The sequence below is a fragment of the Eumetopias jubatus genome, unplaced genomic scaffold (assembly GCF_037043125.1).
Source record: "Eumetopias jubatus isolate StellerSeaLion01/CBP00866 unplaced genomic scaffold, mEumJub1_p1.0 scaffold_2, whole genome shotgun sequence".
Classification (NCBI taxonomy): domain Eukaryota; kingdom Metazoa; phylum Chordata; class Mammalia; order Carnivora; family Otariidae; genus Eumetopias; species Eumetopias jubatus.
Window position 1 is genome coordinate 49,339,766 of NW_028274808.1, and position 64,598 is coordinate 49,404,363.

General features: G+C 48.3%; 1 protein-coding gene and 1 pseudogene across 1 annotated transcript; both read left to right on the forward strand.

Moving 5' to 3' along the window:
* The first annotated feature begins 23,692 nt into the window (after positions 1–23,692).
* On the forward strand, positions 23,693–24,050 carry LOC148164830 (small ribosomal subunit protein eS24 pseudogene; annotated as a pseudogene).
* A 1,855-nt stretch (positions 24,051–25,905) lies between these two features.
* On the forward strand, positions 25,906–53,891 carry SCARA3 (scavenger receptor class A member 3). Its single transcript, XM_088021322.1, has 6 exons — positions 25,906–25,948; positions 29,421–29,558; positions 30,739–30,858; positions 35,330–35,428; positions 36,588–37,631; positions 53,440–53,891. The coding sequence occupies exons 1-6, from the start codon at positions 25,906–25,908 to the stop codon at positions 53,889–53,891; spliced, it is 1,896 nt and encodes a 631-aa protein (XP_087877448.1).
* Positions 53,892–64,598: the final 10,707 nt, after the last annotated feature.

The window sequence follows — 64,598 nt, forward strand, 5'->3', positions numbered from 1 at the left end:
CATACTGGTTTTAGAAGAATTCACATTTTTATATTCTTTCTTCCTACTCAGAAGCGTAACATAGGTCTAGAAGTAATTTAAACTATTATTTTTGTTTCTAAATAAAGTTTTCTTTTATCGAAGCGAGATATGTGTGGAATTTGCAAAGATCAAATAGTACAAAAAGTACCAATGCAAGTAGTCCTCCACCACATTCTTCACCCTCGCTCCCCCCCAGGAGGCCGCCACGCCCACCCCCAACCCAGAAAAGCAGTACTTCTATATTCAACAAATATCTTTGCGTCGTGATATGGCATGCAACTTTTACATCATTTTTCAAAATAAGAGGGAAGATTTCAAAGCCATTTTTGCTACTTCTGTCATTGTGGAGATGGAAAAGTTAGAGAAATCTTGACGAAGCATAGTATACTGAAATGTATCCGACTAGAGTTCAACTGTTCACCCACTTCCATTCAGCTTTGTGCTTCCATTCTCTAAGACATGGCCCAGCGTGCAGTAGGTGCTTAATAAATACTTGTTAAATTACCTGAGTCGGTTTTTCAGTTATTAAGATCTGAGATCCCGGTTGGTTGTTGTTGTTGTTGTTGCTGTTTTTTCCGGTAGTCTTATCCTACTTTTGATTCATATCAAAACCGTAATAGCCACAAGGTTAGGGAACCTATCCCCAGCACTAGAACACCTCCTGGCTACGTGTTTGTGTAATAAGGGAATGAAAGCCATGCATGGCCAAATATCAACTACATCTTTTTCTCTGAATTACTAAGCTTTATCCTTCGTTAGTGCAACTGATGGTGAATCTCAAATATAGGGTTTAAACTTAGTCCTCTTGAATTTTATCTTTTTTCCCCTGGAATTTTGTCTTATAAGTGTACTGTGGACACCTGTCCAGATTGTTCTGAATTTTGTTCTTCCAGTTTTGAATGAAAAATAAAGAAACAAGCATGCCTTCTGGGTCTCCTCCATTCAGAGTATGGTTAGGAATGTCCATTAGGACCCTTCTTATCACATTAAAAGCCCAATCTCTTGAAGGCCTGCTATCAAGAAATTGCTGTATACCAAATCCTTTGGAAAATATCTTCCTCAAAAGCTTTCATGTCCCTCCAGCTCTGGTTTTTCCATTTTAATATGTATGATTCTTCTCTACCTGGAGACAGGTATTTTTCCCATCCTCTTTGCAGTAATCCAAATTCCAGAATTCCTGCAGGGATCCCTTTCCATTATCCAGTGGATGGTTTGGCTAAAAGAGGCTTCTCCTTCCTACACATCATCAAGGCTCCTTCTTCTTTCATCTATATCCAGCCCCAAATGAAGTCTGCCACATTCTTCCTGAATTTATAATTGATTCAGATGAAAAAGCTAAGTATTTTATCTTTGCTAATACCTTATTATATTAAACTGGAAGGTTTGTTCGAGCTCTGATGCATCTCTGTAATTAAACTGCTTTAGGGGTGCCTGGCTGGCTCAGTGGGTAGAACATGTGACTCTTGATCTCGGGGTTTTAAGTTCAAGCCCCGTGTTGGATGTAGGGATTACTTTAAAAGTAAAATCTTTTAAAAAATAAAAATAAACTGCTTTTCTTAGAACTTCACCTTACAGAGTTCATAAAATAAGGTGTTCCGTTTGACAATATGAAGCCCCCTTTAAGAATTTGAAGGCTAGAAGAATTCATATTATATAGCATCACCCACTGGTAAAGAGTGGTATTGCAGGGCGCCTCAGCCACTATATATACATTCTCAAAAATTCTAATACCGATAAATGTGAATTGAGGCAAGACACACGGGAGAAATCTTAAGTGAATTTCTGGGGGAAAGCAATAAAAGATCGGAAACTTAAGAATTATGAAAATAACACATAGTTCAGAGAGTGGGCCAAAGAAGGCCAATTTAACACTTCTCCGGGCAAATCTCTTCAACTGAAAATATCAATGGATTTTCCCCCCCCAGGAAATTCTATCTCTTATTTTAAATGGAGTCCAATAGGAAAATGGGATTTACACTTTCCTGGACGGCCGACATTATTGGAACACTGCTATGAAATACCGTGGACTGGCCCTCTGTGTGCTTTCAAAAATCTACTCCTGGGCAGCATTGATGGTATGGTGGTGAGCATACCTGCCTTCCAAAAATATTTCGCTCTTTAGCTTCCCAGGAATGATTATTTGGGTGATTAACAAGGCAGCATGAACAAGGTGGTAACACTGCGAGGAGTTTTAATCCATGGCATTTGAGAGCTCACTGGGTAGTAAGGGCGAAAACCTTGCCAAGGTCTGGGCTGGAGAGGGATTTGTAAATGCACCGGAGGTCTCCCCAGCATCCATGTTTCCCCCTTTCCTCGCAGTAACTCAGCTAAGGAATATTTCCCTGCCCCCTTGCCTTTGGTTGAGGTCATGTGACTGAGATCTGGCGGTGGAATGGGGCTGACAGTGACTGTGCGCCTCTTGTAGGTCTGTGCCATGCTCATCTCCAATCCACAATCCTCCGATTTCGCTTTCCATTCTCCATCAGCCTGGGAGGCTACCTGCGGAAGATGGCAGCATCTCAGGACGGAAGGAGTTGGATCCTCCAGCCAACGTTTGTAAGAGAGCCACCTCACCTGCAATGGATTGTGAAATACATGAGAAATAAACCACTGCTGCGCTGTCTTTTAAAGTCTTGCAGTTATTTATCAGAGCCAGTGCTACTTGCTCTACCTACCACAGAAACTCTCTTGAAATGGGATTCCATGGTCATAAAAACATAAATATGTGGCATAGCTTAGCAACTGGGTAGCAGAGTGTGAAGAACCTGCAAGTAGAGGCTGGAAATATGAAAATCTTTATTATGCAGTGGCAACATATTTGGTAACCTGTGTCCGTGTTATCTAGGACAGCAGACCACATGCCTACTGACGCTCAGGGGCATTTGTTGGAAAGAATCAAAGTGATAGCCTATGTTTCCTGCTATTGGCTGTATTTGGCAAAGCAATCTAAGAAAAAGATGAGCTCAGGAGAAATGGATGGTTTGCAAAGAGAAATAGAAGGGAACAGAGAGAGTTCAGAAAATTTAAGCCTGATAGGGAGGAAAACACCAACAGCTTCTAGATCCCAAACAGCAGAAAAGGCCCATTAAGACCCAGCCTTGCTGAAAAGATCAGATTAAGGATATGACCGTCCTAGTCAAGTCTTGTAGCCTCAAAGTAGCAACCTGCCCCTTGAGAGACAGAAAGAGGCACAGGGGACAGAAACAAGGAAATAAAGCAGGTTTGGAAACGATGTCTAGAAAAAACTCTAGGTATGGTCACTAGCCCATGGAATCGACTAGAAGCAAATAGATGAGGCTTTGCTAAAATTTTTAGGGACTTGATCATACACAAACACACCCCCAAAACCCCAAAACCCACCAAACACATAAAAAACCCCACATGCCCAGACTTTTACCTTTTATCTCAACTATTGGAGCTGTAAAATAACCCTGCTCCAGAAGGAAGTGAACTGTGGAGAACTGAGCAACTCCAGGGAAGACTCAGCCCCCAGCACCCACTTCAGATGTATACAAAGAGGGTGGCAGCCCAGGAAGGTTCTTCTAGAGAGCATAGCCTAGGGTATAATAAACAAGAGAGCTCCTCCAGAGGGTTGAACGAGGGCCTAAGCAAAGACCTTCCCCCATCCCGGGGTTAGGGGTCTTTACAGCAACTGAGGGGGTCTCAAAATATCCACAGACCTAAAGCTACTCTGTCTCTCTCTCTCTTCCCTTTTCCAAATGGGCATTTTAATTGTGGCCATCTGATCCATGCTCCTCCATTTGAGATTGGAGCTACTTGAGCTGACAGAAAAGACAGAATCCCAGGGAGAGCCTGGACTGTGAGCTCGATGCAATGTCCAGGCGGGATGTGGAGTTGAATACCCCCACCCCGGGGCAGGGGGTGGGGAGTAAATGTGCTTTATGTGTGAAGACAAAGAAGCAAACAGACATTTAGTGGCCGGGAGGATGGACTGTGCAGAGAATGCCAGCACCTACTGATCGGTGCTTCTCTTCTCCATCCGGGGCCCACAGCTCACTCTGTTTTCAAGCCCTCTCACTGTTAGGTAGGATCTGGCCAGTGGAATATGGGTCCAAGTGCTGTACACCAGCCCAACCCCTAAAATCCTCCTATGCGTGGCCCTCCATTCTCTCTTCCCAAGATGGAAGGTCCCTGGGTCCCTGGGTCACCATCTGGAAGAGAACTGCCCAGCCCACCCGGGATTGTGATGTGAGTGAGAAATAAACTTTTGTTGTATTAAGATAGTGGGATGTAGGGTTTGTTGTCACAACAGTGAGTGTTACTTATACTGACTAGTGTCAGGCTAGGGAATGCCTATATTTAGAAAATATACTGAATAGGAGAAGCTATTAGAGAAAGTGAAGTCAAAGAAGCTTAGAAGAAACAGAAGTATGTAGGATCAGAGAAACCAGGGGAGAAGAGATCTTTAAGAAGGAACTGCAAACGGTGTTTGCGATGGTTAATTTTACGTGTCCACTTGGCTAGGCCGCGGTACTGAGGTGTTTAGTCAAATAGTATTGTAGATGCTTCTGGGAAGGTGTTTTTTCAGTTGAGGTTAACATTCAAGTCAGTAGACTTTAAGTCAAGCAAGATAACCCTCCATCCTGTGGTGGGCCTTGTCTAATCAGTTGAAGACCTTAATAGAAAAAAAAAAAAACGACTGACCTCCCCAGGGAAAGAGGGAATTCTGTCAGTAGACTGCCTTTGGACTTCAGCTGCAATATTAATTCTTCCCTGGGTCTCCTGCTTTCTGGCTATTTGTTCTGTTTCTTTGGAGAACCCTGACTAATACAGTGTTAAATCCACAAAATGGTTGAAGAGGATACAAGTTTCAAAAAGGCTATTATTCTGGCAACTAAGAGGAAGGAAGCAATTTTAGCAAACATTGGGGGTTGAAGTTACATCTGAAGAAGGAAAAGTGGAAGCAATGTCCTAATGCTGGTGAAGAACAGGATGGGAGAGGAGAGGATCAAAGGCACAGAGGGAGGAACTGAGCTTTAGGAGAAGGAGACGTTTTGTGTCTGAAGTAGAAAAGACAAAAGCAAGTCTGGGGGAGCTCCCTGGAGGGTTCTGTTCTGAGCAAACCACAGCACTGCTCAAGAACTGACATGAGACTCTCTACCTTCATTAATACACAGAGGGTTCCACCATTAGTGATTCTGGTTTTTTCCCCCTCTAAATGACCTCCACCCTGTAGCAATTTCCTCTGGCTTCCAACAGAAGTATGGTTCATGTGTCACAGTCAAATGCACCCAACCCCCAGCCCAAGTTATAAAGAATATTAAGCATTTCTCTCTATCCCACCCCACCGTACCCTGCCTGTGTCGTCTGTGCCTCTGGGCCCAAGTCCCAGCCTGAGCCCCATTCTGATAGCCCCCCATCATCTGGTCTCTTGGCGCGGGGCCGGGGTGGGAGAGCTAGGAGGTTGTTTCGGTTGACCCTGGCTCCGACCCTCCAGCTGTTGGTAGAAGATGCCTGAAACTGAAGCTGAAGACTTTCACCCACGGGCTGGTTGTAATCTCTAGGAAATCCCTGTCTCCTCCCTTGATCTGTGATCTGTGATCTGTGATCATCCTTTATCCGCATCTTTCTGCCTTCCCTCTGAACTATCTCAGTGCTTTGACCCCTCCTGCCTGCCAACTCATCTCCAGCTCTTTCTTGCCACTCCACACTGCTGGGTCCCCTCTCCAACTGCATGCTTTCGGAACTGGAGCTCATCCTCTGAACCTCTTCAGGGCTGGGGTCCAGCCCTGCTCACTCAGGGCCCATGTGCAGCCAGACACAGGCCTATTTCATTTCTTTGCTGATGCATTTGCATATCATAGCAATACCAGAGGCTATATACATCCTCCAAATGCAAAGGGTCAGGGAGAGGGGTGGGGGCTCTCCCTCACATCAGGGTTAGGCCCTTTTTGTCACTAAACATCTTGGATCAAGGCAGGTAAAGAAAGCATGGAGAAAACTAAAGGTCATTTGCCTGTTCTTTCTGTCAATAAGTATTCGAGTGTCTACTATGAGAGGCAGTGTGGTATAACGGAGCTATGCACACAGGCGCCAGATTTAGCCTGCAGGGTTCAAGTCCCAAGATCTCTACTTCCTAGCTACGTGACAGTAAGCACATGATTAATCTCTCCTCCCCCCCGCCCCCGTTTCCTCGATTAAAAAATGAAGACAATAGTAGTGTTTGTCTCCTAAGGCTGCTGGGAAGATGAAATACATGAACACACAGGAAACCTAGGTAAGGATTCCTTTGATGTGACTATCCCCCTGGTATTTAGCAAGCAGCTCTCCTGGTCCATGCCGCAATCCCAGGAGGCTGAGGTGGACTCGGAATCCAGATTCAAAGAGTACTTCGTGACCTACTACTAGGTGGGCCACAGCCTCTCTGAACCTCAGGCTCCACCTCTGTAAAATGGGCACCATGGTTCCTGGCTCCTGCTCTAGAGGCTGTGGTGAGAGAACGGAGAGAATGTGCTTTACAAACGGAAACTTGCCACCCCCCCAACTCCCCCCTCCCCCCTTCGTGGCCCCCTTCTCGGCTCCTGGCTTAGAAGAAAGTGTCTCTGCTTTGGCCCTACCTGCTTTACTCTTAGGACCAAACTGGGGTGGGCATGGAAGTGTGGGGATGTGGGGAAAGGCCAGGCTGGGTTGCCCCCGGGGTGCAGTCCCCTGGCTCCCTACACTACCCTGGTATAGTGTTCATCACACCTCCGCACCATTACTAGTTTCATTGTTGGCTTTCCTCACCAGGTGCAACCTCATGGAGTATTCCTCACCCTCCCAGAGCTGGGCACAGAGGCTGCTGGTACATGGAAGGTGGGCAGGAAATGTTCCATTAATGAAGAATGACATGTGAGGACCCCGGAGGAGGACCTCTGACAAGAGTCACAACTCCTGGCTTGAGGTCAGTTTCCCTCCGATGTCATTGTACAAAATCACAGAATTTGGGAGCGCCTGGGGCCCAACGCCCTCCTGCAGGAAACCGAGGTTTGGAGACATGAGGCGGCCGCCCCAAGTCACCCACCCGGCGCGGCAGAGCTAGGGTGACCAACCTCGCTGGCCTTCCCGAGACTGAGGGGCTGGCGGGGACGCGGAATTTCAGGGCTGAGGCGGGGCCAGTCCCCGGCAGCCCGGGGCTGGAAGTCGGGGATCCTGCCTTCCCCCCCAGTCCCCTCTACTCCTCAGACGGGTGAGGAGTCCGACCCGGGCGGAGACCCGCTGCCCCGCCGGCCCAGCCCAGCCACGAGGCGGCCCCCCGTGCGGGCGGCGGCTCGGGGTGGGGGGGTCCCCCGCGCGCTTCCCCCGGGGGCGCCGCGGCCGCAGGGCGGGCAGGGGGAGCCGGCGGGCCCGGGGTCGGGGACCCGCGGCGGCACAAAGAGGCCCGGCCGCGGCAGTTTTTTGAAACTACCGAGCTAGTGGATCTGGGCCGGGGCCCAGGGAGTGACGAGGAGGGAGGGAGCGCGCGCCAGCGAGCGAGGGGGAGGCGGGAGGAGGGGAAGCGCGGGGCGCGGGGCTGGCCGCAGACCTCGCCGGCCTCCAGCGGGAAGCGCGCGGGTGGCGGTGGCGGCGGCGGCGGCGGCGGCGGGATGGGCGGCCCGGCGCCCCCCGGCTGCGACCCCGCGGACCCTCCCCTCGGCGCGCCGCCTCCTCAGCCGGGCGCTAGAGCGGGCGGCGCGTAGGGCGGCTAGCGGGCTCCCGCCGAGGAGCCGCCGGTTCCCCCCCACACCCCCCCAACTCCGGCCACTCGGCAGCTCGAGCCGCCGCCCCGGGGCGCTCCCGAGGCCCCGCAGGAGGGACCATGAAAGGTAAGCCCCGCGCGCGCGAGGCCCGAGGCGACCCCCCACGGGCTCCCCGCGCGCACCCCCGACCCCGCCCGGGGCGCGGCGGGCGCCTCTCCTGCCGGCGGGGCTGCGGAGGGGACGTCTCCCCGGGAGCGAGCTCCGGGCTCTCCGGGCCCCTCTGATCGTCCTGCGGAAGACATTGGTCGGGAGGACCGAGGGAGCCCTGAAGTCTAGAGGAGGGGGAGAGGAGAAGGGGCGGGGGGAGAGTTTACACACAGTCCCCTTCACAGTCCTCTTCTCACTCTGCGTTGCTCTATCCCTAAAAACAGTTGTAAATTCCAGAGAAGTTCCTGACCCCTTTAACGGGTCATCGCAAAAAGATGCCACCAGCCCAACCTTCCGGCCGCGTTAAATCCCCATCCAGGGGACCCATCTCAGAGGCTCCTGCAGCCCCTACCTAGCCTTCTGCTGGGCGCCAGGCCTAGGATTCTCCTCCAGGAACTTCAACCCCTTCCTCAGGAGAGACCTGTTGGGTCCAAGTCCCTCAGCCCAGACCCTGCCCTTCCTGCCTCTGAACCCTGGCTGACCCACCCTCTGACCTCCCAGGGACACAGCGGCTGGGGAAGGCGTGTGGTCCAGGCCTGAGCTCTCCCCAGGGCACTGGGTCATCATCCCCACCGTAGCCCTTGCAGCCAGGTCCTGGGATGGACACAAGAATGAGACTTGGTCCCAGGTGCTCATACCTGGGCCTGGCTTTCTTCAGGCCTGGGAAAGAGCACACTTTGTCTTAACACTCATTTTCAGGCTGGGGGAGCAGCAGACATTGGAATCATCCTATGGGACAGGGAGCCTTTTCAGTTTTGAATGCAGTCGTCCCTGCTTGTCAGTAATCCTTCCCTAGCACCTCGGGCAGGTGCTGGTCTCCTGGCAGTGAGAACTTCCCCACTTCTTTGACTTCCTGAATGTGGGGACTGAAAAAGACCTTCGTGGTCATCTAAAGGGCTTTAAACTCTACTCTCGGGTGTTGTTGAAGAAGGAGCTCCGTTTGTGTCTTTCACATAGGAGGGGCTGAGGGTTCCTGTGAAGAAAGGGCTCACAGACGAACCTCTGACTGAATACAGCCGCCATGTTGTATAGTTGAAGAAACTGAGGCCCAAACAGGTAGAAGCGGCTTCCTGGGTGTGCAAACCTGTGCCTCCCCACAGGTCCCCGCACTCGGAAGCCCTCATACATGCTAGGTTTAACGTCTTGAAATTCTTAATAACTCTTAAACAGGGGCCCCTCACGCTTTCATTTTGCACTGGGCTCTACAAATTATGTTGCTGATCCTGCGGATAGGAGAAGGAACTTGCTTACGAGCCACGGCTATTCAGGGGACCAGAGCCCAGGGGCCTGACTTCCAGGCCAGAGGACTGGCTAACATGCTCCTGCCTGTCTGTCGCTTCCTTCCCTCTGGCCCCTCTGTCTTTGCTTCCCGATGGCCTCACCGTTGTCCTGGGCTGTCTGGGATGAGGCAAGCAAGTTATAATCAACCCCAGGGAGTTCCCTTGGCTGCAGAGAAGAGCCTCACCCACGAAGTTCCTGCTCTCAGCTACCACATCTAGGGAGCTGTACCCACCCCCGTTAGCCGGCCTGGGGTAGGTCAGTACCCAGAAGCCTCTGGAAGGGTCTTAGACCACATCTCACCACAGGCTTGGGGCCCACACTGCTCTGGACCTTAATGACGATGGTAAGATGCTACACATACTCGGAGGGTTTGGCTCCACCAGCATCCCCGACAAACACTGTAAGAGAAAATCTGGTGAGGGCAAGACAGGACAGAAGTCCTCTGAAATGGAGGAGACATCCTGCTCCCATAGAGGAGGGAGTTAGGAGCACATGACCTGCCTTCCTGAAACTCAGTGAGGCAATTCCACTCCTCTGAGTGGAAGAGAAACAAGCTGATGTGGATGAGTGCTGGGAGGAGGACGGGCTGTACCATGTTAGCAGGTCTCCGGGTCCTCCTGGCGTGCTGGCTGGAAGTCTGTGGGCTCCCTCCTTGGGTCCCCAAGGTCCGCGCCTCTCACCTCCTTTTCCCCGTTCTCAACCAACAACCTCACCAACCACGTGGGGCCAAATTCCTGTTCACTGAGGCCTTTGGGGACAGCTCCCATGTGTTTTTCGTCCAGTCTCTGGGAAACCTTCCATGATCTCCCATAACATCCCAGGGGCACGGGCTGCAGGGCTGCAGGGGAAGACAAGGGTTGATTTCCAGAACACCTCCCTCCAGGGTCTTCCCTCATCCTCCCCAGGAGCCAGGAAGAGCTGCCGCCTCTACCTGAGATGGAAAAAGCAGGGCAGACAGCAAATATTTGGCCTTTGGATCTGTGGAGTATGAAAAATCAGGACTTTTTTTCACCCACATGGAAAAAGGAAAGTGCCCAGCAAAGCAGGACGGCCCTTCCAGACTGGCCCTTCCCCAAGGGGAACTGGCTCCCAACCCTCCTCCAAAGGCCCCACCAATCTGAGAATTACATCTGTTGGCAAAGAGTCACCTCCCCCTTCAAAGCAAAACACGGTGATGTTATGCTTTTGGGGGGAGAGGGGCATTGGTGGGGACGGTACTTAAACAAGAAAATGCATTTGCTGAGGAGCAAGGCCACGGGTGGCCAGGCGCCAGGGCCTACTCTGCCAGCCAAGCTGTTTCCACCCTGGGGCCCCTCCTGCCTGCCTGCCTGCCTGCCTCTGGCCAGGCCTCCCAGGCAGCCACATCTTTCGATACCAGCTAGTACCTGGCCCCAGGTGTAGCCCTTCTCACACCCGAGGGGCATAGAGCAGCCACCAGGCCCTTGGTGACAGGCCCATCTTGGAGCTTCCCACTGGCTTGTCTGAGCCATTAACAGCCACCTGTGGGATGGTTTACACACCTGTGGTGAGAGGGTCCTATGGGCGGGGCCCTTCCAGCTCTAAGAGCCCCCCCCCCCCCGCCCCGCCGCCTTTAGAAGCAGCCTGGTCCACTGTGATTTGAGTGTCAAAGACATGGGCTCTATTCCTGGCCCCACGTGAGGCTCTGGTCAAAGTGTTTCCCTTGTTCTCCTCCTGGGTGGTCCCTGAGGCCCATCCTGCCCTGAGGCAATGTGACTCAGCCCAGGAACTCTGAGCCCGAGTGCCACTCGGGGAGCAGAAGTGACTCGGTGGAGAGGTGGCTGGAAGCAGTCCCACCGCAGGGCGACTCTGTGCCCCTGGGAGACTTGTCCTCAGCCGCTATATACAGGGCAGAGGCACACCCCGCTGTTCCCCAAGCATGGGAGGAACAGCCCCTCCCTACAGAATCAGAGACCAGTGCCCACTCTCCATGGACAAAGGGTGGCCAGGGCTGCAGAGCACAGCAATGTGATTGATCCTAGGAGAAGCTGTCACCCACAGCTAGGCAGAGGAGATTGTATCCGCTCATGAGTGGGTAGACTGGGTCCCCCTTGAAAGCCTGATGCCCATCCCCAGACCGCGGGCGCTGGAAAGAGCCTGAGTGTGGAAGAAAAGGAGCTAATGTGTAAAGAGCAGGGGGTAAAGAGCCACTAAACAGCTCAATTCGGGGGGACCCGAGGGCTCAGATGATGGAGTTTAGCTCCAAACCTTTAGACACACACACACACACACACACACACACACACAGCTCCCCTTGCCATCCAGCTGGGGTAATTTTGATAACGGAAGACTCACATCCCAAAGCTAGTTTGAGAGAAAAAAGAATTCTGCTTCTTAGTAGATGTTTGCTGGAACAGCTTAGCAGTCTTCGTGAAGGACAGGCAGCTGCACTGGGTGTGAGGCTTGCGAGTACAGCCGCAGGACAGACCGTGCCCCTCATCACTCATATATACGCTGCCTGTGTTTGATTGTGTTTCTGTTAGTGTGTGTGCACGCGCGCGTGTGTGTGTGTGCTGTGAGCACTGGAGCCCAAGGTTAGAGCTAGCCCGCTCACCCACCAGCTTTATAAGCTAGTAGCTATGATGAAGTCATTGGTACTCTCTGGCCCTCCTCATCTGCAAGTAGACTGGATCATCTTTAATGTTCTTTCCAGCTCTAACATTCTACTCTATTGTTTCTCCTTCTGAGAGCGTGTGTTTATTTATTTATTTAATTTGAGTAGCGTTGACACACAATGTTACCTTAGTTTCAGGGGTACAACAGAGCTGGGCTCACCACGTGTCGCCCCCATCTGTCACTACACAACACTGTTACAATGTCATTGACTCTGTTCCTTATGCTGTGCCTTTTATGCTCATGACTTATTCATTCCATAACTGAAAGCCTGTATCTCCTACACCCCTTCGCCCATTTTGCCCACCCCCCTCACCTACCTCCCTTCTGGCAACCATCTGTTTGTTCTCTGTATTTGTAGATTTGATTCTGTTCTTTGTTTATTCATTTGGGGTTTTTTTTTCCGGTTTCCACATGTAAGTAAAATCATATGGTATTTGTCTTTCTCAGTCTGACTTACTTCACTTAGCATAATACCCTCTAGGTCCATCCATGTTGTTGCAAGTGGCAGGGTCTCATCCTTTTTCATGGTCATGTAATATTCCACTGTATACACAGGGTGTGTGTGTGTGTGTGTGTGTGTGTGTGTGTGTGTGTGTGTGTGTATACATATCCATCTATTAATCTGTATCTATTTTTTTCTCAGAATAAGACTGTGGTGCCCACAAGGTAGTGTTAGAATGTGAGGTGCATGAATATGGTGACCCAGGCTGCCTTTTTCTTGCCTCACTCTCTCCCAGTGCCTGGCACTTAGGAGGTACCCACTACATCTGCCAGCGGGTAAATCTGAGTCCCCCACTGAAATCCTGAAAGGCAAAAGGAACACCATGGGTGGGATCCCCAGAACCTAACGTAGGCCTCCAATAAAGACTCGTGCTTCTATTTCACGTTTACTGACCATCTGCCAAATGTCAGAGCTTGTATGTCTATTTATGCCTAAGGGCCAAGAAAGATGCAAAGAGCTCAACATCCTTTGTCTCAAAGAGCTTGCGCTTTGCCAGGATTGGTTCTTTTCCTGTCTCTCTCCTTTGCTGCTTCTCTTCTGGATGAGTCTGGTATCAGCTGTGGGGCCTCTGGTTCTTAGGGGGCACCCATTCTTGAACAGTCTTACCCAGCCGTGTGGATTTGACACGTGGGGAAAGGCTGGTGATACCAGGTTTGAAACACTGGGCTCCGGACGCGTATTTCTGACGGGGTCCTGAACACCTCTTGATAGAGACCTGCAGACACCTCCTTCAAGGCTCGGATGAGATACCTTCACGTCCCCCTGAACCTAAAGCTAAGCTATCAGTTATTCTGGGATGTTGCCCCAACACTCTGATGGTTTCTGCCCTCAGGCAGACGAGACAGACACACTTAAGAGGAAAACCAAATAACAAAGGGAGAAGAAGTAACAGAACAGATGAATGGCATATACAGTGGATTCGGTAGGAATCCTGGGGCGAAAGAGCATTACAAGTTGGGGCCGCTTGGAGGGGCTTTCAGGAGGAGTTGAAGGGCGGGCAAGACTTGGATGAGGTCATTCAGGGGATTGTCAGGAGAGAGAGGAAATAGTGTTGGGAAAAGCTGGGTTTCTCTCATCCGTAACTGTTTAGTGATGGGTAGGGAGATTTGCCTGGAGTTGAGAGTCAGTTCAGAGACTCGGGGAGCTACAAGACCAGAAGGCCTCGAGTGCCATGCCAAGGACTTCCTGTTGTGTCCTTTTGATTTTGGAGCGGCCCTAGAAGGTTTGTCAGGAGACAACCCTGTTGCTGCTTCTCCCTGGGGACGTGCTCTAAGGACTTTAGCGCACATTGGAAAATCTCTACTTCCAGAGAATGGGAGGAAGAAAATGAGTGAAGGAAGGAGCCAGGAGTGGTAAGGGACACAGGCAGAGAAAACTGTGCAGGTCATGTCACAGAAGCTGAGAGGAGAGAGTTCCAAGAAGGAGGAAATGGCCAACAACGTTGACCGTTCGTCAACAGGGTCAATTGATTCGAGAAAGCCAGGCTGCCCAGGCTGAGGGCGATGGGTAGGTGTGAAGCAAAAGTGCAGGGAGACCTCGCATTAGAGAAGTTTCAGGAAGAGGGAACTGAGCGGTGACTGTAAGAAAAAGGGCCAGGCAAGAAGGGGTTTTTGAGGTGGGGCTGGCCTGGCCTGTGCTCATTGGAAGGAAGAGGGAGAGAAGACAAGGGAAAGGGTCACGTGGTGAGGAAGGAGGTAGCAGCAGGAAAGCCTTGCCTCGGAGAGAAGAAAGCCTCTCTTTTTGGGGACCTGAGGGAAGGGAGAAATGACATATACAGACATAGGCTTGTTGCATTTAATCTTTTTATAATACATATGCCTTATGAAAATTTTTGGAAAACTCAGTAAAGGGGGGACAAAAGTACTTACGGGAACTCCTACCCCTCCGAGATAATTGACAAGATTTGAATGAGCATTCTTCCAGAAATCTTTTTGGGTCTATTTGCACACAGATTTTTTTTTCATATGGATAAGATTATACTTTCCATGTTATTCTGTATATGTACTTTTAAAATTCAACAATAAAACAGAGATATCTTCCCTGGGCAAAAAATAAAGAGCTGCACTATTTTTTAAATGGTTGCATAATATTCCACATACGACTTTTATGATCACTTATTTAACCAACCCCTTATTGATGGGCATTTGAGTTATTTACATTTTTCCTTGGGTTTATCATAGCATGCAGTGATACTTTTTACACAACCATCTTTGCCTCATTGTGTAAGTATCCTTGAGGAAAAAACTCCTAGAAGGGGGTTTGGGAAGTCAAAAGGCATGCTCATCTGAAGTTTGCTCCAAAGGCACAAGCAGGCCCTTCCTTCCCACTGGGCTTGAGGTGTAACACCCGCAGCGAGTTTGAGGAAGGTGGAGAATTTTGATCTTTTCAGAGAAGGAGCAAGTAGGTTCGTCTTTGGGGAATAGCGGGCTGAGAAGAGGAGGAGTAGCGAGCAAGGATCCAGGCGGCAGGACTTGACTGAAGACAAACCCACACTGCTCTCCGACGTGCGCCCCCCCAGGCTGGGTTCCCCCCCGCACCCCGAGCAGTGCAGAGAAGACAGGCTGAAAGGGTGAAGGGCACAAGGGCCAGAAGATAAAGCTAACGGCTCCAGCGAGCTGAAGCTTATCCTGGGGGGCTGGACTGATGGCAGAATGGAGTGAGGAATGAAAAGGCTTAGTGCAGCAGGGAGTGGGAAGAGCAGTGGGAGAGGTCCTTGAGATCCTACAGATGGAACCGTAGGGAACTTTCTGTTCCTGAGGGCGCAGCAGCTGAGCTGTGCTTGAGGCGAAGAGACCCATAGATAGATCCCAGGCCTAGGAGCCCTGAGGTCCAGAGAACCAGTGGACTTTCAACAAATGTTGCTTCCATTAAAATTGATGGCAGGAGACAGGATAAAAAAAATAATCCAGTCCAGGTGATGTGCTTATCCAGAACAGTGTTCCCTGAAGCTGGTGTACCTCTGAATACCCGTTCCATGGGATTTAATGCATCTTTTTTTTTTTTTCAAGAATGGCAGGAAGTTCTACCATCAAATGTTTGAGAAACATAAAAATAAACACAAATTGAAGTGGGCTTTTTCCGTGGGACTTGTCAAAATCTTCACTATGTTAATGGGAGTTTCTAAGATGGTAATAGAGTATGCAGCATTTTCTAGACTTACTTGATCAAAGAACTTTTTTTTCACAAAGAATAATTTGGAATTCCAGAGTGGGTCACAGGACATAGTTTGAAAAATGGGTTTCTTTCTTTCTTTTTTTGGGGGGAGGGGCAGAGGGGGAGAGAGATAGAGAGAGAATCCCAAGCTGGCTCCACACCCAGCAGAGAGCCCAACAAGGGGCTCGATCTCATGACCTAAGCCGAAATCAAGAGTCAGATGTTTAACCGTCGGATGCTTAACTGACTGACCCACCTAGATGCCCTGAAAAATGGATTTCGTGGAAGTTGGAAATCGGTCCTGAGCATAAGGGGCACCGAGAAAGGATGATAAATGACAGTAGCAATTCCAGTAGGATTGAAAAAAAAAATCCCAATAAAAATGACAGCTACGACCATTTATCAAGTATTTACTGTGGGCCAGGTACTTATCATTTGTCACCTTGTTGGGTTTCCACAGCAGCTCTGTGAGTAGATGGTGGGCTCTCTGGTTTGCACATGAAGCTGAGAGAAGGGAAGAGAGTCTCCGAGAGCGAGAGCAGGGACCTCAAGTGGTGAAACACAAGGAGAGGGAGAGGCTTAAAGATCCAGAAATGACAACAGAGATCAAACAACTGGTGATTCCCACCCCACCCCCCCATTCCCATGGGATTTGGGGGTTCAGGGGGACCAGAGGAGCTGCTGTCTACACAAAGGAGGACCAATGTGTATGTGATGGGGGAGGGTTGGGTCTGTTGCATGGAGTGAATAACCAGGGTTGTCTTCTCTACTGGAGGCTACACCACCCCTTGAAGCGGTATCTAGAAATGGGGTGGACATTTGGAGTTATCACAATGACCAGGGACCACTGCCGACATCTAGCATGCCAAAAGTCTGCACAGCATGGGTAAATCCTGTCTAATGAAGAATTGCGCCACCCAGAGGCTGAGTGTTCCCGTTGGAAACACAGGGTGAGAAAGGGGAGGAAAGTTCCTGGGGACAGAGAGGGCTTAGGAGAAAGGGCGAGTTTCCTCTCAGCCTGTGTGGTGACCAGGAGAACAGTGGAAGGCAGGCTGTGGGCTGGCTCAGAGGATTCAGACAGAGGTGGCAGGAGAGAGAAAACCTGTCCCAGAGCATCTAATGGGATTTTAGGAATGAAGGAGCAGAAAGGAGGTGATTGTTATAGGGAAGCAGATCACCACGACTTGATGAGCAGGAGAATCTGAAAGGGAAGGACCAGATTCATTAGAGCAGAGAGGGGCAGACCAATTCCCACTGGACTATAGATGTATCCACACAGGAAGCCTGTGGGGAGGGGGCAATGGTGGGAGGGTTCTAATGAAAACAATTTTGCAACCCTAATTATAGCATTCTCTGACCTTAAACTACAGCTATTTTGCAACTTTAAATATAGCATTGGCTCCTGAGAAGACTCTGAAATCTTTATTTTTACCGACTCAATTGGCTGTTTTGAAAACTCACTCTGTGAAGTCCGTAGAAGATAATCATCAAAATATGTTCCTTGAAGTTCCCAAAGAAAGACCTTTTATTCAGTTCCTCGAATCTCTCCCCCTTGCTGACTCTGACGGAAGATTGCAGTCCCAGAAAGGCTGAGGAGTGAATTAACTCCATATTTTTGGTCAACCGAAAGAAAGCCGGAGTCGGCCACCACAGGCGGGTTAGCAGTTTGTTCACAGGTCCGGGCTGTTTTCCACCTCCCGGGAGAAGGGAACAGAGCTCAACCCCAACAGAGTCAGCAGTCACGCCTAACAATGTGCCAAGACATGCACCTTCGATCACACTTTCTACATAGCTCTGTGGGAGCAGAGGCTTAAGAAAAAAAGTGGTTTCCCTTGTGGCTGTCCTTCTGATATTTGAGTCAGCTATTATGACCGTAGGAATGAGAGGAACAGAGGCTCTTTCAAATCTTCAGTGGTTGCCACTGCTTTAGGAGTCTGAGCTTGCAGCACCGGCCTTCGGCCTTCGAAGGCTCTTGGATTGTTTGTTTGTTTAAAGCACACTGCCTGCAATTTGTGTAGAGAGCACTAGATGAAGAGTAGAGAGCCTGGCTGTGCCTTTGGTAGGTCATTCACAGACCTGGCTTCTTTATCACAGCGACTGGGATATTCCCTCGTGACAGCTATAATCCCTTGGGGCCTCTGGAACAGGGGAGGCAGAAACTGGCTTAGATGTTTGCTAACTGGAACAGCTTGATGTCCCAAGTTTGCCGTGAGAGCGGGGCCTTCCCAGAGACTTACAGTCCAGGCATCATCTCTTCTCCAGTGTCCTTTCCCAAGCCCACCCCCTCTTGTCACAATTTATCCTGGAGTCAGCAAAATGGGAAAAGGAAGGAAAAAAAGATAGAAGGCAACGGAACTAGGGTGCCTGGGTGGCTCAGTCGTTGGGCTGCCTTCAGCTCAGGTCATGATCCCAGGGTCCTGGGATCAAGCCCCGCATCGGTCTCCCTGCTCGGCGGGAAACCTGCTTCTCCCTCTCCCACTCCCCCTGCCTGTGTTCCCTCTCTCGCTGTGTCTCTCTCTGTCAAATAAATAAATAGATCTTAAAAAAAAAAAAGAAGAAGAAGAAGAAGGCAATGGAGACTAGTTCCCTTTCTGGAGACATAGCTTCCCTTTAGCTACCCATCACTGCAACATGGCCTCTCCTTCAGCCATTGCAGACACCTGGCAGTCCGCGATGTTGACACTCAGGTCCCCTCAGTTTTCGGCATTGCCAGAAGTCCTCGATTTCACTGATAACTTATGTATGGCACAGGGAAGAGCCACAGCCTTATTTTAGAGGGCTGTAAGATGCTGCTGGTATTCTAAGGTAATTAGTTGGGACACCACTGGAAAAAAATACCCTGCCCCCAAGAGGCCTTTTAGCTTTAGGAAAGGAATATCCTATCTCTTGTTCTAGTTCTGAGAAAGGCAGGGGAAGTAGACCCTACATTCTCCTGTGCCCTCCCGCTTTGCTCCTTTTCAATTCAAACACTAGGCCCCCCGGATGTTAATGCTAAGCCAATCCTCAGTCTGCTGCTTTAAGCCTTTGCATCCTCAATGCGTTAGCACTCCCCAGCGTCCCCTAGTCATGGAGAACCTTAAACCAAATTTAAACCATATTTGAAGTCATTAATCTTTCTTTTTTTTTTTTTAATAAAAATGAGCTCTTAATTGAGACAGGGGAAGTTAAGAGTTAACTAGGGATGCAGCCCTTCTCGAAGGGTCAGCAAACCCATCTTTCTTAAACACCCACTCTGCGATCAGCCTGGGGCTGACTGAGGCTTGAGGAAGATTTCAGACCTCAAGGAGATGTAAAGAGACGTCAGGCCTGGATGGAAAGGGCTTATCCCAGCTCTGCAGCCTGGCTGAGCTATAGCTGTGTGCAGTCCTGTGAGCACTCTGTACATGGGTTTGGATCTCTCTTCCGATCCCTGGACATCCAGGAACCACAAACTAGCTGGCGGGTCACTTCACCTCTCCAAGCCTCTGTACCATGACAGATGGGCTCTGTGATTGTCAGCTCCTTCCCACACTCCCTGTCTCTGAAAACCCTTTGGAAAGCCGGTGTACTCAACACTAAGTCAGATCGCAGCAGAAGGCAAATTCGTTTCCTGTCTCTATCCAGCCCACCCCCCCAACCCTTGGCCCAGCGAGAGGAGGGAGTACAGACTCCTGTCTAATCAATCATCCTCTGATCAATCATAGCGTCTGTATCCTCAAGCCAAGCTTTCCCCAGTGCTCCCCGTCTGTTTCTTCCTCTGTCCCCGAACGGAACAATCTTGGTGTAATGTGAATATAATGAGCCTGGGCTTGCAAAGGGCTTGGCTTATAAAAGCCTCGCAAATGCTTTGGATTATGTTCCCATTTACATGAACAAGGCTGAAGTGGAGAGTTGCTAGAGCATTCCAGACATAGATAAATTAGGGGTCCCCAAGGCCTGCAGCACAGGGCTGGTGAACAGGAAGTCCAAAGGATTAGAAAAAGGAGGAGACCCCTTCAGAGATCAGGGAGGGCGTGAGCTACGGAGCTGAGATGTCAACAGAGGGAACAGCGCCAAACACTTGTGAGCCCCTCATCTACAGAGAGCCAAGTTCCGGGCTGGCAACTGTCATTTCCCTGCCCGTGGGCCGCCAAGTCCCAGAACAGGGTCTTTCTTAATCCCCACTCGCTAACGATTGCCAATTTTGGGGGCCCTCAATGGGAGAGCAAAGTGATGACAAAGCTGTATGCTTTCGTGAGGGCGTTTGCTGAAGGTCGGTGTCAGCCCCGCTTGATTTAAGTCCTCCCAGCTCTCTTGCAAAGGCTGTAAACAGCGAAGTGGTGAAATTGGCCCTGGAGCCAGAACAGGGAGGAGGCCGAGTCCCAAGGGAGGGCAGAGAAGCACCATCAAGGGGTGGGGAGAAATGAGAAACGGGCAGGAAGGCCTTTCTGCTCCAATGGATGGAAGGAATACCTCCCCTGGGGACCAAGGCGGTGGTAAATCTGACAGCGCGCAGCGTGGTTCTGGCTGAGATCATCTGGGGCTGAGAGGGTAGTTAGGGTGAGGTTTTGGTCAGACGGAGCGCAGAAGGTACCAAGGGATCCGAGCTTGCCTCGTCTGAGGCACACACTTATGAGAAAGGGATGGCAATCCTGGTAACCACCCCCCAGGCATAGTTACCCTTGTAAACTGTTGGTAGATTGACAACAGGATGGCAGCCTGAGACAACACAGGGCTGTCAAGGTTGATTTCCCAGGTTATTGATGAGGGGGTCAGTGGTAGCTGCCATGTCAGCCTTCCTTCTGCAAGTGGAACCCCCCCAGACGTGCACGCACACACGCTCATGCACACACTCATGAGAACACACTCGCTCTAGTGGAGAGACACTACCTGGAGGCTGTTACTGTGGAAAGGAAAACAGCCAGGATTCAGGAGGTTTTGCCAACGACTGGCTCTGTGACTGTAGCCAGGCGTTAAAAGGTAACCCCCTGCCCCCAACTCAGTTTCCTCACCTGTAAAATGGGGAGAATGACTTCCCACCCTGTTTATCTCTCAGGCTAGTCGTAAGGACCAAATGCAATACTGGATATGAGCCCAGCTCTCCACCCTCCCCCTGCCAAATTAGCTCAGTCTTTGAGAGGGGGACACTAACCTTGGTCTCTTGACCAAGCTCCCCGCTGATTCCACATGCAAGCCTAGACCCACTTATGACTAGACATGTCATGTAAAATCATTCATAGATTCCTTTAAAATTGTGTTTGTTGAGCATTTGGCAGTGCCATCCACTGCACTCGGGTCTTTGGATAAAGCAGAGAACAAGACAGACACATCCCCTGCCCTCAGATCTTAACCACTGGGGAAGAGAGCTCTTGGATAAATAATAAAAGGTATATTGCCGTCTACAATGGGAGGACACAGAGCATGCCCAGGAATCTATAACAAGGGATGGGTCCAGTTTGGGAGCTCAAGGAAGGCCACTGAGGAAGTGATGCATAAACTGTGACCTGGAGGACAAGCAGAAGGCATGATGGTGGCATCTTTAACTTGGGGTCACCCTCCATCCCTCCCCTCCTGAGCCCATTTAGGGCTGCCTTCACTGACCTAGTGTCCTTGCCCCTCTGCCTCTTGGCTCCCATCCTGATCAGTGGTCACAGCTGCACAGCATTTGGGAAATGAGGTCTCAGGGCCACTCAGGCTGCTTCCAGGTCATGGCCGGAGCCCCTGAGTCCCCATCACATGCTCGGGCGGCACCAGCCCCCTTCAATTCTACCCGCTCACCTTGTTGCAGAAGCCAGGTTTCTTGGCACCTGTGGGACCTTTGCTCATTTCTCTGAGGAGGCAGTTGGTATGGCAGGAAATATTTCCGAGTTCAGACCTCAGCTGCACCGCATAGTCTGTGTGCTGTTAAGCAACATTCTCAACTTTTCTGAACCTCAATCTTTTTGTCCATAGAAGTGACACTTTAGACTGTAAAGTTTATAGGGTTGTTGTGAATATTGCCACAGGGCAGGACCCAAATTTTTATCCCTTTATAAAAAAAGGGAAGAAAGAAAAACAAAACTTCAAGCTTCTACTTCTAGCATTCCCAGCTTAAAATATTCTTGGATTATGAAGTTTATGTAGCAAACGACAAGTGGACTGCTAAATGCATAGCTAAAGTTGAAAGAAAACTGAGGAAGTTTCTGAAAACCAAGAAAAAAAATTCCAATTAGGAGCTGAAACCCACAGGTCAACAAATACAGAAGCTGTATGTCAGGAACCTAGAGTCTTGGGTGCAGGAGGAACAAGGTTGCAAATGGCACAAGGAGGGGGGCAGCCGGACCGAAGACCCCCACCAGAAAGCCTGTCACACTGTGTCACCCTGTGAAGCCCTGGGATAGCCATTCTACCTGTTTTATTCTGTTTTCTTGTCCCAGTCTTTTCTGATTTCAAAGCCCATACTCTGGTTAAAGATTTTGAAGCTCCCTCCAACCCAGTCTGCTCCTTGGAAAAAAGGGGAGGGGAGGGGCAGGAGGTTGGAGGAGGTGGGGATGCATCTGCCAGAGAGCTGACTAGGAAACCAGATATCTCCAGAGAGTCCAGAGGGTGGAAAGGGCTGTGCCAGGTAAATACAGGCTTGCCCTCACATGGGCGGGGGGTCCAGTTTATATTCAGTATGCATACTTGGGCAACCCAGTTTAATCACTCAAACCACAGTGGTCCCAGACTGGTAGTTCCCCTGGTACCTGGCAAAAATCAAGGAAATTCCCACTGGAAGAAAGAGTCCTGAATCCAGACAGACTCCTCAGGATTCTGCCATTTAATCAGGGGGTACAATGTGAATGCCCTTCCACACTTCCCCACTCCCCCCCCACCGCCCCGCCCCGGGAAGGCACTGTGGCCAGGGAGCTGTGCACACACAAGCTTTAACACTTTTAGAAATAAATATATTGAAACATTTGCAAGACACGTGATAAAAAAGTTACATTCTTATGAAAGCCTCACACACACACACACACACACACACACACAAAATCCACAGTTCAACAGAAAAATGGGCAAAGGCTACATATAGACAATGCATGGAAAAGAATGGCTTGTAAGCACTTGATAATGGTCAGCCTCTTAATCGCTTTTAAATGCGCAAAATAAAATACGGAGAGGCTTTGAGTCAAACTTGTAAAAACACTTATTTTTATGATAAGAACCACTGAGGAGGGACCAGAACATCAGTGTCTATCATATGCTGTGTGGGCAGGAGTGTAATTCACATGTCCTTTCCAGATGGCAGTTTGTTTCCAGAACATTAAAATGTCCTTTCAGTCTGATCCAGTCAATTTATTTTTAGGAAGTTATCTTGAGAAAATCCTACACGTGCGTAACATTTTATGCACAAGGATTTTCAATGAAGTGTCCACACACACGCGCATCCGCGTATGTGCAGACATATACACACCCGTAATTTTTTCTGAAGCACATACCTCATGGCCCTCCTAAACATTCAGTGTGGATTCCCTAAGAATAAGAATATGTCAGAGTACAGTTGTAAATGTCATGAACTTGCTTTAATACTTTATCTAACCTACAGTGTGCGTTCCAGTGTTATTGTTGGCCAACACTCTCCTCTGCAGATTTCCTTTTCTCTCCAGCACAGGATCCAGTCTAATGTTAAGGATTGCATTCCGTCATCTTGTCTCTTTCACCTTTATTGTCTTTTATGACTGACATTTTTTGCCAAAGACGGCCCCCCTCCCACATACTTTCTTTTAATGTGATGATCCTCGCTTAGTGTTTTTCTCATGTTTGCTCCTGATTGGATTGGGGATTATGCATTTTTGGCCAATAAACTGCATGCACGACGGTGTGTGTTGCTCCAGCTGTCACATCTGGAGGCACACAGTGTCTGTCTGTCCCTCATAGCTGATGTTCATTTTGATCACCTGGTCAGAGTGTTGCCTGATTTCCCCATGAAATAATTACTGGGGTTCCCCCCCATAACTAATAAATCGTCTGTAAGAAGACACTTTAAGACCATGCGTATATACTGCTCTTCGTCAGAATTTTCCCTAAACGTAGGATCTGTCAATGGTTCTTGCCTGATTCGGTCTTTACTATAATGGCTGCAAAGTGCTGATTTCCCAGCTCCAGCACTACTGTAAGAAAAGAGCCTTTCCCTTTTCTTCCCTGGCTGCTTAAAACGTGGCTGCCATCATGAACGACACACTTAACTATCCAGACTAGGAAGTTTTTGACCCACTGACTATTTCAGCCCAAACAAATGGCAATTGATATTCTTCGCCTAGGAAAGGCAACAGTACCTAAGACAGAAATTGGGGGAAAATCTCGCCAAAATATATAACACCACACCAGATAGCCTCTTTATATTTGGATTCAGAACACATTTTGGTGGTGGTAAGACACCTGGTTTTGACATGACTTGTGAGTCCGTGGATTATGCAAAGAAAAATGAACCCAAACATAGACTTGCAAGATACAGCCTGTATGAGAAGAAAAAGACCCCAAGAAAATGGGAAGGAACGGAGTCCAAGAACAGAATGGAGAAAGTCAGAGAGACTGCAAAGCCAGGGTTGGTGCTGGCAAACAGTGAGCTGGGAATTGGACAACAGAAGGAGTAAAGATTCCGCGGTGACTTTATCTGTGGTGATGGTGCAGATTTTTCAAGAGAGGATTAATAAACTAAGAACTTAAAAAAAAAAAAAGGAAGAGCCCTTCTTTCTATCATCTATCTATCAGTGGTATGGATTCATGAATTCCTATTTTTTCAATGACTTATAATGGAATTATTATACTTAATTATTTTAGGGCTCAAATTATTCCAGAGTTGGCCAGTGAGGACATCTTCAGGATGGTTTCTGTTTCCTTATGACATGCCCTTATCATTTTTTTAGCATTCTTTTAATTTCTGAAATAAGATGTTCCAGATTCATCTTTTACCTACCTTCTACCCCAACCCTAGAATGAGCCATTTCTCCAAGGATCTCTGGCTTTTTTCAAGTGGGAAATGGTATTAGCCACCAAGATCTTTCTCACAAAAAAGATCTGGGTTGCTCAGTGTTCATTGCAATTTCAGTGTCTTTGCTTCCTAGACCTTTCAGCGAAGTTTATGTATATGTAAACTTATATATACAGATACATATACATGTTGTATATGCACATAAGCGTGAATATATACATACCCATACATATTAGAACTTATGAGTTTATGTTGATACCTTCGATTTCAATCCATCCCCAAGGGTTCTTTCTTGTCTCCCCGTTTCATATTTCTGGAAGTGTAATTTCTGGAAGTGTAATTCTGGGTCCCCTTTTCCATAATGAAAAACCCTGTGTCCACACCACATCAAAGCATTTACTCATTTGCTCAGTCTTTTTTTTTTTAAGAGTTTATTTATTTATTTGTCAGAGAGACCAAGCACGCACAAGCCAGAGGAATGGCAGCAGAGGGAGAATCAGGCTCCCCGCTGAGCGAGGAACTCAATCCCAGGACCCTGGGATCATGACCTGAACCGAAGGCAGACACTTGACCGACTGAGCCACCCAGGCGTCCCTCATTTGCTCAGTCTTGAACTAATCTAAAATAATTTCATAATTGCTTTACCCATGCTACAATAATAAATGAAATTACCTTAGAAATTTAAGATTTGTTTGCACTTCTTCCCCAATTATATCCTGCCATATCCCAGAGACTGCATAGTCAAAACTAATTTAGTTTACTTAGATTAAATAATCTTAGCCCATTTATTAGATTAGTTCTTCTTTCCTTCCCACCCCAACCCGCTTCAGTATGCTTACTGTATTCCTTCAGAATGTAAGTAAAGTTCATTTGGTTCCAGGTGGGGTATTTTTTTCGTCAATAAAATTTAATTTTTTGAATATGTAAAACGTTAATATGTTTTCAAAAGTCAAAACTATGCCAAAAGTTTCACTCAGAGAAATGCCATTCCTTCTGTGCCCCTACCACCCCATTTCCCCTACCCCATCCTTTGTAGGAAACAACTTTTTGTTTTTTGTTTTTTTCCTTCCTGTGTTTCTTCTTTTACTGATGAGCAGATATATGCATGTTTTCTTATTTTCCCTTCTTTCTCACAAAAAAGGTAGCATACTATATATGCTCTTTTGCACTTTGCTGTTTTTACTTAATATCCCCTGGAAATGACTCCATATCAGTGAATAGAGATCTCCTTATTTGTTTGTATAGCTGCATAGAGTCCCACTGTGTGTATATAACCATAGTATATTAACCAATTTCCCGTAGTTGAACATTTAGATAGTTCTCAGTTTTTGCAATTACAAATAATCCTGCAGTGAATAACCTTGTCATATATGTTTTCAGATTGTTGGAGGTGTATATTATGGATAAATTCATAGAAGTGTGATTGTGGGGTCAAAGGGCAAGTGTATATTGTTAAATTCCCCTCCACCAGACCTGGGCCATTTGCATTCCCACCCCAACTCCCCATAGTGTGACTAATGGAGTGTATCGTCAGCCTCTGCATTTTTGGCGATCTGATGGGTGAGAAATGTTTTCACACTGTAGTTTTAAATTGCATTTACCTTGGAGCACCTGGGTAGCTCAGTTGGTTAAGCATCTGACCCTTGATTTACACTCAGGTCATGATCTCAGGGTTGTGAGATTGAGCCCCACATCATGCTCCACACTCAGCGTGGAGCTGCTTAAGATTCTCTCTCTCCCTTGCCCTCTGTCCCTCCCCCCCCTCTAAAAAAATAAATAAACTTTTTTAAAAAATTAAAAATTGCATTTATCTTATGAATAAAGTTGAACATCTTTTCATTTGTTTAGGGGATGTTTTTCTCTTTTTTCAAGATTTTATTTATTTATTTGAGAGAGAACATGAGCAGGGGGAGGGGCAGAGGGAGAAGCAGACTCCCCACCGATCAGGGAGCCCGACTCGGGGCTGAATCCCGGGACCCTGATAGCATGACCTGAGCCAAAGTCAGACGCTTAACCAACTGAGCCATCCAGGCGCCCCTCATTTGTTTTATTTCTTAAATTCCATATACAAATAAAATCATGTGGTGTTTGTCTTTCTCTGACTGACTTATTTCTCTTAGCATTATACTGTCTACCTCCATCCATGTTTTTGCAAATGGCAAGATTTCATTCTTTTTATGGCTGAATGAGTTTCCATTCCATGTGATATATGTATATATATATCTCACATCTTCTTTATCCATTCATCTATCAATGGATGCTTGGGCTGCTTCCGTTATAAATAACGCTGCAATAAACATCAGGGTGCATATATCCCTTTGAGTTAGTGTTTTTGTATTTTTGGGGTCAATACCCAGTAAGGTGATTACTGAATCATAAGGTTATAGGGTAGCTCTATTTTTAACTTTTTGAGGAACCTCCATACTGTTTTCCACAGTGGCTGCACCAATTTGCATTCCCACCAGCAGTGCATGAGTGTTCCTTTTTCTCCACATCCTCACCATCACTTACGATTCTTGTATTGTTGATTTTAGCCATCTGACAGGAATGAAGTGATATTTCATTGTGGTTTTGATTTGCATTTCCCTGATGATGAGTGATACTGAGCATCTTCATGTGTCTGTTAGCCATCTGGTTGTCTCTTCTGGAGAAATGTCTGTTCATGTCTTCTGCCCATTTTAATTGGATTATTCATATTTTGGGTGTTGAGTTTTATACATTCTTTATATATTTCGGATACTAACCCTTTTTCTGTATGTCATTTACAAATATCTTCTCCCATTCTGTAAGTTGCCTTTTAGTTTTGTTGATTGTTTCCTTCACCATGCAGAAGCTTTTTATTTTGATGTAGTCCTAATAGTTTATTTTTGTTTTTGTTTCCGTTACCTCAGGAGACAAATCTATAAAAAGATCATAATAGCTGATGTCAGAGAAATTATTGCCTGTGCTCTCTTCTAGGATTTTTATGGTTTCGGGTCTCACATTTAGGTCTTTAATCCATTTTGAGTTTATTTTTGTGTATGGTGTAAGAAAGAGGTCCAGTTTCATTGTTTTACAAGGAGCTGTCCAGTTTTCCCAACACCATTTGTTGAAGAGACTCTCCTTTTCCCATTGCATATTCTTTCCTCCTTTGTCAAAAATTAATTGGCCATATAATTATGGGTTTATTTCTGGGTTTTCTGTTCTGTTCCATTGATCTATGTGTCTATTTTTGTGCCAGTATCATACCATTTTGATTACTTTAGCTTTGCGATATTCCCAGTTTTGTTTTTCAAGATTGCTTTGACTATTCAGGGTCTTTCATGGTTCCATACAAATTTTAGGATTGTTAATTCTAGTTCTGTAAAAAATGCTGTTGGTATTTTGATAGGGATTGCATTAAATGTGTAGATTTCTTTGGATAGTATAGACATTTTAACAATATTTGTTCTTCCAATCCATGAATATGGAAGGTCTTTCCATTTTTTGGGGTCATCTTCAATTTCTTTCATCAGTGTTTTATGGTTTTCAGAGTATAGGTTTTTCACCTCTTTGGTTAGGTTCATTCCCAGGTATCTTACTGGTTTTGGCACAATTGTAAATGAGATAGATTCCTTAATTCTCTTTTTGCTGCTTCGTTATTAATGTATAGAAATGCAACAGGGGTGCTTGGGTGGCTCTTGATCTCAGCTGAGGTCTCAGTCTCAGGGTCGTGAGTTCAAGCTCTGCATTGGGCTCCACACCCAGTGTGGCACTTACATTTAAAAAAAATGCAGATTTCTATACATTGATTTTGCATCCTGTGACTACTGAATTCATTCCATTTCCTGAATTTTTTAAAGCTCTTTATAAACTTGGTATATTAGCTCTTTATCTGTAATATGTACTGTTAATATTTTCTCCCAGTTTTTTGGTCATGCAAAAGCATTTTATTATCATATAGTCAAATATATCAGTTTTTTTCTTTTATTGCCTCTGGATTTTGAGGCATAGTTTTTTTGTTTGTTTGTTTTTTAAAAATTTATTTATTTGAGAAAGAGAGAGAGAGAGCACAAGTGGGGGAAGAGGCTGAGGGAAAGGGAGAAGCAGGTTCCCCTCTGATCAGGGAGCCCAGTGTGGGGCTCAATCCCAGGACCCCAAGATCATGACCTGAGCCGAAGGCAGACGCTTAACCCACTGAGCCACCCAGGTGCCCTGAGGCATAGTTGTAAAAAATCCCCTCAACAGACATCTCCCAGGACTTTGGTTGTCATGATCAGTTTGCACATCTCCCTGGCCCCCACACACTTCCCAGGGCAAAAGTACTGGTTACCTTAATTCTTAAACAGCCACTTGGAAATTTGGCTCACTCTGCTTATTTTGGGCATCTTTCTCCTCCTCATTTACAAAAGACCAGGTCTTGTAAAGAGAAGGAGGTATGAGGTGTCCGGGTAACAAGAACACTCTTCTGAATGAGGGAATCCATCACCTAGGTCTTATTTAAGGAACACATGATCCCAGGGAACCAGTACCAGATCAGCCTTCCCACATGAGACCTACTCCTCCCATGGTCCCTTCCACACCCTGTCAGATCCTGGATGAGGCAGTGTGTGAGGCAGAGGTCTGTGACCATCTCCTATCCTCTTGGCTCCCACTTCCTTCTCTCTGCAGGCCCCCAGCTGGGCTGGATGCAGAGTCTTGCAGATTCACCCTTGACCTTGGAGCAAGGGAATTCGGCTTGTGTTACCACTTGCCGGGAAATGGAAGGATGCTGAGCTGGATCAAACAACCGGCTCTTATTCCACCCCAAGGGTTTGAGCAAGGTGTGGAAGAGAACAGGCAGTTGAGCTGGCCTGTGTATCTTTACTGGTTTGTGGGAGATCGTAACATCTCCTTACTCACACCTGTTGGGATATCTCAATTCCTCAGTCACTTGATTCTTACCTCCTTTCCCATTTCCTCTGCTTACTGTCTGGCCACCCGGAGCTCCAGCAGGCTGACTTGGCTTCAAGGGCAGGAGTGGGCCTGGGGTGTGGGGATTGGGGCAGCTGGAGAGGGGTGGGTGTGGATCCAGGTTCCCACCCCGGGTCTGACCGCACTGGCTCCATCACAGTGAGGTCGGCCACCGGCGATGGAGATGCGTTGTGTGTTACAGAAGAGGAGCTGGCTGGTGACGACGAGGACATGCCGACCTTCCCATGCACACCAGAGGGTAAGGGCCCTGGGGGCTGCCCTCTGATCTCCTTGTCCCCATCCCCAGGCTGGTGACTTATCGCTCCACATGGCTTCAAAATCCTGGCTGTCCTTTCTTCACTACTCCCTGGAGGGTAGAAGGGCAGATTTGCATCATCCTGGGTTATGCCGTGTAGATGATGTCAGAGTTTGACACAAGTGACATCTGTCTCCAGGGCTCCTCCTGAGACCAGTCAGGGACCTCTGCCATCTCCCCCAGGGCCTGTCCTCTAACTGGCCCAGAACTGTCCCCTTCACCATACCCCATGCCACCCAAGTGGCTCATGCCCTTGACCTTCAGGACCCACGTGATGGATAATGGATCATCTCAGAAACCAATGCCACCTGAACTGTTCCTTAGAGGAGGGTTTCTGGGTGGGTTTCAGGATAGACTAGCATAGCTATTCTCAACCCATGCTGTATATTGTAATCACCCCAGGAAGCCCGTGACCAGCCCTCAGAAATTCTGATTCCTTTTGGTCTGGAGTATGAAAGGGGCATCAGGAGTTTTAAATGTTCCCAGTACTCATAAGGTGCAGCTAAAGTCAAATCTGCCTTAGAAATGTCACAACAGTTTCACAGTTGTATTCCCACTGGACCTTGGCCACCTGGCTTCCTTCTTCTTCCATACCAGGGACCCAGCCGGTGGGCTGGAACCGTTTGTTCCGTTTCCAGGAGAACTCCTTGTCACCTGAGACGTTTGGGGGCTGAGGGGTTTCCCAGGGTGTGTGACTGGTTGGCCCCATACTGAGGAATTCCACAAGAGGAGATCTTTCGAGGCTAAAGCCCAGAATATCCTAGGCACAGTGGGACACATTATACACCCAATGGTGACATAGGCCGGCTGCCCCATGTTGTGGACCATCATAAGGCCAATGTGTCAGGAAGAGGTGTTTCCCTACACCTTGGGCCCACTGATGTTGCCCTAAGAGAGAGGATGGCACTGATGGGGGTGCTCTTTGAAAACCCCAACTCTGGTCTCTTCTACTGCTAAAAGCTCGAGGACCTAGCGAGAACATGGTGAGATGGGCAGACATGAGAATGAGAACAACTCCCTTTCTGAGGCTGGTTTGAGAGGTGATGAGATAGGTTGCAGCGGGAACATGAACCTGGCCCTTCACCTGCAGCCTCAGCCACTGGTCTCCTTTGTCCCCCAACAGACCGGCCGGGGCCCCGCTGCAGCCGCTGCCAGAAGAACCTGTCTTTGCACACATCGGTGCGGATTCTTTACCTCTTCCTGGCCCTGCTCCTAGTGGCCGTGGCCGTGCTGGCCTCCCTTGGTGAGTGCAGGTGCCCCGCAGCCTCGGGGTAGGCCAGTATCTTTCTGGCTGGGGAATCTTCATACTTGATTCAGACTTCAAAGACGGGCCTCTGATTTCCAGTCCGTAAGTAGTTGTTTGGCTTTGAGCAAGGCCCTTCCCCTCTCGGGACCTCTGTTTTGCTACTGGTAAGATGAGAGGACAGGACTAGCCCCGTGTTTCCCCGTTTCAGCTCCACGTTAGAATCACCTGGGAGCTTTGAAAAAATACTGGTGTGTGGGCCCCACCCCAGGTAATGTACGTCCAGGGCTGAGATCCCTGGATCGGGCAATTTCGAAGCCCCTTCCAATGGTCTTTGTGAGTGTTTCTTAAAGTGAGATTGGATGCCTGCTTGCATCAAGGTCACCCTGAGTATTTGTTAAAATGCAAATTCCTGAGTCTCACTTGGACCTCACTTGTTAGAGCGGAGCCCTGCAGGTGAAGGCCAGGGACCTGGAGTGTGGTGGCTGTCATACACAACACAGCTTGTACGGCTATGGTAGACAACCCAGATGATGGCGCACAGCCAGGTTCGGGCAACCTCTGCCTTCTGAATGCTAATAGATCATGCTAAACAGAGGGAAATGAATTTGACGGCTTCTTGCTGCAGTCCCAAGCCAGTCAGCTTCAGATTGAAAAAATCCAGATGTCTTTACTAAGGGAGGCCAATAGTTTGTTTGTTCCGATGGACTAGACACTGGGGACAAGGCCGGGACACGGGTGAGACAAGTGAGGAATGGGGGCGGCGGTGGGGGTGCCTCAGTCTAGGAGGCACCTGGTCCTGGGCCTGGCTAGAGATATTCAGCAACTGTCTTTCTTGGCTTGAGGACAAGAGGCCGGCATGCTAATGACACTTGACACTAGAATAGACACTCTAGTCCTGTCCCAGCAGTGCTGAAGGTTTTAACTACTCCAACAGAAGCCAAGCACCTACTTTGTACCAGGTGATAGGAACATCAAGGTCCCTCCCATTTCACCATCAGAGAGAGCGGTTCTCCATTTTGTCTGGGGGATTCTAACCCTTCAAAGAGCATTGAAAAAACTGACGCCAGAGCTCCTCCCTCCAGATGAGTGAGACCATAATCTCTGGGTAGGACCCTGGCCTTGCTAGTCTATAGAAGTCCCTCGGGCGATTCCAGTGTGCAGCCAGGTTTGAGGACCATTGATTCAAGAACTTTCCAAGCGCCTCACCCCATCCAGCCCTACTTCTTTCTACCAAATCACTTCACGGGGCTTGTCTTCTCAGAAAGGGGCCCAGATCCTGCCAGGGGAGGAGAGGGGAGCTGCTGTCCACCATTATGAGGTAGCAAACTGGATGTCAGGGAACTTCCCAAGTCTGTTGCTGGCCAGGCCTTACAGGGCCTCAGCTCTCCACACCTGCAGGACCATGAATAAAGCTCCGGGAGCCACAGGCTTGAGCCCAGAGTGGAACTCAGGCGCCGACCCGCTTCAGAGGGTGTGGACAGTGATGGGGTGCCCACCAGGCGCCAGGTCCTATCGCATACATGATATCCACGAATCATCTCAACGAGCCCCGAAACGGGAGGCCGACCTCATTCCACATATCTGGGAAGGTGAAATGATTTGCCCTAAGATCCATAGTGAATGAGCAGAAGATCATAATAATTTGGGAGTGAGGAGTGCATTCGGGGCATCCAGGGAGAACTTTAGGCTTCCTTTTTGTTTTTGCCTCCAGCCTGGGTATCCCCAGTCCCTAGAGCAGAGCCGACACCATCCTGACCTGGTTGGTAGGTGCTCAATAATATTCGTCAAATGAATGAGTAGAGATTTGTGAGTATATATGTGGACAGTCCTAGTCAAGGTATTATGGTCAGGACTGTGGATAAAGTCCAGAGTCTTGAGCAAAATCAGTCTTCCTCATAGGGACTTGGAAAATCCACTTACTTATTTAATTGGGTATCTGTTGCATGCATACTATAAGCCAAGAACCGTGTTAGGCACTGGGCATATACTGCTTAATAAAACATAAGCCTTGTCTTTATGGGGCTTATAATCTAGAGCAAGGTTTGGCAAACTTCCTGTAAAGGGCTAGGTAGTAAATATTTTAGGATTTACGGGCCACACATGGTCTTTGTCAAAACCACTCTGCCATCGTAAAACCAGAGCCAATACGTAAATGAATGGAGATGGCTTTGTTCCAACAAAGTGACCCTGGGTTAGATTCGGCATGCAGATCCTGCTTTGCCAACCCTAGGTCTAGAGCAATAACCTATGAACTTTTTTTGACCGTGTACCCCATCAGTAAAAAGTTTGATTTAAAATGCATCAGGGGCGCCTGGGTGGCTCAGTTGTTAAGCGTCTGCCTTCGGCTCGGGTCATGCTCCCGGGGTGCTGGGATCGAGCCCCGCATGGGGCTCCCTGGCTCAGCGGGAAGCCTGCTTCTCCTTCTGCTCCTCCCCCTGCTTGTGTTCCCTCTCTCACTGTCTCTCTCTGTCAAATAAATAAATAAAATCTTTAAGAAAAAATAAAATAAAATACATCAAAAAACTAGATGGGTTGATGAATGGATAAAAAGGTAAACTGGACAGATGTACAAGAAAGTAAATACAGTAAAATGTGGACTATAGAATGTAGACAGCAGATACACTACTACCTACTACCTACCTACAAGTAGGATAGTCACTGTCCAAGCCTTGATTACTGTGTTTGAAAATTTTTATACTTACATAATAGGAAAGAAAAAAATGATAATCTCACACCTGTAAAATATACCTATTTATTTACAAATTATATATGTGTACTTTTTTAGTATACATTAAAAGACATAATTGTGAAAGGATGAGAAAAAAATAAGCTCTAAAAAGTAAGGAAAACAGTAAACAAATTAATATGTGATTACAAATCTTGAAATGCACAGTGAAGAAATGAACAGGGTGAATTACATGAATGAGCCCTTGGCTATTGGCTTGGACGTAAGACTTTATAAAGCGTTAGGATAGGAATCCAAGTCACTCAGTCTCTCTACACCTCTGTTCCCCCCATCTATATAAGCAATTCTAGCTTGGGGAAGGCTCAAATGGAATAATAAATACTATAAACTCTAGGGAACTGTTCCTAGGATCTCTCAACATGTCACTGCTAGTATTTAAGTCTCAACAGCTCTGAGATGTACAATGTTAATTAAAGGCCAGAGATTCCAAAAAAAAATGGAATTTTGGAGCTGAGAAGAACATTAGAAGTCATCTAGCTTCATACTTTCCTTCTACAGATGATTCAGTCAAGCTGCAGAAAGACTAACTGACTTGCCTGAAGATACCCAACAAATCTGGGGCAAGTGTGGACCAGAAGTTGCATTCCCCAACTCTCCTGTTGGGGCTGTTTCCATCCCCCGGGACTTGCCTTCATAGGCTCTGTGGGGAGCATCTTGTCTACCCCGTCCTCTACTCTCACTTCCCCATCCAGCCAGGCGTTTGCTAGAGAAAGCCAGGGATCCTGCTGCTGCCCAGATGTGCTCTAACCCCTGGCCGACACTGACCCCTGAGAAGCTGGTATAAGCTGGTAAAATCTTTCCTAGGGGTCACTTTGGAACCCTGTGTCCAACTTCAAAAATATTAATACCCTTCGACCCATTAATTCTACTTCAAGCAATTTATCCTAAGAGAATAACCATATACACACACCCATCAAATATAAGGATTATTTCTAGGAACAAGTGTTACTCATATTTACGTATCAAGTTTTATTTGTAGGCTCAGAAGGGCCCCCCCCACCACAGGGGATTTTTATATAATTGCTGAGTCGTTTATATAGAGTATGATACAGACATTAAAATTAATGATCTTAAAAGTGATTTAAACCTCAATAGGAAAACATCCATGACATGATACCAGTGAAGCAAAATGAAAGAAAATAAATGAGATATTCCAAACATTCCAGGTTTCTGTTATTGTTTTCTAAAAAAATATACATATATCCATGTAACTACAGAGTGGTTATGGAGATAAGTAAGAGTCTAAGAGATACACGAAGATATTGATGGCTATTATCTCTCAGTGGTAGGATTAAGAATAATTTTTATATTCTTTTTGTGCTTTTTTTTTCCCTTAATTTTCCCTATTCTAGTCTAGCCTGTGGTCAGGTCCTAGTTTTAAAATCTGGAGGGGGATATATATGTACACACACACACACACACACACACATACACATATATACACACAAGTGTATGTATACATACATGTAAACACTTAAGGGAGATATATAAAGAGATATAGATCTACCTAGATCTATAGATAGATGTAGATATATATTTTTAAGGAATGCATGACGAACTCTGGCCATAAGAAGCATCTTCCCTTACCACCACTGAAAAGCCCCATAGAAGGGTGAACGGTTTTGATGGCAGAGAGGTTGGTAAAAATAACTTCTTAGTAAATGATTGCCGTTTCTCTGAACTAAGACCCTGCCCCAGTTTCTCATCTGTTTTCTCATACAGTTTTCAGGAAAGTGGACTCTCTCTCAGAAGACATCTCCCTGGCCCAGGCCATTTATGACAAGAAGCTTATGTCTATGCAGGAAAATCTCCAAGGACTGGGTAAGTGTCCAGCATCCAGGTGTGCTCATGAGTATGAAGGAAGACCAGTATTAATGGGGGAGGGGTAAGTGTCCCCCCTCAGGCCATGGTGCCCTGGAGTAGGGCAGCCTTCACCAACCTTCCAGGCACAAGGGAAAGGCAGCTATGGCTCCCTTCCTCCCTGTCCACTCAGAGAGGGCTGCTGCCCTGGGATTCACCCAGCACTGGGGTCAGGGCTTCTGTGAGTGGTACGGATCTAGCCGGAGCCTACAGGTAGAAAAGGAACCCAAAGACACTCCAGTCCTCAGTCATTCTTATGTATCTGAGATTATTATTATTTTTTCAAGATTTATGTATTTATTTGAGAAAGCGCAAGTGCAATCAGGGGGAGGGGCAGAGAGAGAGAGAGACAAGCAGGCTCCCCGCTGAGCAGGGAGCCCAACCCAGGGCTTGATCCCAGGACCCTGAGATCATAACCTGAGCCAAAATCAAGAGTCAGACTCTTAACCGACTGAGCCACCCAGCCACCCAGAAATTAATTTTAAGACCTTCCAAAGCCTCTTGGTAAGTCTACCCTACCCTACCCTACCCTACCCTACCCTACCCTACCCTACCCTACCAATTCATAATCCTCTTTATCTCCTGCTTTAACCAGGGACCTTCTCGTTCTGAGACTGAGACAGAAGGAGCCACAATAGAAAGTGTAGAGGTGGCCTGCCCTGACAGAAAGAGAAACTACTAGCTGAGTGATATTTGGCAAGCCTCTTCTCTGTGCCTCATTTCTTGACTGTCACAGGGAGAAATAATCCCCACACCATCTTTTCCCCATAAGTTTATCGATAACAAATGTAAAAATACTTGGAGAAATACTTAGATAAAGTGTAAATGGGTGGTTCTTGGCAACCTTAGAAAGTTGTGAAGATATATTCTCGAGAATTTGGTGGCGAGATGGAAAAAAATGTCCCCACTTCTACATTTCAGGTCAGAGTAAAGACATTTGGTAAAATAATATTTCATAGAGATGGTAAGGCTTTCCCAAAAAGGATTTCCTAGCAGGCCTAGGATAGGAAGAGGGATTGGGAAGCCACTTGACAATCCATTATGCTCTGAAATAGGTAAAGGAGTAAGTTTTGTCCTATGATCCTTCTGCAACTCAAAATGTTGTCTCTTTCCCCTGAAGATCTGAAAGCCCCAAACAACTGTTCCTTCTGCCACGAGGCTGGGCAGCTGGAGCAAGAGATCAGAAAACTGCAGGAGGAGCTGGAGGGAATTCAGAAGATGCTTCTGGCCCAGGAGGTGCAACTGGACCAGACCTCTCAGACCCACGAGTTGCTCTCCACCACCAGCAGTCAGATCTCCCAGGAGATGGGCAGTTGTTCATTCTCCATCCACCAAGTCAACCAGTCTCTGGGGCTCTTTCTTGCCCAGGTGAGAGGCTGGCAGGCCACCACAGCCGGCCTGGACCTCTCTCTGAAGGACCTCACCCAGGACTGCTATGATGTCAAGGCTACAGTCCACCAGATCAACTTCACCGTGGGGCAGACTTCGGAGTGGATCCACGGGATCCGGCGGAAGACTGACGAGGAGACCCTGACCCTCCAGAAGATTGTCACCGACTGGCAAAACTACACCCGGCTCTTCAGCACCCTGCGCACCACCTCAGCCAAGACCGGAGAAGCGGTCAAGAACATCCAGGCCACCCTGGGGGTCTCCTCCCAGCGCATCAGCCAGAATGCCGAGAGCATGCACGACTTGGTGCTGCAGGTCATGGGCCTGCAGCTGCAGCTGGATAACATCTCGTCCTTCCTGGACGACCACGAAGAGAACATGCACGATCTGCAATACCACACCCGCTATGCCCAGAACCGCACGGTGGAGAGGTTCGAGACACTAGAAGGACGCATGACTTCGCATGAGATCGAGATCAGCACCATCTTCACCAACATCAATGCCACCGACAACCACGTGCACAGCATGCTCAAGTACCTGGACGATGTGCGGCTCTCCTGCACGCTGGGCTTCCACACCCATGCCGAGGAGCTCTACTACCTGAATAAGTCTGTCTCCCTCATGCTGGGCACCACAGACCTGCTCCGGGAGCACTTCAGCCTGCTCAGTGCGCGGCTGGACTTCAATGTCCGCAACCTCTCCATGATCGTGGAGGAGATGAAGGCTGTGGACACGCAGCATGGAGAAATCCTTCAAAACGTCACCATCCTAAGAGGTAAGAGCCAGACTTGGGCCACACCTGCTATGGAGCTCTCAGAGGGCTGTGCTGATCTTGCCCGACGCAGAAGTACCTGGTTTCAGGCAAAAGTCTTGGTAGGCTCATGCAATCCTGTAGCTGATGCCTAGGGCAACTGGAAGCTTTAAAACACAGTTGCTCCCCTTTATCTGTGGTTTCAATTTTCTCCTAATGAGGTATCCCCAGAAGGTCAATAGTAGCCTAATGCTATGTCACAACGGCTGCATCCTTCACCTCACTTCATCTCATTGCTTAGGCCTTTTATCATCTTAGGTCATCACAAGAAGGGCAAATGCAGTACCATAGATATTTTGAGAGAGAGCAAGACAACATTCACGAAATGCCTAATTTATGTATTAAACTTTATCATAGGTAAGTATATATAGGAAAAAGCAAGCTATATAGGGGGGTCTTGGAACATATCCATCACGGATAAGGGAGGTCTACTGTACCTACAAACCTCTTTTGTAAAGGTGCTATGACTCATAACTTTGCCTGCCATACAAAACTGGATTTTCGTACGTGGATTTGTTTGATTGGGTCCACACAGAGAAATAGAGAGACCTCATCTTGGAAACTCTGTTTTCTCATTTTCTCCCTTCCACCCCATCACTGGGGTGCTCAGCCACCTGCCGCTTGGGATGTTCATTACTCTGATGTTCTCTTCTTCTCTCATCTCATCCCTGCATTAGTCAGGTTCTCCAGAAAAACAGAACCAATAAGAGAGAGAGAGAGAAATTATTTTAAAAATTTTCTCATGTAATTAGGGAGGCTGGCAAGTCCAAAATCTGCTCAACTGATGTTCCAGTTTGAGTCGGAAGGCCAGATGCTGCTGTAGAACAGGAAGAGATGATGGGGAGTTTGAAGGCCATCAGGCAGGAGAATTCTCTTTTACTTATGGGAGGGTCAGTCTTTGGTGCTATTCAGGTCTTCAACTGATTAGATGAGGCCCGCCACATTGAGGAGAACAATCTGCTTTACTCAGTACCAGTTTAAATGTTAGTCTCATCCATAAACACTCCTACAGACACACCCAGAATAATGTTTGGCCAAATGTCTGGCCACTCGGTGGTCCGGTCAAGTTGACACATAAAATTAACCATCACAAGTCAACTTGGCACCCATACACATCTCCTTAAATAATACTTAATCCCCAAAAGGAGATACTAACAAGGTTACAGTTCTGCCTAATGCTCATGATGCGAGTATCCTGTGTACAACCAAAACCACACTAACCCCTTCCCCAGAAGAGAAGGTAAAATCCTGGAGGGATATTTACCTTTCCCTTTGATATCTCATAATTTATATACTATGACATAAAGTTAACAATACTGTGATATAAAGTCAATATATTTTATGTTTTATGTTACATGACAAGGGGATAAGAGAGGGAAGAAAGCAAAAATACTATACATATGTGTGTATGTGTGTATATATATATATATATATTTATTTATTTATTTATAACACAACAAGGAAGAAATACTCTTGACAAGGAGTACATGGTCATAGCTGGTATCTATAACTTCCTCCTTCCACTACCCATCTGTATTTTCTTTTCCCTTGGCAAGCACCTCAGCTGGTTGTTATTCTTTACCTGGTAGGGTGATCCAAACCTTCATTCCCAATCTAGGGTCCTTCTTAGATTGGACCGGGCCGTTGTAGTTTTCCACTGAATCTATTTCAGGGCATGGTAGCACCGAGAGACACTCTTTGGGATCTTCTGAATTCCAAAAATGCTCTCCCTTACCTCCGTTTTAGAGTAGTGGTCCAGTTTCTCCTTGGTAGTCAGGATCAGTCACCTCAGTCAGCACAATAACTTCTTCTTTGCCTATTAATTCAGAGGCGTGAGAAGCCCAAAGTGACTAGGCAGCAGTCTTAACTTCCAGTTCAATGGAGTCATTGTTGTATCTCCTGGCAGAAACATTCCTTCCTTTGGAACAAAGATCTCTAAGCCAGCAGAGCATGAGATTGTGGGAATAAGAAGCAAACATTTTGCTAGTGGGTCACTAGGGGTGATAGTGGGTGGTGTCTTTCCCATCTCCACCCCTTGATCCCAGTTCCAGTGAATCCTGGCTATCAGAGGAACAGCACCATATATACTGGATACTGATTCAGACCATATACAGCCCTGCAAGATATGGCCACCTAGCTATAGCCCTGGAACTGGGTCTTCAAAGTCCATTTCAATCGTCTGTCAAGCCAGCTGTTTCAAGATTGTGGGGACCATGGTAACACCAGGGAATTCCATGATCATGGGCCCATTGTTGAACTTCATTTGCTGTGAAGTGATTTCCTTGATCAGAAGCAATGCTACACTGGAATACCATGGAATACCACGATGGTGGATAATGCATTCTGCATGGTATTTTTTGGCACAAGCACTTCATGCAGGGAAGGCAAATGCATATCCAGAGTAAGTTTCTAATCCATCAGGAACAAAACATTGCCCCTTCCATGATGGAAGTGGTCCAGTGTAATTAACCTGCCACCAGGTAGCTGGCTGATCACCCTGTGGAATGGTGCCATATACTGGGGATTTGTTCGTGGTCTCTGCAGTTGAAGATTAGGCACTTGGCAGTAGCCATAGCCAGGTTGGCCTTGGTGACTGGAAGTCCATGTCGCTGACCCCATGCACAAAATCCATCCCTGTCATCGTGGCCACTTTGTTCATGAGCCCACTGGGCTGTGACAGGGGTGACAGAAGGCTGACTGGTATCCCACAGAATAAGTCGTGCTATATCTACTTGACTATTAGAATCCTCCTCTGCTGAGCTCACCCTTTGGAGAACATTCACAGAGGACACAAATGTCTTCACATTTTTTTTGCCCCTACAGAGAGGACTCGCCACATACCTCTTCCCCAAAATTTCTTGGGACCAGTTTTCCAATTGTGTTTCTTCTAAGTCCCTGACCATCCAGCCAAACCATTGGCCACAGCCCATGAAGCAGGTTATAATCACACACCTGATGATTTCTTCTTCCGAGCAAGCACGATGGCCAGGTACACTGCCAGAAGTTCTGCCCATTGGGAAGGTGTTCAGTCACCACTGTCCTTCAGGGAAGTCCCTTCAAGTTGTAATGTAGCACCTGTCCACTTTCAAGTGATGCCTGCACATCATGCAGAACCAATTGTAAACTAGGTCAGAATCTTCTCTTCCTCTGTCAGCTGGTCATTGGTAACTCCCCATAATACCGTAGGTGCAGGCTGGGAGAGGAGGTAGTATAGTAGGAGTGGGGACCATGGGTATTTGGGCCACTTTATCCTGTAACTTACTTGTGCATTCAGGGCCTACTCAGGCCTGATTACATATATACCACTTCCATTGGATTATGGAATGTGGCTCTGTACGCCCAGCTTTATAACTTGGTGGGTCAGAAAGTACCCAGTTCAAGATGGGCAGCTCCGGTCTCATGGTAACTAGATGGTCCTTGGCTAGCATCTAGTCTCTACCCAAGCCCTCTAATAGCCCAAGAGCTGTTTCTCAAAAGGAGGGTAGTGATCCACAGAGGATGGCATGGCTTTGCTTCAAAATCCTAAGGGTCTATAGTGCAGTTCACTTATAGGGATCTGCCAAATGCCCTAAACATCCCTATCTACCACCGCCACTTTAAGCACCATTGGGTCTGCTGGATCATATGGCCCAAGTGGCAAAGCAGCTTAACCAGCAGTCTGGACCTGTTTCAGAGCCTTCTCTTGTCCTGGGTCCCACTCAAAACCAGCATGCTTTGAGATCACTCAGTAAATGGGCTGGAGTAGCACACCCAAGTGAGGAATGTGTATGTTGCCTCCAAAATCGAAAGAGGCCCACTAGATGTGCCTCTTTTTTAATTGTAGGAGGGGCCCAAATGGAACAGGTTATTCTTCACCTTAGAAGGGATATCTCAACATGCCCACATCACTGGACCACTAAAAATTTCACTGAGGTAAAAGACCCTTGAATTTTTTTTTTTAATTTATTTGAGAGAGACAGAGAGAGAGAGAGAGCTTGAGTGGAGAGAGGGAGAAGGGGGCTCCCTGCTTAGCAGGGAGCCCAATGCAGGGCTCCATCCCAGGAACCTGAGATCATGACCTGAGCTGAAGGCAGACGCTTAACGACTGAGCCACCCAGGCGCCCCAAAGACCCTTGAATTTTTGTCGTATTTCTGTCCCCTGCTCTGACACATAAATGTCTCACAAAGAGCGAGCTACTACTTACTCGCTCGCTAGGTTCAATCAGTATAATATCATCAATGCAGTGCAAAGGAGAACAAGTTCCCTATGAACTGAAGTATGACATAGAGCTGGAGCACTGAGATCCCCTGAGGCAGGACAGTGACGGTGTATTGCTGGTCTTGCCAGCTGGAAGCAAACTGCTTGTGGTGGGCCTTATGAACAGGTATGGACAAAAAAGCATTTCCCAAATAAATAGCTGCATCCGGGGGATGTGTTAATTTTCTCACGCAATGAAGCTGCCTCTGGTACAGCAGCTACAGTTGGAATCCCAACCTGGTTCAGCTTCGGAAAATCCACTGTCATTCGCCAAGGTCCACCTGTCCTCTGCACTGGCCAAATTGGCAAATTTCAAGTTCTTGGTGGGGGCACTAATCTCTGCAGTCCCTCCAGGAATGCAGGATTGCATTCAGTTAACTATTTTCCTAGATAGGGTCAGTGCCTCTTGGCCTTTTCCACCATAATACCCCTTACTCAACAGATCAGGGAGCCAATGTGAGGAGATTCTGCCAGCTTCTTAGTATGTCTGTTCCAGTTATGCATTCCAGAGCTGGGAAAACAACCACAGGGTGGATTCAGGGACCCACTGGGCCTCCTGTGAGATGGACCTCAGTTAAAACCCCATTGATCACCTGACCTCCATAAGCCCCTACTCTGACTGGAGGACCGCAGTGGTGTTTGGGTCTCCTGGAATCAGTGTCCGCTCAGAGCCAGTGTCTAGCAGTCCCCGAAAGGGATGATTACTTTTCCCCAGTGTACAGTTATCCTGGTAAAAAGCTGTAGGTCCTTTTGGGGAAGGCTGGGAAGATTAACAGTATAAATATTTGGTGTATACCGGGGTCCGTTCTCAAGGGTGCCCAGCTTCCCTTTCATTTAAGTCATTCTGGGTTTGTAAACAGGCTCAAGTCCGAGGAGAAGCCATGACTGTTTTTATAATTCAGATTAGATTTTTGTTCACTTGACCTAGAACTTCTCTGCTTGTTCAGAACAAGTAAGAATTGTGTAGGCTTCTTATCTATTTCACTTCTAGGCACAAACTATGACCAACTAGCCAACGCCACGGGTCTGTGCGTGTCAGCTTATCCCCGTCACTGCATTGACTCTGCTATTATGGTATCCATGCTCTCCTTGCCTTAGGCAGTTGAGTGCCACCATTAGGTATCTGCCACCCCAGGACCCAATTATTCTCATTGTGGTTAGGTTTCCCAGTTGAGTGACTGCAGCTCTCCCTGCAAGGTCTGGCCTACAAGGAATGATCACAGAGCTCTTCAAGGATTCTAAGACTCTCCTCACAGATTTATTTCTCACAGTCATGGTGAAAGGCATGTCTTCTGGACCTTCCCAGGCGGGTGAGTGGGTCTCGGATGACAAACCCACTCCAACATCCCACCTTCCCTGTCTTTGAATCCCTTTCTTCACATGAAATCAAGGCAGATCCAGCACTTCTCTCTCACTCACTGTGGGTCACCTTTTGGCCCATGCTTCAGCCAGCCAACCAAACACACTGTTAGACCCTTTCTAACTCCTCAAGATGCACCATTACATAGAAAATCTCTGCTTAGTCAGCCCCTATCAATAAATTCTGCCCGATCCAACATTATGTTTCTGCCACCATTATCCCACCCCTCTAGTATCCATTTCCACAAATACTCCCCAATTTCTATCTGCATGAATTAGAAAACTCAAGTAGTTCTTTTGGAGTATAGCACACCACCTCATGGGTCATACTCTGTACCTCACCTTTAGGGTCCTGCTGAGAACTGAGTCTAGTTATAGGTCTAGAAGCAAAGAGGGGCGGTGGAGTTGGGTCCTCAGGAGCATCAGCATTGTCTTGCTTGGCAGTGGGGGAGGCCACCGCCCTCTCCTCAGGCAGTGCAGGCTTCAGACAGGGGTTGAGAGGTCATTTTTTAAAAAAAGATTTATTTTTTTTATTATTTTAGAGAAAGAGAGAGTGCAGGGGGGAGAGGCAGAGGGAGAGGGAGAATCTCAAGCAGACTCCCGCTGAGTATGCAGCCCACTGTGGGGCTCAATCCCGCAACCCTGAGATCATGACCTGAGCTAAAATCAAGAGTCAGATGCTTAACTGACTGAGCCACCCGGGTGCTCTGAGAAGTCACTTTTACTGGGGGTGGAGAAACTGTTTCCACTGTCTAAGATGACTCATCATAATTTAGGGGTCCCGTGTCCCCAGCTCCGTCAGGGTCTTCCCACATATCCCCATTCCAACTTTCAGGATCCCATTCCTTCCCAGTCAATGCCTTTACTTTAACAGCAGACACCCCGGGAAGCTGGGAATTCAATCGGCATTGCAATTCAGCCAGTCCCAGGACGAGGTATGTTAGATTTTCAGCAATCTCATCCCCATATCTACAGGGGATAAGGGCAGACATAGAAGCTTGCAGGTCATTTATGTGACACTTGAACTGGAAATTTGAATCCTAAGCTCAACCTTTTCTTTCCCGACTTTGTCCAGTAACATTAGGAGCAACCAATCCTCATTATATTCATTATTTTGACAAAAAGTATTTGAAAGTATCATACACGTGGTCACCCAGATCCTTGCCTCTCATAAGTGGTTGATGAGGAGTCTCCAGTACTTTTCATACCTCTATTATCACGTGATAATAGACAGACTCTTAGGCTGTCTTTACTACCTAGAAATAAGGTCATTAGCATCTTTAAATCTTAGAGAGTCAATTCCAGAAACCCCAGATCAATTTAGAAAACTCATCTTTAAAATTCCGTTCCTTTAGAATGACTCTTGGTACCCAAGTCTGTATTAGTCAGGGTTCTCCAGAGAAACAGAACCAACCAACAGGATATATATATATCCTGTGTCCATTAGGATCTCCGAAAAGAGAGATTGATTTACTATAAGGGATTGAAGGAGTTGGCTCACATGGTATAGAAGCCAGGAAAGCCGAAGATCTTCAGGGTGAGTCAGCAAGCAGGAGACCTGGGAGAGCCAATGGTTTAATTACAATCTGAGTCCAAAAGTGTGAGACCCAGGAAAGCTGATGGTGTAGTTGCAGTCTGAAGGCTGGCAGGCTCAAGACCCAGGAAGAGCCAATGTTTCAGTTCAAACCCAAAGGCAAGAAAGAGCTGATGTCCCAGTTTGAAGCAGTCAGGCAGGAGGAGTTCCTTCTTAGCCTTTTTGTTCTAATAAGGCCTTCAACTGATTGAACGAGGCCCACCCGCATTGTGGATTGACTCAGTCTACTGATTCAAATATTAATCTCATCCAAAAACACCCTCACAGGCATACCTGGAATAATGTTTGACCAAATATCTGGGCACCCCATGGCCCAGTCAAGTTGACTCATGAAATTAACTATCAGACCTGAGAAAGAAGGAGGAATAAGTCAAGCATAACAGGGTCAGCATGGATGAGCAGAAGAGTTCCAGGTGGAGGGAGCAATACATACAAAGACCCTGCAGAAAGCGTATGGCATACACATTACCTCCTTTCATTCCCAGGGTCCTGGAAACCCAAAAAGCCTGCAGTGAAGAACTGGGTACCACATGAGGTCTAGCCAAGCTCACACAGCTATCAAGGAATGGACACAGGATTCAAATTCAAGGCAGTTCAGGTCCAAAGTTGCAAGCTGCCTCGAATGGCCTTCTCCAAAGTCACATAAAACCTTGTCCCTCTAAAAGCGCCTGAGCAAATGCAATGTGCTCCTTGGTGACAGTGCAGGCCATTCGGCGGCGTTGCTGTCTACTCCCCATCAATTTCCCTAACCAGGGGCTGGCCTCCTCTTCCCCTCGGGTTACCTCCATCCCCAGCTTACCCCTAGATTCCATATCGAATGGGGGTTCCCTGGACCACTCCTTCAGTTCACTTGAAATGCTCTATGGCTTCTGCTTATGAGAACTTCATTGTGAAATGAACACCGTATTCATCTGCTCAGGTTGCTGGTGCAAAGTACTACAGACCAGGAGGCTTAAAGAACAGAAATGTATTGTCTCACAACTCTGGAGGCCAGAAGTCTGAGACCGGGGTGTCGGCAGGATTGGTTCCTCCTGAGGGCCGTGAGACTCTGTTCCGGGCCTTGAATTGTATGTGGCCGGCTTCTCCCTGGGTCTTGTCATTTTCTCTCTGTGCGGGTCTGTCTCTGTATCCAGTTTCCCCTTTTCATAAAGACACCAGTCATACTGGATTCGGCGTTACCTAGTGGCCACATTTAAAATTGATTCTATGAGGACTCTGTCTCCAAGGAAGGTCATATTCCAAGGTACTGGGAGTTAGGACTTCAGAATACGAATTTTGAGGGGACACAACTCAATCCCAAACAAATACTATTACTTTTTCATTCTACCCTTTCACAGCAGTATTCCCAACAGTTTTTCTCTTGGAAAATAGTCCAAAAGACTCCTAATTGGGATTCTTTTATCCTAGGAATCTGGATGGCTATACCCAGATTCCCTGGACCCTCCCCGAGAAAGCGTGTGTCTTTGTGGAAAGAATGTTCGACCTGAAAATATAACCAGTCTTGGCTCTAAATAATAGAATTAGGTAGCCACTGAGACCTGGCAGTTCCAGAATTTATGGTTTACATTTGGGGGGCCAGACATCTGGGCCTGATAACCTGGGGAGCTCCAAGGAGGAAGGAGGGAGGGCCCCACGATCCCAAACAGCTCTGTTCTCTCCGCAGAGCACAGACTTGGAACGAACCTCTCTGATTCTCTATTTTGCTTTAACCTAGTCTCAAACCTGTATTGCCTTTATTTTATATCAGGGAGCATTTCTACTGTCACTAGGGTTAATTTTTTATTTAATCTAAATTGGTGGTGTTGGGTGGGGGTAGGTCTTGTTTGCCTGTTGTCACATTTTTGCAGCAAACCTAGGTACTGAGTGTTTCTTGGGTAACTGAAACCTTCCCTCAGTATTTCGTCTAGCATACATATCTCTAGGATTCATTTTTCCAGTAAAGGCATTACTGGATAGTTCTTATGGTTCATTCTCTGGTAATTTTGTATTTTTGTTGCACTGAGCCCGAGAACAAGTGAAATATAAAGCTTTCCCAATGACAAAGTCCCTTCACATGCTTTGTTTCATTTTGGCCTCACAACCACCTTTGTATAGTAGACGAGGCAACACCAAGGAGTTGGTGTCTTTATTTTACAGAAAGGTGACCTGAGACTGGGGAAGGTCAAGGCATTAACTCAAGGTCACACTATGATTTTATGTCCTGACCCTTTTCCGTGGCTCTGAGATGCACGTGTCCAGGGTCCAGCCTGAAGAGGAGACACTGAGAGCATGAGCTTGCAGGCACCAGAAACGACTTTCCACTCAGGTCCTGCCTAGGTGTAGGGGTGCGGCGCAGAGAGTGAAAAAGGGAAAGATGATACTCAAAGTGTTGGAGAGGAACCTCATTCTAAGTACCACCCAACAAGAGTCATGGGAATTTATATTTGCTCTTGTGCTAATGATGGCAGAGTTGTCATCAAAGGACCTCATCTTAGCTGGTGAGCAAGGTGGGACATTTGTTTCAGCCACGCCCGACTCTTGGCTCAACCCCTGCACGTCTGTCTACATTCGTCTTGGTTGGTAAAGCGGCACGGGTAAAAGCTTTCTCATCGGAGAGAAAATTTCAGGTGCCAAATGTACATCCTTTCCTACAGGCACTTGTTTCTCATTCTTCCCTGCACAGACAGGGGCCACCAGCCTCACATGTTGGAGCTGGCCATGAGGTCTCCCCCTGCCTGGAGCTGAGCTGCTCTCTAGAATACCAGGGGTGGGACAGCAGGGACCACAGCCAGTGTGGAAGGTGCCAAGTGCTGACTGAAGGGCTGGACTCTTAAATGACATGGGAGAGAAGTCTGACTTCTAATTTGCTCTGAGTCTGTAGACAGAATCACTTAATCTTCCTAAGCCTCTGTTTTTTGTTTTTGTTCTTCATCTGTAAGTGAAAGGATAAGACCAGCTGATCCTTGAGACCTCTTCTAGCTCCATTTGCTCAACAGAAAGGCTGTGCTGCTTCCATAGTCTTTGTGCCTCCCATAGGATAGTTCTCTCTTCCTACTCTGTAGGATGATATCTGTGTCTGTGATAGACAGTGTCTGGGCTAGGACTGTTACTTGGGAACTGGAGACAGGAAACCATCATTGCTTATTAGCCAGGTGACCTTGGACAAGGCTCTTGGCTACTTTCAATTCAGTTTCCCTCATCCACAAATAAGAACATTAATACCTGCCTTACATATATCCCATGAATATCATTGTCAACAATGGGTATGAACAGGTTTTTGTAAACTATAAAATGGTGTCCTAATTTCAGGGATGATTCCAAATCTAATTCGGTTGGTGATGGGCTCCTTGTCTCACTCACCAAAAACCCAGCAGAGTGCCTGGCCTTGGAAGGCACTCAGGAAACATTTGCTCAGTGAGTGCATAATGAAAGCATAAACAAGGCTAGAAGCTGAGGGTGGGCAAGGAAGGTGACACTTGGCCTTTTTTTTTTTTTTTTTATAAGAGAGAGGGAGAGTGTGTGTGCTCAAGTGGGGAGGGGCAGAGGGAGAGAGAGAATCTTAAGTAGGCTCCACGCCCAGCGAAGAGCCCAACTCGGGGCTCAGTGTCACCACCCAGAGATCACGACCTGAGCTGAAATCAAGAGTCGGACATCTAACCAACTGAACCACCCCGGCGGCCCGACACTTGGCCTGTTTCCGACACACTCGTACTTACAATGCATGGTCCTGGAGGACTGTTTACTAGGGCCCTACCACCTTGTCGGTCTTGAACTCCAATTATTGTCTCCCCAGCACTGCTGAATGAAGCTGACTGTTCTGTTCGACTTCTCTGCCCTGTGGTCCTTATAGCAAATGTACTCACAGCCTCGTATCCTCCTGCATCTTGGCAGCCCTGAACTCCAGCCCCAGGGAAGCTGCTGAAAGCCTTGCTCAGCTTCTCAGTCTGACAGCTGCAGCCTTCTGTGTGGCTTCTCAGCCGCTCGGTCCACACTAATCACTAATTGACAAATGCCTCGAGAAGAAACGTGGCAAAGAAAGCCAGGCTTTAAGGGCTCTCCCTTCTCCCTGTGATTTTGGCCTTTGGTCTCTTTCCCAAGCCATCAGAAGGATGTCTTGCTACTTGATCTGATCTGATGATTCGGATTGTTCTCCGTGGGAACTTTGGTCAGCTGCAGTCTCGTGTGCCACAGAATACAAGTGCATCGTCATTTTTCCTGTGTTCCTTGGGTAACAGCCACCTGTACCGACAGTCCCTGACTCAGGTCAACATTTTCAGTGAATAGAGGGAAGCCTGAAGTGCAAGGAGGGACAGACACTTACCCAGCTATCTGCTTTGTTAATACCAGAGCTGGGGCCCAAACCTGGGTCCCCCAAAGGCCAGGCCAGTGTGCCTTCCATGGCACCAGTCTTCCAAGAGGGGCCCCTTCTGTTTCTACTTCTTTCTGTCCTTGTAAGCTGGCCTGCTGCTTTGGACCATGAGAAGGACTGTGAGCTCCTCCTGCCCACGTGCTACCCCACCCATGGGTGGGCCGTGTTGGGTGCTGACAGACTTGGTGCTTCTGCACACACACACACACACACACACACACACACACACACACACACACACCCCTCCGGGTTCCCAGTGCGGACCAGGAGCAGACCACCTACTTGTCCCAGACATGCAGTCAGTTGTGGCTCTACCCTAATGGGCCGGGATGGCCTAATTACAGTCTCTGGCTTCCTGAGTAATTATGGGCCTCCCCAGAACTCCAGGGTGCTCCGTGCCTCTCCCCCAACTCTGCACCTCCGCCTCTGCCGCTCAGTTTCCTCCTTTGCCTTAAATGTCCCCCCGCTGCCCAGAGCAGGATCCAGCCCTCCCCTCCTTTGCCCTTAGCCCTACTGATACCAGGATCTGATTATGGGCTGCATCAAGGGCACCCTGTCCTGCAGAGTGCCTCGGTCAGCCTCTGTCCACATTCCTGGCTCCTAAGCTAACCACAAAACTACGGTTGTTTACTTCCTCCCAGGCTAGACCCAGGTCCCGCCGGCCCTCCCCTCTGACTGCATGATTCACGGCCGGCCCAGCAGGGACCGGTTGAGGCTCGGCTCACCTTCAGGTTCCCCTTCCCTGCTCCGTGTGGACCGTCCGTCTCCTCTGGGCAGCACCAGGCAGGAGGCCCTGGCAGGGGGAGGCAGGGAGGGGCTGGGGAAAGGGCCAGGAGCCCCAGCCACAGCGTGACGAGGACCAGAGGCAGCAGCGTCGGGGGAAGGAGCATGGGTTTCAGAGCTGCAGGCCTGGCTTTGAGTCCTGTCTCTACCCCTTCCTGTTGATGACGTTGGGCAAGCTGCCAGCCCCCGCACCCCCACTCCTCATCTGTAGAACGGGACAGCAAGCTCTGTGTGCAGCGCCGACACAGGAGAGACTCGGTAGACACATGTTCGCTGCTCTCATTGTCCTTCCCTTCTCCAAGAGAAGGCAGGTCACAGAGAAGTTAGAGAGTGAGCGGGGGGGGGGGGGTGGGTGGGTGGGGGGGTGTCGCAGGCACAGGCACACCGACACGGGCCAGGCTCCATCTACTGGTCCCGGACGTGGACAGCGAGGGAGGCCTGGTAAGTAGCCCCAGACGTGGCCACCCCACCTGATGTCTTCAAGGGAACTGTCTAGGACGCCCTTCTGTGTCCTCAGAGATGGGGTCCGTGGGGGCAGCCACGACTGGGGGTGTGGAGAAGGGAGGTGGCTCTTTTCCCTGACGTCCTCCTTCCCCCTCAGGCTGGGGGCTGCCACCTCCTGGGGCAACGAGGTGGGCACACACCTTCTCCCCGGGCACATGGGCGCCCAGCCTTCCCCATCCAGGGAAGCCGCCAGGAGCTCCCCCAGGAAGAGGAGGCTTCGAGGGCTGGGGGGACGGGCAGAAGAGGGGGCCTTTACCCTCTGCCTTTTTTCCCTCACTACTGGTGTAGAGACCCTGAGAAGTCCTGGCAGCCAGCTGCTGTGCCCCTTGAGCAAGAGAGGAGCGGGCACCTGATGAAGACAGTGGCGAGGGAAGGATGGGGTCCCGGGGAGAGAGTGAGGGGGCTCCTGCCGGACCAGGAGGCTGCTCAGACAGGGCGCCCTCGTTGAGAGGAGACTTCTCGCGCTTTTCCTGAGATTCTGCTGGAAATGGGGAGTGTGGACCGCTCCATCCAGGGAACGAGGATGGAAGGCACGGCCGTGGTTGTAAGGAGAGAGGGTGAAGAACCAGGGAGCTGTGTTCCTGGAGCAGGCAGAGGCTGAGCCCAGGGAAGCAGGCCAGGGAGCAGGGACAGAAGCAGGAGGAGGGGTGGTGGCGCAGCTCAGGGGCCCTTCGGAACTGTCAAGTGCGACTCTCAATTTTATAGACGAGAGCCGAGCTCCAGAGTGGGCGGGAAGGCACCCAGCATCGCTGCAGGGCCCTCTGAGTCCCATCTGCCCACCCAGCCTCCAGGGGCCTCTCCACCTCTGATGGCTCTGCTGGCCCAGGTGCCGAGGCCAGAGCTGGGGTGAAGACCGACCGGTGCCATGACTTTGCCAGCTCCTAGCATGTCCTGCCAGGCTGCGGCGGGGTGGGGGGGGGAGGAGAGGTCCCCGCATGGGCCCCTCCCTGTCCCAGGTTGTTTGGGCTGCCTCACTGCAGGCGGCAGGGCGGGGTGAGGGGCTGGGGGAGGCCCTCTGCAGACTGAAAAGCAGGTCCTGCCTTCTGGCTGCTCCCAGGCCAGGTCCCCTCCAGAGCCCTCCAGCCCCACCCCTGCCCCCGCCAGCCGGGTGACGGAATCCCCTCCTGTGCAGTTGGCCGGCCACGTGAGCTGAGTCCACACAGGGCCACATCCCCCTGTGTGGGGGGAAGTGGGCATGGGCAGGCGGGGGCAGGGAATGGCTGGAAGGTTTTTATTGGCCCTCGTGGGGCTGACTCTGTCTGGGCTCCAGTTTCCAGTTTAGATCCCAATTTAGATCTTAAAGAGGATGGTGTCACTGACACTCTGTGTTCCACAGAAACACTCTGGGAAGCAGACACGCAGGGAGCAGCAGGGGTGGGGAGCATGGGGGGTGGGGTGGGTAGTGAGGGTGGGCAGTGGGTAGCATCAGCCAGGATTCACAGCAGTTGCTTTTTCATTAGCTGGGGAGGAGGCCCTGGCATCGCAGACCTGGGTCACGGCCATTGGCAGGCCTCCCAGCTCCCAGCTCCCAGCTGCAGAATCCCTCCTCCCCAAGAGGCCCACCTGGGTTCTAGTTTCTGCTCAAGGGCCCCTGAGGATACTGCTTTACCTCTCTGGGCTTTCGCTGCCTCCTCTGTGAAATGCAGGAACTGGACTGGCTCCCACCTTGCTCGAAAATGCTGGAAGTCTTTTGCAAGAGGAATGATGTAGCAGCAGAATTCTCAGGGAGAGCTGAGTCTGGGCATGAGAATTCATTCCCCAGGCCAGCCCTGGGGCGCACTGCTCCCACCAACCCTACCCAGCATCCTTTGCAGAGACCACTGAAGAAAGCCAGGTCTTTGCTGGGCCTTCGCTGCATGATCCTCATGAAGCCAGAGGGTCCTCTTTCCTCCATGCTCTGGGCATTGAGAAATGCCTTGGACAGAGTGATGGCCACACTCTGCTTTGTGTCCTCAGGGTTGGTACAACTCTGGGAGGTGGTGACTCTCAGATCCACATAGTCAGAAGGATATTACGGTCAACTGACCCCTGGCTTGGGAGCTAACCTGGGCCCTTTAAGGACAAACCACATCTTTATCTGGGCATCTCCCCCAGGTGCTAGGCCAGAGCCGGGTGGGAGCAGGGGGCCACAGCTGTGGGGGAGTTCTCTGCCACATGCCAGGCGCCATGCCCAGGGTGGGGGATGTGAGCCATGACCCTCACTCTTTTCCTGGGGTTCCATAGTCTATCAGGGTCTACCAGATAGGCAAACCCTTGGGTTTGCTTTCGCTATACTGTGACTTTTTCTACGCGTCACCTGCACGATTCAGCAAGTAGTAGCCTCAGGAGCTCCGAGAATAGGCTGGGGTAGTCAGGGTGGGCCTCCTGGAAGAGCTGTCCTTTCTCTGGGCTGTTGTGCCCATGCACTCATCCTGGGAAGGGTCTGTCTCTCGTGCCTCACTTTTTTGGTTTTCTGCCCCATGTTACCTGACTCCATCTCTGTCTAGTCCCCTGAGAGTCATGCGCAGAGCCCAAGGTGTGAGGTCTGTGGGGAAGGGGGGTTATCAAAGACCACGAGAAGGTATAGAAGGCCAGGCCGGCCTCCAGACCTGGACAGTCTTGGCCATTTCCCAGAGCTGCCCAGCTCTCTCAGTTCCCAAACTGAGCCCTGAAGTCGGAACAATGAATTCTCACTGTGCACCAGGCCTCAAGCACGTTTACACGCCTTGTCTCCGAATCCCCGCTAGCCTGTAGGTGAGGCTTCTCGCCCCCACTGCACAGGTGGTCTGGCTGACCTAGAGAAGTCACGGGATCGGCCCGCGCTCTGTCAGTTGGCAGACCTGGCCCTGGTGTCTGGCTAACCCTCGGGCTCGTCCCTGTGGCCTGGGCACCACACCTGCTTCATGGGAAAGCCTCAGGGGACCTGCCCCTCGTGCACTGACTTCTCCCCCCTTTTCTCTGGCCCTAGGTGCTCCCGGCCCTCCAGGACCAAGAGGACCCAAAGGAGACATGGGCACGAAGGGGCCCATTGGCAGCAGAGGACCAAAAGGAGACCCTGGTAGCTTCGGCCCCCCGGGACCCCAGGGGCCTCAGGGGCAGCCTGGAGACCCAGGACCTGTGGGAGAAAGGGGGCCGGTTGGCCTTCGAGGTTTCCCAGGCCTCAAAGGTGCAAAGGGAAGCTTTGGAAGTGGAGGCCCAAGAGGACAGCCAGGCCCCAAGGGGGACGTGGGGCCCCCAGGGCCAGAGGGGCCCCCAGGGTCTCCGGGACCCTCAGGGCCTCAGGGAAAACCAGGGATTGCTGGGAAGACAGGGTCCCCGGGCCAGCGGGGGCCCATGGGGCTTAAGGGTGAGCCAGGGATCCAGGGGCCCCCTGGACCCCCAGGGCCCCCAGGCCCACCAGGAAGCCAGAGCCGCTACTAAGGGCCCCAGTCCCAGACACTGCTACACAGGATGGCGGGAAAGGCCTCAGGGCAGAGCGAGCCCCCCAGAAAGCCACACCTACAGACAGCTGTGGTCCTTTGATCCCAAAGGGGCCTCCCCCTGGCCTGTCCCTGCACCTCCGGGCTCCACAGTACTGACTGTACCACAGACAGCAGCCCCTCACCCACGCGCGCGCGCGCGCACACGGACACGCACACACGTTTCTCTGCTGGCCGGGGGGGTGAGTGGGGGGGTGGGCAACCGGGCTTCCCTGGCTGGGCAAGAGGAGAGGGCAGGGGGAGATGGCCCCTCTCCTGTGACGGAGCCTGCCAGGGAGGTGGCTACCTTGGGGGGGAAGGTCTTGAATCTATTTCTGAATTCTTGACCAACTCAGCTTTCCAGCGTCTTCAGAACCAACCTGGCCAGCAGTTCCCTGTGGCTCCCAGCGCTTGAAAAGACCCAGGAAAACCTTTGCAGGGGATGTGGTTCAAACTCTAGGGACAAGGGGGATTTGGCGACCAAAAACATTCTCCTCCTAACTGTGGGAATGGAGTCCCGGCAGCTGCCCCTGCCTCACCTGGGCCAGAGGGACTCCACCGGCGCCGCTGTCCCCGGGCTCTGCGCACCATGCTCCCATGAGTTCAGCAATTTTTTTCATGTCTCCAGAAAATTCCTCACGTCATCCTTGCCTCCTTCTCCCAGGAGCATCCCAGAAGAAATCCAAGGAGGAGTCTCATCTGCATGGGAAGGCTATCTAGGCCCTGGAACATTCTCCCAGAGTGGTGCCCGGCAGCTGGGACACTGGAGGAAGGTGGGGTGGGGGGGCAGAAGCACGTGTGAAGAGGCCGGGGTCAGCGGGCCGTCTGTGGAGTTGGCTCCCTTGCTCTGCACCAGGCCAGCCTGCCCCACTCCTGGGACGGGGCCCCTCTGTGGCGGCTGATGGAGGCCAAGCCGGGTAACAACAGCTCTCCCCTCCTGCACCCAGCTCTCCTGCCCACAGGTGCCCGCTGACCTCACCCTACCATGACTCAGAATGGCCCGAGGCCTCTCTTCATGGGCAGCAAGACTGGACGTGAAGACAGAAGGGCCTGAACGTGTACAAGAGGCTCACTTTGACATCACCCCTCACCACCTCCAGCTTCCTGCGCACACGGGCACACAGGAGCCCTGGGAAGCTCCCCTGGCAAGGTGAAGGCAGCCCACAGGCTAAACTGGTTGTAGAGCTGCCCTCCTTTGTGTACAACAGACTCCGACCACTCCTGGGCCGGGGCATGGGGCTGTCTCCTCCCCGGCCCGACTCAGACACCAGCCCCTTTCCGCCTTCCGAAAGCCTTCATGCCACCTCCCCTCTCGTAATAGGTGTGCAACTGGTTTGCACTCCCGCCCGCCCCCACTGCCGTGTAATCCTGTCTACATATGATATCATGCGACGTAGTATTACTGACTCAGTAAAGAGCTCTTTCCAGGAGGGAGGTGTCTTCTGGTCCTTTCGGCCCAACCAGGGTCATAATGCCTCACCGGCCCTTGAAGGGAAACCAGTGGACAAGGGGTCTCCTAGATACTCACTGTGGAGTATGGGTCTCACCCCCTTACTCTCCATCTAGAAACACTGAGCTCTGCCAGGAATTCACGGTGGTCCTGTTGGGGCCAGGCACCAAGAGCAATGTGGGGGAATTACCCACAACGAGCAGGAGCCCAGTGAGAAACAAGGTGAGCTTTTTTATTCTTGCAGCAGGCTAAAATGGGTCCTGGACATGTGAGTGATACCTTCCCGAGGCTTCCCTCTGCTGCTTCTAAGACTGGCAGATAAAAGAGAAAAGGAGGAAGAGACCAGGCTAGACCTTCCCCCCGAAGGCCTGGCTCTCCAGGATCCACAGCTGGGTCCCCTGTGAATCAGCCAGGTTGATGGACCAGGCTAACATCTCAGTCCACTTGGGTCGCTATCACAGAACACCACAGCCTGACTTATAAACAGCAGACATTTCTTTCTCGAGGTTCTGGACGCCAAAAGTCCACGCTCAAGGTGCTGGCAGATTTTAGGGTCTGGTGAGGCCCTGCTTCCTGGCTCACAGCTGGCCATATTCTCACCCTGCCCTCAAATGGCAGGAAGGGGGAGGAAGCTCTCTGGGGCCCCTTTTATAAAGGCCCTAATCCCATTCGTGAGGGCTCCACCCTCAAGACCTAAACACCTTCCAAAAATTCCACGTCCTAATACCATCCCACGGGGGGTTAGGGTTTCAACATATAAATTTGGGGGAGACACAAATATTCAGTATGGTAAGATAGTGTATTCATTTGCTGGTAAAACATGGCCTAGACGAAGTCCTAGGCCCTGTTTTGCTTTTGTATTTTGTACTTTTGTATTTTTGTATTTTCACCAGAGAAACAAAACCAATAGACTAAACAGTAGTCCCCCGTTATCTGTGAAGGATATGTTCCAAGACCCCCAGTGGATGCCTGAAACCACAGATAGTACTAGACCCTATATATATATTATACTTTTTTCCCCAAATATACATACCTATGATAAAGTTTAATTTATAAATTAGGCACAGTGAAGAGGTTAACAACAATAATAAATAGAACAATTATAACAATACACTGTAATAAAAGTTCTGTGAATGTGGTCTCTTTTTCTCTCTCTCAAAATATCTTATTGTACTGTACTCACCCTTCTTGTAGGGATGTGAGATGATAAAATGCCCATGTGATAGGATGAAGTGAGGTGACGGACGTAGGCATTAGGACCTACATGTTGGGCTACTGTTGACCTTCTGCCCATGGGTCAGAAGGAGGATCATCAGCTTCCGGACTGTGGTTGACAGTGGTAACTATAAACTTGGAAAGCAAAACTGCGGATAAGGGCAGACTACTGTATACATATGTGTGTGTGTGTGTATATCGGGGTCGGGAGCGGGGGGACAGAGGGAGATACAGAGACTGAGAAGTCCCATGATCTTCTGTGTGCAGGCTGTCGATCCGGGAGCACCAATGGTGTAGTTCTAGTCTGAGTCCAAAGACCAGGGAACCAGGAGAGTTCCTAGTGTAAATTCCAGTCCAAGGCAGGAGAAGACCCATGTCCTAGCTCACACAGCCAGGCAGAGAGAGAATTCTCCCTTTCTTCACCTTTTTGTTTTACTCTCTCGCCCTCTGCAGATGGGATGATTGATACCTACCCGCTGTAGCGAAGCTGATCTTCTTTGCTCAATCTACCCATTCAATTGCGAATCTCTTCTGGAAACATCCTCACAGACACACCTAGAAATAATGTTTAGCACAGAGGCCTTGTGCCGTGGGGGTCACCTCTAGGAGGGGAGGGTGGCACAGAGTGAACGATAGGTCTCCACCTCAAGCCGCACATGAGGCAGGCCAAGGGGTGGGAGAAGAAGGGGGCCCTGGGGACAAGAGTGACAGGTGAGGCCGAGGAGGCCGGGGAAGGCGTCACCCAGGTTGTAGCAGAGTTTGTGGGCCTTGAAGGAGGCAGTGGGGACCATCCAGTGGTGTCATTTTACAGCCTGGGTCCCCAAGAACACCTCCAGGAAATTCCAGACAATCACTGTCCAGGGTGGGGTTGACGGCATGGCTGGCGGGGGCCATGCTCCCCAGCATGAGCCAGGGGTCCCGGGAGCTGGGGGAGCCCTAGCCTGAGGGCAAGCCAATGTCCTGGAGTCAAAGTCTGGAAAAGGTAGATCTGCGATCCATTCCAAGGGATGAGTTGGGACCCACAGAATGAGAGACAAGGCTCCAAGGATCAAAAACCGAGCGATTTGAGAGCATAGCCGCAAACAGGTAAGAAAAACTCATGTGTCCTGGACAACTGTCCCCAGCCTCCCTGGCCGTGTGGTTTGGAGGGGGGTACACAGAGAGGGGGTCACATGGTAAAATTAGAGACACGAGAGCAAGACTGACGCTGAGCAAAGCTGGCCATGAACTCTGTGGTTGGCAATAAAGGAATAAGAGAATCATAACGACATTAATAATAACACACACCAGTGGAGGATTTACTATGCAACAGAAGACCATTCTAAAGACTTTACAGGGCTCCTGGGTGGCTCAGTTGGTTAAGCGACTGCCTTCGGCTCGGGTCATGATCCTGGAGTCCCAGGATCGAGTCCCACATCGGGCTCCCTGCTCGGCGGGGACTCTGCTTCTCCCTCTGACCCTCTTCCCTCTCGTGCTCTCTATCTCTCATTCTCTCTCTCTCAAATAAATTAAAAAAAAAAATCTTTAAAGACTTTACACATCTAATCCTCACTACAATTTATAGTGTAGCTCTTCTGTCTATATGTACTATTATTATTCCCACTTTACACATGGGAAAACTGAGGTTTGGAGAGATTAACTTCCCAAAGTCACACAGATAATGAGTTTTTAGATGTACCTCTATTGAAACTCAGCCTTAGGCGAGTTACCCTCTCCGAGCTTCTGTTCCCTTCCTGTAAAATGGCTGTTATAATTGTACCTACCTCTTGAAGTCATTGAGGGGATTAAGTAAGAGGATACTGTAAAACAACAACAACAACAACATCCAGCTGACTAAATCGGAAGATCCAATGGGCTTCATTAAATGATTCATGAATCAGGCAGCACCCCGTCTGGCAAATAGAGGGGCACTTGGAGGAATTGTACAAAATGGAGAGTTTTTATGGGGGGGCAAAAAATTATAAGCAAAAGAAAAGAAAGGATCATTGCAGGCACAATCACCTTCCCATGGTGGGAATAGCAGGGGGTTTTATGATGCAGATTACCTCATCTTCCTTTGGGGAAGGGAGAAGACCCATGTCCACAGATGATCTCATTGGCGCTTATCAGAAAATTCCTGATTGACAGGTTGAGACCTACATTTGCAGGGGAGATTGAAACTGCAGTTAGGTTAGGTATGAAGCCCAGGTTTGATGACCTGGCCTGGCCCAAGTACCGCCATTTGGGGCCCGTGATTTTCTTTTTAACAATGCACTTGGCCAATTGCCTGGTACATTAGTCAGCTCAGGCTGCCATAACAAAGTACCACAGGCTGGGTGGCTCAACCAATACAAATGAATTTTCTCAGGGTTCTGGAGGCTAGGAAGTCCAAGGGCAAGATGCCAGATCTTCCTGGCTTGCTGTGTCATCTGGTTCCAGGGTCGGGGGTGGGGAGAGAAGTGTCTGGGAGGAGAGAAAAGGAGTGAGAGAGAGCACGCTTTTCCTTTTCTTATAAGGCCACGGTCCTAACAGATTAGGACCCCACTCTTATGATCTCATTTAACCCCAGTTACCTCCTAGTATCCTATCTCCAGATACAGTCACATGGGGGGTTAGGACTTCAGCATGTGGACTTTGTGTAGACACAATCCAGTCCGTAGAATACGTGGCGGTGGTGATTATGCTACTAGCAGCCATTGTCACGAGGGTCATTATACAGATCCAGAGCTTCCCGAATGGCCGTGGCACCCACCACTGTCCTCTGCAGATGACCAGCCAGAACTCCAGCCCCTGCAACTCCCACTCCCACATTCTCTGCATTCTTAGATCCAAGAGTGAGCTGGTGCATCACCAGGCTCAGCCTCTCTACTTGCCAAGACAGAAAGCAAAGACTGCTAGAGGTGAAGAGTTTGTCACCATCTAGGACTAGAACTCAGGCCTCTCGGGTCCTGGTCCCCGCAACTTCTCACATCTCTGGTTGTGCTGCAACTCTACTTCTTGGGCCCCTTTGCTGTTGGTCACAACCATTGAGCACCTCCTGATGCACATTCCCCAGAAAGTACCTCCTAGTCCCTTTCTCTCATCAAATGGCCCCTACTACTAATGTGACCCTTCATAGTATCCAGACCATTTTAGGTGCCGCTGGGAAGCCCAAGAGCTGGGCCCAGGTGTCGGTGGAGTGGGGTGGGGCGGGGGGGAGCTGGAACCATCAAGCGTGTAGCAAACACTCTGAACCGGTACACTGTTCTGTGCAAACACTGTGGGAGATGGATCCACCCACTTCATAGTGGGATGATTGGGTGGACTCCATGGTGGAGTTCCTTCACGGACATGGAACTGGAGCAGGTCATGCTTCTGCCCCGCTGGGCCCTCCATTCATGGTGAGACTGCAGGCTGACAAAGCCCCTCTCTGACTTTTGGTTTCTCTGCTAGGAAACAGTGGTCCAGTCTTGACATTCCTTCAGGGAGTCACCTGGAATGTGCCGGATTCCTCTATCCTGCAATTCTAACCAAGTGTTCTTCCTCCTGCCCTGCTTAGTTGCCTTCCTGGAACTTGCCAGGGCTAAGGCATTAAAGTCTGAACCCAGACGGAGAGGTGACAGCCTGCGAGATCTCAGTCACTGGATTAGAATCATGGCCTTTGCCGTCAGGTTGTTTTAATCCCCACCAGATTTGCAAAGCCTTGAAGGAACTTCTGGGCTTCCTTCTAAGGAGAGCAAAGGGGCTTTCTGGAGGCCACAGGACTGGGCTATGTCTAAACCCTCCCAGGCCTGCCTACCATTCCTCAGCAAGGGCTGCCTCATGGCCTCTCCAGCTGGGGTAGGACATGGCCCTGAGCAGAGCCTCCAGAACTTCCCCTGGCTCCTCTTCCCTGGCCAGGGCTGAGCTGGCTATGTGTGCTTGCCAGCCTTGGACACACCTGTCAAAACAGAGCCGCAGGAGAGGCGAGCAGGGAACTGACAAACACGGTCTGACCACGCAGTGCTTTCCAGCAGGGCTGGGCTGGGATGGGCTGGGCTGGGGAGGGACTAGCGGGACACACAGGCAGGCTGCTCAGCGTGCAGCCTCCCAGGGGATGGCTTGACCTGCAGAAGCACAGGTTGTTTGTTTTCCTTGCCATTACCTGTCCAGTCCCTCTGTTTTCTTTTGAAGACTTCCAAAGTGCAAGGCTCTGTGTTTGATGTGGTAGGAGATGCACAAAGATCAGGGCAGTGCTCTTAGCAGGGACAACCACCCAGGAGGCCATCGAAATGCAGACTGCCAGCCTCCACCACTGCTCCAGAAGCAAAGATACGGTGGCATCAAAGGAGGAGTGATGGGGAGCAATCCCCAGGGAATTCTGATGCCCCCAAATAAAATTTGAGAACCACATGTGTTAAGAGATATAGAAAGTGAACTATGTTTTTTTTTTTTTAATTTACGTATAGCATCTCATCCAAGTCTCACAAAGGAGAAGTATTTGATTATATATATCAGAAAACAAGGCACAGAAAAGTCAAACAATTCACTTAAGGCATGTAGACGTTCTGTGGCTTTGAACCCAGCATTTACGGAAGCCAGCTATAGTAAGATACTTCTTACAGAATGATAGGATTGGGAATTTAGCTGGGCCTGTGCTTTGCAGCTGAGAAAGCTGAGATCCACAGAAACAAACTTGTTTGAGGACCCAGAGCAAGCTATTGGCAAGGCTGTGATAAGGCCCCAGATTTCAGGGCTGCCAGGCCTCTTTGTCCCAGCTGCTTTGTCACTAAACACATCTGGGGATTAGGAAGAGCAGTGCAGGAGTTAGAGACAGGAGCAGACTTTCCGCTGTGAAAGCTGGAGGCTTTGCAAAGGAAGCCAGGTGCCCACCCTCAGCCAGGCCGCCAACCTCCCTATGGCCTTCTCCCTAAGCCCAAGGTCTCCAAAATGGGCACCCAACTAAATCCTCAGGGGTGAGGAACAAACTATTAAATATTAAAATGTCTACTAATTATGTTTCATCTATTCTAAGTCACAGTTTGTTTCCATGAAATTAGATCTGACATGAAGTCAGCCAGGAAGTTTGGAATGACCAAGAATATGATCTGAAAATGAATTTATATTCATTATCTTTAATAACAAACAATTCCCTAAGTGCGATTATGCCTTAAGACATTAGCCAGTAATAAAACATAAAGAATAATTTACAAATAGATATATTTACATATATTAGGAAATTTTTAAAAATTCAAAATTTTTTTCACTAAAGATGGTGTGATAAAAATGTTTGAAACCAACGGTCCTGTCAGCTCTGTTGCTTCTGACATTCTCCCTTGTGATAAAGCAGAGCTCTTGACTTAGAAAGAAAGAATCTCCGTGTGATGATTTTGGATTTGTAGTCTGATGGTTCCTTCTTCTTCCGAACTTCAAGAACTTCTAAATGCCCTCGACAAGCCGGATTCCTAAGGTTACAACTTGAAATTTGCTTGCTCCCCATCATCCCTCATTGTCCTTATTTTAGCTTCATAGAACTCCCTTCTTCCACACATGGCAACATTTAAAAAATGTCATAGGTAGTATGGAGATCCCACTGAAGTTGTTCACTCATTCAACAAATAGTTCTTGAGCTGCAAGTAGCTGTCACATACTGTATTTGGTAAATAAAATTAAAGAAAAAAAAAAGAGGTGGGCTCCAGATTCATTTTAGCTTCCTGCCCAAGAACACTTTTCAAAGCACCTCACAGAGAGGTGGGGCCCAAAGGGAGAGTAGTGGTCTCACCGGCTGGAAGTAGTAGAGGTCAGAATTTGGGGCTGCCAAGGCAGTTGGAATTGGGTACGAGACAGGGTACTGGGCAGGAAGAAGCTGTGCACAGAGTTCCCTTGAATGTGTAGGGCAAAAATCACAGGGTTTGTGAGCTGATTGCGAACTGATTTTAGACACACAGTAACAAAGCCTTTCTCAATGATTGATGGAATAAGTAAACAGGAAAGCAATAGGATATAGAAAATTTGAACAATACTATCAACTAATTTGAGCTAATGATAAGACAAGAACACCGCACCCAACAACAGTGAATATTTGTTCTTTTCAAAGGCAGATAAAACATTTACCAAGACAGAGCATACTCTAGGCCATAAAACAAGTATCAACAAACTCAAAAGAATTGAAACCACTCAGAGTATATCCTCTGATCACATGGGATTAAATTAGAAATGAACACAGAAAGATAGCTAAGTCTCCAAATAAATGGAAACTGAACACCACACTTTTAACTGCCCAGGAGTCAAAGAAAAATATTGCGAGAGAAATTAGAAAATATTTTGAACTTCATAAAAATGAAAACATAACATAACAGAATTCATGTGACATAACTAAAGCAGTGCTTGGAGGGAAATCTGTAACATTAAATACTTATATAAGAAAAGAAGAAAGCTCTCGGAGTGCCTAGGTGGCTCAGTCGGTTAAGTGTTCAACTCTTGATCTCAGCTTAGGTCTTGATCTCAGGGTCATGAGTTCAAGCCCTGTGTTGGGCTCCACGCTGAGCATGGAGCCTACTTAAAAAAAAAAAAAGAAGAAGAAGAAAGAAAGAAAACAAGAAAAGAAAAGAAGAAAGTTCTCAATTCAATGACCTAAACTTTGACCTTAAGAAACTAAGAAAAGAAAATTAAGTAAACAGAAGAAGAGATAATAAAGATAAAAAATGAAAGAAAAAAATACAGAGAAAAGTTCATAAAACAAAAAAACTGGTTCTTTGAGAAGATCAAGAAATGGATAAGCCTCTAATCATACGGATCAGAAATAAGACACAAATTACTAATATCAGCAACAGTAGTGGGGCCATCACTACAGATCATAAAGACATTACAATAATAATGACATATTATGAAAAATTTTAAGCCAATTTAAGCCAATAATGTCAAAACTTAGATGAAATAAACAAATGTCTTGAAAAACATAAACTACTACAGCTCATTCAAGAAGAAATCAATAATAATAAATGTGAATAACTCTGTTACTATTAGCTAAATACAATTTTAGTTAAAAAAAACCTTCCCACAAAGAAAACTCAAGACTCAGCTGGGCTCACCGATGAATTCTGCCAAACATTTAAAGAAAAAAATAAACTCATAAACTCTTTAAGAAAACAGAAGAGGAGGAAACACTTGCTAACTCATTCTATGAATCCAGTATTACCTTGATAACAAAACCTAATACATATTACAGGAAAAGAAAACCATTATACAAAAAGAAAACTGCAGATCAATATCCTTAGAATATAGAAGCAAAATTTCTTAACAAAATTTTAGCAAATTGAATCCAACATTATATAAGAAGGATGATATATCATGAATGTTTTATCCCAGGAATACAAAGTTGTTTTAACTCTCAAAATCCAGATAATTCACCACATTAATGGAAAATAAGCCAATATGATCATCTCTGTAGATGCAGAAAAAGCATTTGAAAAAAATCCAAAGTTCATTAATTAAGAAAAACCTCACATCACACTAGGAATTGAATGGACCTCTCTCAATCTGACAAAAAATATCCTAAGACAAAGAAACAAATAAACAAACAACCTGCCGTTAACATCATACTTCATGATAAAAGACTTAATGCTTTCCCCTAAGATCTGAGAAGAGTCAAGGATGCATACTTTTACCACTTTGAGTTAACCATGTATTGGTAATCCTATCCAATGCAATAAAGGAAGTACAAGAAAAGAGAAGATATCCAGGTTAAAAAGGAAAAAAGGAAAACTGTCTTTATTTGAGGACAGTTTGATTGTCTATGTAAAGAATACTAAGGATTTACCAAAAAAAGTGATTCATAATAATTATGAGTAAATAAAATTGCAGAACACAAGGTCAATATACAAAATCAATTGTATTTCTATATACTAGCAGGACACAATTAGAAGTTGAAATAAAAAATAATAACACAATAGTATCAAAATGTGAAATATTCAGTAATAAATTTGGCAAAATACATGTAATACCTAAAATTTAGAAAATGGAAAATCACATAACATTACTGTGAGAACTTAAAGACCTAAAGAAATG

Excerpts from the sequence above, each read along its gene's own strand:
- SCARA3 (XM_088021322.1), top strand. The coding sequence starts at position 25,906 with ATGGAGTGTATCGTCAGCCTCTGCATTTTTGGCGATCTGATGG. Across the intron at positions 35,429-36,587 it reads GGAAAATCTCCAAGGACTGG|ATCTGAAAGCCCCAAACAAC; the intron begins GTAAGTGTCCAG and ends TTTCCCCTGAAG. Across the intron at positions 37,632-53,439 it reads AAACGTCACCATCCTAAGAG|GTGCTCCCGGCCCTCCAGGA; the intron begins GTAAGAGCCAGA and ends CTCTGGCCCTAG.